Source organism: Carassius auratus, chromosome 37 (genome assembly GCF_003368295.1).
Source record: "Carassius auratus strain Wakin chromosome 37, ASM336829v1, whole genome shotgun sequence".
Lineage (NCBI taxonomy): Eukaryota > Metazoa > Chordata > Actinopteri > Cypriniformes > Cyprinidae > Carassius > Carassius auratus.
The window spans coordinates 16,962,750-17,023,697 of record NC_039279.1 but is presented as its reverse complement, the minus strand read 5'-3'; the positions used below and the strand labels follow the sequence as shown (position 1 = coordinate 17,023,697).

General features: G+C 37.0%; 2 protein-coding genes across 2 annotated transcripts; both read right to left on the bottom strand.

Annotated features, from left to right (window-relative positions):
- Positions 1-3,856: 3,856 nt before the first annotated feature.
- LOC113056403 (uncharacterized) lies at positions 3,857-39,209 on the bottom strand. Its single transcript, XM_026223171.1, has 32 exons — positions 39,152-39,209; positions 38,966-39,034; positions 34,827-34,850; positions 34,576-34,747; positions 34,158-34,438; positions 26,194-26,351; positions 25,759-25,999; positions 24,846-24,964; positions 23,935-24,210; positions 23,343-23,438; positions 23,097-23,229; positions 22,734-22,855; positions 22,307-22,585; positions 22,109-22,201; positions 21,867-22,002; positions 21,580-21,695; positions 21,217-21,480; positions 21,045-21,140; positions 20,790-20,919; positions 20,456-20,577; positions 20,088-20,363; positions 19,349-19,444; positions 19,056-19,188; positions 18,809-18,933; positions 18,439-18,717; positions 18,226-18,318; positions 17,981-18,116; positions 14,470-14,496; positions 14,040-14,238; positions 5,333-5,601; positions 5,076-5,221; positions 3,857-4,265 (listed from the first exon to the last, which is right to left on the bottom strand). Exons 2-32 carry the CDS (start codon positions 39,003-39,005, stop codon positions 3,915-3,917), a joined length of 5,028 nt encoding a protein of 1,675 aa, XP_026078956.1. The 5' UTR covers positions 39,006-39,034; positions 39,152-39,209; the 3' UTR covers positions 3,857-3,914.
- Positions 39,210-42,974: 3,765 nt separating this feature from the next.
- On the bottom strand, positions 42,975-58,118 carry LOC113056404 (uncharacterized). Its single transcript, XM_026223172.1, has 24 exons — positions 57,878-58,118; positions 55,648-55,743; positions 55,400-55,532; positions 54,582-54,703; positions 54,165-54,443; positions 53,959-54,054; positions 53,718-53,853; positions 53,428-53,546; positions 53,040-53,303; positions 52,864-52,959; positions 52,212-52,347; positions 51,984-52,105; positions 51,617-51,892; positions 51,366-51,461; positions 51,056-51,188; positions 50,788-50,912; positions 50,422-50,700; positions 50,238-50,330; positions 49,983-50,118; positions 49,522-49,548; positions 48,383-48,581; positions 47,076-47,341; positions 46,824-46,954; positions 42,975-43,486 (listed from the first exon to the last, which is right to left on the bottom strand). The coding sequence occupies exons 1-24, from the start codon at positions 58,046-58,048 to the stop codon at positions 43,040-43,042; spliced, it is 3,978 nt and encodes a 1,325-aa protein (XP_026078957.1). The 5' UTR covers positions 58,049-58,118; the 3' UTR covers positions 42,975-43,039.
- Positions 58,119-60,948: the final 2,830 nt, after the last annotated feature.

The following is a 60,948-nucleotide window of genomic DNA, read 5'->3' as shown; positions in this document are numbered from 1 at the left end:
AAACGTTGTTGAATTTGATATGCATATATGGTACAATTTTTTTTTTTCGTTTGCAAGCATTATTATAATACTTTTAAGTACCATTTTGAAGGTTAAATGCTAGGAACCTACTTACCTTTGGTTTGCATGAATTCCAAGTATAAAAAGCTATCAATATCTAAAAGATTTAAATAGAAAAGATAATCATAATTTAATAGAAAAACTACTTTTTTGGCCATTTTCCATTGTGGTACACTGTTGCCATATGGAAACGTTTTCCTAAATACCCCCCCCCCCCCCCCCCTAAAAAAAAACATCACAAATATTTTTGGGATTTGTATAATTGAAGCTATTTCATGTAATAAAAAGTTATTTAAAAATATTCCATGGTTAGAACATAATGTGTACCATAGAGGGTTAAAGAAAACTATGTTCTTCCCGAAACTTAGATGAGTTGATACGTACCTCTCCCGTCTCAGTGCATGCATTCAATTGCTGTAGCACATGGCACCACAATGTTAACTTTTAGCTTAGCACCATTCATTCCTTAGGATACAAAAACACATATGGATTTAGAAGCCACCAGACACTTTTAATGTTTTCCTCATTTAAAGACTGTTAAATGAGTAGTTACACAAGTACATATGGCGGCGCAAAATGAAACGTGGCGATTTTCTCAGCGGATAAAAAATTATAACTATAATGTATGGCAGAAGAGCATTTCGCAGCACTTGGCAGTAGGGCTGGATTATAACGATGCAGCATTGAAGGATGTTTTTAACCACTGCCTTGAAGACCCTTTGCCTCTTGACATTTGGGGCTTCACCAAATACCTATACCATCATAGTCAACAGGATACACCAGCCAGATCCGTCTCTCCAGACATGATGGCTGACTCAACGCCTTTGTCTCCAGATAAGATGGCCGACTCTACACCTGTGTCTCCAGACAAGATGGCCACCAGCCCAGCGCCACTGCACAATAGTTTTAAATAAACTAAATTACAACTTCATTATATATATATTATATAACTAAAAATATATGTAATTATATAGAAAACATTAATTAAAGTATATTTTAGTATATTTAAGTTTTATACATTAATTGATTCTCAGTAGAGGTCTTCACAGTGCACCCGGGTCCGAATCTATTACTTCAGGTCCCGGGTCTCTTTCACATTGTGTGTAATACCCGTGCGATTGGAGTCATCGGACTCGGAGAACATCCGGCCGTGATCACACTGCTTGTGTTTTTTGTAACTTGCAACTTGTAAAATTAGGAAATAACAGAGTGAGCAAAAAACAAAAACAGCGATCTCTCTCTCACTCTCTCTCTCTCTGCCGTTAGAAACAGAGCGCGCAGAATGCAAGTGCACGCACGGTGATAATTGCAGACTTGACACACTCATGTTTAATATATTTCAAATCAGCAACAAAATTGGAGGTGAACTGTCACATGAATGTTTTCTATGACGCTCAAATTGCGTTAAATCATATTTTAGGATGATCCAGTTAACTCGCATATGCGGTGCAGTCTCGAGCGGTGTCATGTTTCTCTGGCAACCAGTGAGGGACAAACCGCGCTTTAAATTTTTTTCCCATTTTTATACTTAAATGGTTTATTTAATAGAAATAAACCATTTAATCTTAAAGTTTTTTTGGTCAGATTCAGACTCGACGCAGAGTAGAGAGCACAGAGATAATAGCGTCAGCGGCCATTGCCCTGAAGGAGCGTTCATTATTATAGTTCAAAAGGGCAAACAGTCGAAGTTATTATGCGAGTTAACTCGTCAGTCAGAATGTACACCGTGACATCAAGTGGAACTTTGAAGCTGAAATAATGAGTGGATTAAGCTTGGACTTGGAATAACAAGCGCAATAACATGGATAACTTTCTTGTCGGAGGATTGTAATGCATCAGAGGCAGTCAGGTACAAGGACAAGAGACTACTGCTCCTTAAATTATGTAAGATATATATATATATATATTTTCGCAACATGTTTATTGACTTGTAAAAGCAATTTAAGGTGGAATATGTGACAATCGGGTCCAGTCGGGTCCAGTCGGGTCTGTGTCTTCCCGGCGGGTTCAGGTCCAGCTTTCAAATAATTTACGGGTCCGGGTAGGCATTTCTCGGACCTACACAGGTCCAGGTCCAGCTTTTGAAATATTAGACGGGTCCTGGTCGGTTCGGTGTAGTACATTACGGGTCTCTTTCGGGTTCGGGCACAAATTTTTGGAACCGTGAAGACCTGTATTTCTCAGTACATTGATCTGTACACTTTAACCATATTTTAAAGACACTAGAAGCAATTCTACAAGTATACATATAAAGATTTCCTAAAGTCCCTCTTAAGTGGTTCAAAAATACACTCAAAATTCAGCTAATTGCATTTAATACAATTTTAAAATGTGATACATTTAAAAATAATTACAAATGAAATGCACTTAAGAGCCAAAAACAATACATTTAATTTATACACATGTGTGTCCTTATTGTGCATTATTGTGCAGTAAGTACACTTAAAAAAAGTGCATCCACTCATTCAGGTTTTACGCTGAGGAGCCGAGTACGTGTCCTGGCAACAGCGAATGGATCAAGGTTGTTGCATGGAGACATAACGTCTCCATTACCTCCATCAGGGAACGAGGCTTACAGTATGTACGTAACCGAGACATTCCCTATCTGCCAGCCCTTCCCGCCAAAACCTGTTACCCAACACAAGGGAAGAAACTGGCTCTGCACAAAGCTTGTAAAACCTTGCAAAGGTGTTAGGTGTCGCCCAGCCCGCAGCTTGACAGATGTCTGCCAGACAGGTTCCTTGGGCCTGCGCATAGGAGGAGGCCACACCCACAGGGGGCATGGCTCGCCTTGGAAATGCTACACCAAGGTGATGGCATCCACTATCCAGTGAGCAAACCTAAGCTTGGATACAGCCTTCCCCTTCTGCTGATCTCCAAAGGAAATTAGGAAATTTGCTATTCGCGCCGTACCGCCAACCAAAACAGCTTCCCGACACACAGCAAACGAATGGCTTTGACGAATACAACCAATTGGCTCCAAAGCAAAAATCTGAATGAGTGGATGAACCTGTTGCCTATTTATACCGTGGTCATGAGGAGTGGCTCAGGTATGTTAAATCCACTAGCCGATTTTCATTGGCATTTTCTCTTAAACTCAGAGATGATTGGCCTCCCAGTTGACATAATTAGTAGTGACCGACAGATATGGAACCACCATTAAATGATCACAAAAACAAAGCAATTATGACATAATTATATAAAAAAAGTACTACATATCCTTTATGTACATATAATTAAAAAAGTGTATTGCTTAAGTATATAATATTTATTCCTTTGCTAAATGAAATTAAAGGGTGTAAAGATACAAACATTAACACAATATGAAATAAAATGGAAGTGACAAATTGTTTTGCTACATCAATAATCGGTAAAATAAATATATGTTTTTTTAATTTGTGAAACAACATGCATGTGTTTCTTCACAAAATATTTGACAAACAATATATGTGTTCACAAGGTAATTAGAAATACATGGTAAATAAATGATCATTATCCAGTATATATTATATAAACTGAAGTGATGCAGAATATAAAATAAATTATTATTTGGAGCTATTTAAATGTGAAAAATAAATTGTGAAAGGATAATCAGGAAAACGACGAAATACAGTAAAGTCAAAACTCTTTAAATTAATGTATTTGACTGAGAATAAACACCACTTATGTCACCACCACATTGTATATTTTTGTACAGACACTACCATTAAAATGTTTGTGGTCAATATGATTTTAATGATTTGTTTATTATTATATTCGTTTTTTAAATAAGTCTCTTTGTTTTAATATTGTGAAATCTTATTTAAATTAACTGTTTTCTATTAGAATAGGAAAAAAATAAAAACTTACTGACCTCAAACCTTATACATTATGGAACACATGGGTGGAAGCAAAACAGAATATGATAGCAAAGAATTATGTTGAGGAAATGTTGCAGAAGATGGAATTATAGATTCGGTTAATAAGAAAGGAGGAGGAAGACCAGGACAGCTGTAACTGTAGTCAGGGTTAGCTCCAGCAGAGGTAAACTGCACAAAACCTGGAGGATCGCTGCAAACAATAGAGCTGATCCATTCCTGATAACATGATACTCTGGTGTACACACCAGGAAGTTCAGGTCGAGCACAGCCAGTCCCAAAGCTAACGATACCAGACTGAACCCATACTGAGCTCTCTCTGCTCACCATTGGACCACCTGAATCACCCTGAAAATACACATCAATAAAATAAACATTTAAGGGTATAAATTATATATATATATATATATATATATATATATATATATATAAATATTTTAAAGGAATTAATAATTTTATTCTGTAAGGATGAATTATATTGACCAAAAGTCTTCAACATTAATAACAATCAGAAGTGTTTCTTAAGCAGCCAAATTAGCATATAAGAATAATTTCTGAAGGACCATGTGACAATGAAGACTAGGGTAATAATGCTGAAAATTCAGTTTTGGAATATTTTACATTTTAAAATATATTAAAATAGAAAACAATTATTGTAAATTGTAATATTGTACTATTATTTTACAATATTACTGTTAATGTATGTTTGATCAAATAAACTCAGCCTTGGTGAGCATAATTTATTTCTTTCAAAAACATAAATAAATCTTACCGACCCCAGATTTTTGAATGGTAGTGTATGCTGGGTATACTGTATATTAATGATAAATCCACATGTGCAAAGATTTTATTAAAAGCTAATCAATGTAGAGACAAGACTGAGGAAATTTAATGAAAAAAAAAAATATATATATATATATATATTTTTTATGTATTTATTTGTTTTTGTCAATCAAGAACTACCAAACAATAATTACTTGGGAATTTCTTGTGTGCTTTTTACCAAGTGTCTGAAAAAGTCTCTGAATATATTTTGTAGATTTGGTATGAACTTCACAAATTTGAGAAAGCCTAGTTACTTATTCCTTATTTGAAGCACTCATTGTTTATCTTGTAAACACAAGTTGGGGCTGAACTTTCTGTTCAGAGTTTCTGTACCTGACATGAATCCTTGCCTCCTTCCAGTAGACCAGCACAGATCATGTTGTCTGTTATATTTCCAACTCCATAGAGACAGTTGCACTGTCTGTTACCAACTACAGGAACCTCCACTTCCTGTAGAACATTAGGCGATGGAAGGGGCACTGTAGGAAATACATGAGATGTTACTTACTCTGCATGACTATACTTTTTTGAATGGCATTGTTAAAGGCTTTTCATGTTGATTTTAACGTGAAATGGGAATGAATACTCACCTCCTTCACCAATGTTTCCCCATCCAGTGACCCAGCTGTCTGTGCCGCTGTTGAACACACTGTCATGAGCTGCTAGACACACGGGTCTGATGTAGTCAGTGAAGGTGACTGGAGAGCTCATTTTGAGAAGAGCAATATCATTGTCATTTGTTAAATGGTTGTAACTAGGATGTTTGTTGATTATTTTCACATATCTGAACACTTTATTGGGGCTGAAGCCTTCCTGGGTCTGTTGCCCCAACAACACAGTGTAAAAATATGCAGTATCCCTGAGGAAGTTAAAGAAATAGTGAAAAACTAGAGGGAAGTGTTTTAAACCCGTAAAGCCTGAAATGTAAAATAACAATGAGACCTTTATTTTTATTTTTAAATTGAATTGAATAATAAAATAAAAAATAATTTATTTACATCTATGCAGGAATCATAATTTAATTGTACATTTTGGTGATATACATAACAACATAAGCACCAAACTGCATATTTTGCTCATTTGGGGCATCTGAATAATTCTCGATATATCATACTATATGGGCCATAAAATACTGCATCAAACTTAAACTTAAAAAAAAAAATTACATTTATTTTATTAATCTTTTTAATTGTATTATTATTATTTTATTTTTATAAAAAAGGTCTTAATGTTATTTTATATTTCAGGCTGTACAGGGTAAAACATTTAATCTTACATTTTGGTGATATAAATAACATATTGACACAAAGGGCCCTATAATACACCCGGCACAATGCGACGCAAGGCGTAGCAAGTGTGTTTGCTAGTTTCAGTCCGGCACCATTCTCATTTTCCTGTACAGCGCCATGTCATGCATTTGAGCCAATTTGTGCGCCCATGGGTGTGCTGGTCTAAAAAAGAGGTGTGTTCTAGCACATTGCTAGTGCAATGTTTTTTATGGAGCTGAAAATGGACTGCGCCATAGACTGTGTCAAACCCGTTTCATCTCGGAGACGCGTTCTGTCACGCTTGCCAAATACAGCCGTGTAAATAGCAAATCCGTCATGGCACGAGCACAACTGGCTCTTAAAGGTAATGGAAGATGAGACTTTGATTGGTTTATTGCATGTTATGCTCAAAAAACACCCATTATTCATTAAGAGAATAGGGACAAACCGTTTAGACCATGCGCCCGGGCGCGCCAACCATTTTTCCGTTGTTACAACAGCAAAAGTGGATTTGGACACGCACTGAGTGCACCGCCGACGTCCGCTTTACACTTTGTGTTTAGATCGTTAAAATAGGGCCCAGAGTCACAGACATTTAAAGGTACTTATGGTGACTGGGAGAAGACATGTTTTGGTTCACTTATTTTTGTCATGGCCACAACATATTAACTCGTGGGAATATGATATTAAGTAAAATCAGAACTGAAGTGTGTATCCCTATGCTCTACTCCCTTGAAAGGGCAGAGCTCTTGAACTGTGTTCTTTGAAGGGTGCTGGTAATTTTTGCCTCGCATAAGCATTAGAAACTCATTTGGTGAAAGGAATGACTAACCATGTGTTACCTTGACAATCTTGCGTGTATGTTTAGCATTCAGCACTCCATCAGTTGTTGCAAATAAATATTTCTTCTTATTATTTTATTCCAATATTGTCTAATTGTGTCTCATTTACTATTACAATTTTTCAAACTAAACTCACTTACACTACTGTCCTAAATCAGATTTACATCACTGATGAAAAATATGTTGTGTTACATTAAAATAGACAAATTCAATTAGACTATTCTATTTACGTAGCTAAAGATCACGTGATCAAAAATGCAAATTACTTCCGTGGAGTGAACATCATGTTCCCTTCGCTAATGGACTTCTGGAAAGGGCCCTTCGTGAAAGGATTCAGTGGTTTACTTTCGTTTGGAACATCCCTACAAATTGCATCCCCTTCCCAAAGTGCCCTTCGAGGCACGTTTGTAATTCGCCCATTATGTCGTGGCAACAAGATATTAATTCATGGAAACGGCATATTAACTTGTTAGAAAATCATATTAACTTGTGGGAATGTTACCATTTGTTGAGGTAACGACAGCAACGCAATGTGAAGTCGTGGCCTTGAGATCCTAACATGAAATTATCAATTTCTCATGGCCATGATGTGTACTTCTTATGTTGAGGGGACGAGATATTTTTTTCTTAACAGAGATTAATTTATTAATATTTTGTAAATGTAAATCACCTGAAATATATTACTGTTGTATGTAATACTACTACTACTAATACTATTTCTACTTTTAAAATTATTAAAAGATTAATACAATTAACATTACCGATATTTTATGCATTCAAATAATTAGACTTGCGTAAACAGAATTTGGTAACAATAAAACAGGTGAGAAAAGATTTAACACTTCATAGGGCCTTAAACATGTAATTTTTTTTGGTAAACTTTTAAGCTAAAACTATTACGGTGACCAGAAAACGTCTTGGTTACATATGTAAACCCTCGTTCCCTGAAAGAGGGAACGGAGACGTTACGAATGGGGATCTCGCCCGAGAGCCCAATCACCTTCGAGTGGTACAAAACGAGCCAATGGTACACAAAGTACCTTTGTCTGCGGAATTTGCATCGCAAGCTCCACCCCGCAGAGCGGGTATATAAGGAGCAACGCGAACAACTCGCATTCAAGTCTTCGCTGAGGAGCCGAGCCAGTGACGCGGCCGTTCAGTGGAACAGCGATGTGGCAAGGGGACGTAACGTCTCCGTTCCCTCCTTCAGGGGGGGAATCACGACACATGGAGGCACCTAGTCCCACACATGGCTGACCAAGGGGCATGTACGCAAGTGTTGGACATCAACAGTGCTGGAGGAACCCAGGGTTCTGACTGAGGAACTCACCTGAGGGGAATAGCGCACACATCCAATCCGCAGAGTGGAATGGCGCAGCAAGCGGATTGACACCGAGCAGGTCCTTACTGGCCCGAAGGGGCGAGTACCCGGGAGGACACGGGCTCTACACGGAGATTATAAAATCTCGTGAATGTGTTAGGTGTCGCCCAGCCCGCAGCTCTACAGATGTCTGCTAGCCCAGGAGGAAGCTACACTCCTAGTTGAGTGAGCTCTCACCCCGAGGGGGCATGGTAGGTCTCGAGCCTGATAAGTCAGGACAATAACATCCACTATCCAGTGGGATAACCTCTGCTTGGAGACAGCCTTTCCCTTCTGCTGGACTCCGTAACAGACAAAGAGCTGGTCTGAGGTCCTAAGGCACCGAGTTCTGTCCACGTAGGTGCTGAGCGCACGTACTGGACAGAGTAGCGCCAGGGCTAGGTCTGCCTCCTCCAGGGGCAGCGCTTGCAAGTTCACCACCTGATCCCTAAAAGGAGTGGTGGGAACTTTGGGCACGTACCCAGGCCGGGGTCTCAAGATAACATGAGAGTTAGCCGGCCCAAATTCCAGGCACGCTTCGTCAACTGAAAATGCCTGCAGGTCCCCGACCCTCTTCACCAAAGCCAAAGCCATCAGGAGCACAGTTTTCAAAGATAAAAACTTTAGCTCTACTGAGAGTAAGGGTTCGAAGGGAGCTCTCTGCAGTGCTGATAGAACCACTGCAAGGTCCCAAGAGGGGACTTGCTGAGGGCGAGGCAGATTAAGCCTCCTTGCTCCTCTCAGGAACCTGATGATCAGATCGTGCCTCCCAAGTGACTTACCTTCAACAGGGTCATGGTGAGCCGAAATGGCAGCCCCATAGACCTTGAGGGTGGAAGGAGACAGCCTTCGTTCCAGCCCCTCCTGAAGAAAGGAAAGCACTGACCCAATTGGGCATTTCCAGGGGTTCTCACGCCATGAAGAACACCAAGTGATGAGGTTCCACTTCAAAGCATAGGCATGTCTGGTGGACATGGCCCTAGCTGAAATGATAGTAGCTACCACCTGTGGTGGCAAGGTACCTAAACCTTCCATGACCAGTCCAGAACCCACACATGTAGGTTCAACCAATCGGGACGTGGGTGCCAGAGGGTGCCCCGTCTCTGAGAAAGAAAGTCCTTCCTCAGAGGAATTGGCCAGGGAGGGGCTGTCGCGAGGAGTACTAGTTCGGGGAACCAGGTCTGCCCGGGCCAAAAAGGCGGAACCATGAGGACCTGCTCCTCGTCCTCCCTGATCTTGCACAACTTCTGTGCAAGAAGGCTCACTGGGGGAAACGCATACTTGCGCAGGCCCAGTGGCCAGCTGTGTGCCAGGGCGTATGTGCCGAGGGTGGCCTCGGTCAGGGAGTAAAACAACTGGCAGTGGGAATTTTCTGGAGAGGCAAACAGGTCTACCTGAGCATCTCCGAAGAGTTCCCAAAACAGCTGAACCGACTGGGGGGTGGAGTCTCCATTCCCCGGGGCGAGACTGCTGCCCTGAGAGCTCGTCGGCTGCACGATTGAGCCTGCCCGGAATGTGAATGGCATGAAGTGACCTCAGATGCTTGTGACTCCATAGGAGGAGATGGCGAGCGAGTTGCGACATGCGGCGGGAGCGTAGACCACCCTGACGGTTGATGTATGCTACGGTCGCAGTGTTGTCCATACGGACCAGAACGTGCTTGTCCTTCAGCAGGGCCCTGAAGCGGTGCAGAGCAAGACGAACTGATAGCAACTCGAGGCAATTGACATGCCACTGAAGTCGGGGTTCTTTTCTGGAGCCTGACGCAGCATGCCCATTGCACATGGCACCCCAGCCCATGGCAGAGGCATCTGTTGATACAACAACATGTCTGGACACCGGTTCTAGGGGCACGCCAGCCCGTAAAAACGAGGGGTCCAACCACGGGGTAAAGTATCGGCGGCAGGCCGGAGTGATGGTCACTCGTAGCGTGCCCTGTTGCCACGCCTATCTCGGGACTCAGTCGTGAAGCCAGTGCTGAAACGGTCTCATATGGAGTAGCCCGAGCGGTATGACCGCCGCCGCGGATGCCATATGCCCCAGGAGCCTCTGAAACAGTTTCAGTGGAACCGTTCTCTTGCCATCGAATTGTCTCAGACAATTCAGCAGTGACTGCGCGTGCTCATTCGTAAGCTGCACGAACATGGCTTTTTCCATACAGAGAAAAGAGATTCTCTGCACAGATTCTCTGCACTCTGCTTGCTCTTTTCCCAGTTGACCTGAAGACCCAGTCGGGCGAGGTGTCTGAGCACCAGATCCCTGTGCTTGCACATCCGCTCTTGAGAGTGAACTAGGATCAGCCAGTCGTCGAGGTAGTTGAGGATACGGACACCTTGTTCCCTGAGAGGAGCCAGGGCTCCCTCCGCAACCTTTGTAAAGACTCGGGGAGATAAGGCCAACCCGAATGGGAGAACCTTGTACTGATATGCCGGCCCCTCGAAAGCAAACCGAAGAAACGGTCTGTGTCGAGGAAGAATGGAGACATGAAAGTACGCGTCCTTCAGGTCGATCGCTGCAAACCAATCCATCGGACGAATGCATTCGAAAATGCGCTTGGGCATTAGCATCTTGAACGGGAGTCTGTGCAGAGCTCGGTTCAAGGCACGCAGGTCCAGGATTGGCCGTAACCCACCTGTCTTCTTGGGTACTATGAAGTAAGGGCTGTAATAGCCGGACTTCATGTCGGCTGGAGGGACCGGCTCTATCGCTCCCTTTGTCAGCAGGGTCGCGACCTCCGCACGCATGACAGGGGCATCTTTGCCCACCATCGTAGCGTGGACACCCCGAAACCTGTGGGGACGCGGGGCGAACTGAATCACGTAGCCGAGCCTGAGCGTCCGGATGAGCCAGCGGGAAGGCCTGGGGAGCTCTAGCCAGGCTCCCAGGAACCGAACCAGCGGGGTCAAGGGGACTACAGGCATACCCACAGTGGGGCAGCGTGGTGGAGCAGTGGAGCAGAGGTGTCTGAGCACCAGATCCCTGTGCTCGCACAACCGCTCTTGAGAGTGAACTAAGATCAGCCAGTCGTCGAGGTAGTTGAGGATACGGACACCTTGTTCCCTGAGAGGAGCCAGGGCTCCTTCCGCAACCTTTGTAAAGACTAGGGGAGATAGGACCCGGGGAGATAGGACCCTTGGGACCCAGAGATGGAGGAAACAGCTCTTTTAGTGAAGGTTTGGGTATCACCGGCCGCAGGGCCAGTGGCGGAACAAAAAGAAAATGAGAACAAAGGATTCTCCCCCGGCCCTCCTCCGGGGGAAGGAGTGGTCCTGTTACCATCTCCTGATGAGCTGACGTCTCCAACTCCGGGTCACCCATCTCAGGAACGCCTCTTGGCCTGGCGTTTGGGAGGTTTAGGGGCAGAGACGGGTTGCGCCACCCTTCTGCGGCCGTCTCCTCGCTGCGGCCGGGGTGAAGGCTGCTGCTGTGGCCGAGCGGGAGTGGAGGAGGACGCAGGGGGGCGCCCTCGGCGACGAGCAGGCTGAGGCGGTTGCGCTGGCAGTGGGGTGGAAACAGCATTGGGCCGCCAGGGCAGGATGTGTCTGATGGCCTCAGACTGCTTCTGGGTGGCAGAGAACTGCTGGGCAAAGCTCTCTACCGCGTCGCCGAAGAGGCCATCCTGGGAGACCGGGGAGTTGAGGAGCTGAGCCCGATCAGACTCCCTCATGTCTGCCAGGTTCAGCCATAGGTGGCACTCCTGTACCACCAAAGTGGACATCACCTGACCCAAGGAGCGCGCAGTGACCTTCGTCGCCCGGAGAACGAGGTCGGTAGCAGTGCGCGCCTCCTGCAAAACCCCTGGGTCAGCACTGCCCTCGTGCAGCTGCCGGAGCAGCTTGGCCTGATAGACCTGAAGTGAGGCCATGGCATGCAGGGCAGAAGCGGCCTGGCCCGCAGCTCTCTAAGCCTTGGCCACAAGCGTGGATGAGAACTTACAGGCCTTGGAGGGGAGCTTGGGACCACCACGCCAAGCGGAGGCGCTCTGTGGACACAGTTGCATCGCAACAGAACGCTGGGGGGAATCCCAGCATACCCCTTGGCCACCCCACCATCGAGGGCAGTGAAGGCGGAGGAAGAACCAGAATGGTTTCGGGCAGTTAAAGGTGCCTTCCATTAACTAGTTACTTCCTGGTGCACTTCCGGGAACAAAGGAACCAGAGGGGGGTGCTGGTGATCCGCATGAGCAGCCCCCAGGAACCAATCATCCAGCCTCGAGCGCTCGGGACAGGGTGGAGAATTCCACTCAAGCCCGATGCTCTCCGCTGCCCGGGAAAGCACGGCCGTCAGCTCGGGATCAGACTTGGACAACGCTGGCACTCCCGAGGGAAGCAACGCAGCCGAACCCTCATCTCCCGAGGACTCAAGCCCGCCTTGTGATGCGGCGATCGACATACGGTCCTCTTTGCGAGCCCCGAATGAGATGTCAGGAACCTGAGAGGGTCCAGCAAACTCATCCGGGAACTCAACCGGCTGTGGCGTATGTGAGGGGGGTGTGGCCCGAGGAGGTTCGCTCGTCGGGGAAGCCCACACAGTATCCCTCAGATCACCCTGGCCACCAGCCGAAGTAGCCCCCTTACGAGAAGAAGAGCTAGAATGGGGTGTGGCAGAGGGGACTCTATACCTTTTAAGGTAATCGAGTCTCGATCTTAACGCCGAGATGGTCATGTCCCCGCAATGAGAACATGAGCCATCCACGAACGCAGTCTCAGCGTGCTGGAAGCCCAGACACGTGACACAGCGATCATGACCGTCACGAGGAGCGATATATCGACCGCACCCAGAAACGCACGGGCAAAATGACATCTTTAAAAAGACGCAAATTGGCCCGTATCTCTTTTGTGACAGAAATTGCTCTTTTAGGGGTGTTGAAGCGCTCAGGGGAACGCGGGAGCTGTTGCAGAAAACCCAGACGAACCGCTGAATCGCGCCGTCACACCAACACCAGCTCTTGCTTGTAAACACTCCGGTGATTGCAGCAAGCGATGTGCTCGGCTCCGAAGCGAAAGCTTGAATGCGAGTTGCTCGCGTTGCTCCTTATATACCCGTTCTGTGGGGCGGAGCTATTGATGCAAACCACTCAAAGGTGATTGTGCTCTCGGGCGAGATCCCCATTCGTAACGTCGAACGTGACCGACTGAAAGGGAACGCTAGTTGACCTCCCTATGCTAAACAGAAGCCAGCCTTTCAAGTCATTCTCTCTTTTGGAGGAGACAGAAAGAGAAAATCCCATCTGCTCACTCTCCATTAGCTCCATCGCCGCTGTCAATGAGGCAATAACACGGAGAAACACACTTCAAAAATGACATGGCATGAGGAAAAAGTGTTTTGCTTGAAACAGCCACTTAAGCACAGTAAAAGTAATCCAACAAAAAAAAAGATAGAAAGAAAGAAAAAAACCTAGCATGAGCCGTAAAACTCATATATGTCTTCTTGAAGAAAAATAAATCTGAGAATATATACGATATAGCATGAGTGATGCAATATCTCTTTAAAGGGGCAATGTATGTGGCATCTGCCAATGAATTGCTCATGATTCTACTCAGGCTTCATACAATCGGTTCCATCCACAGGTGTTCCCACAGTATCAGCACTGGTGCAACACTGAGTATAATTGGGTAAGCATGTGAAAGGGAACATGATTCAATGCAATAAAATGATGACTTAAAGAAGAACAAATAAACATTTATTTTTTAAAACCTGTTACAATACTATTGGTGTGATATATTAGGCTTTTAACATTACATTAATTACTTGGTTAATTTGTAAACTACTTAAAGCATCTATGAAAGCTTAATAATTTATTTGCAACTAGGTTGAATGAGTTTACCTATTAAAGCAGTGGGCAGCAGACAGCACCCACTCTTTGTTGATGAGAGAACCTCCACAGATGTGGCTGCCTTGCCAGAGGACACTAGCCTGCCAGGGCCAGCGTCCAGCTGAAGCGTTCTGACCTCCTACTATCCTGCTGCTGGTGGTAACTGGGGTTCTTCCACATATCAAAGCACTAGAAACATCATCTGAGGAAGCTAACACAAAGGTTACAATAGTTGTATTACCCAAGAACTTCTCAAGAGATACTGCTGCAGATGCATCATGCAATTCCATGATTTTTTTTTTTTTTTTTTTTTTTTTTAAGGGGGCCCATGTTAAAATCCTTATTCAGTATTTATTTACTCGTCAATTCTGCATGAATCATTAACATTCAAAAGATTTAGGAAACTGGAAACCTGGAAAATTTTGTTATAACATATATGTACCTTGGGGATAAGTTTTAATACAGAATCCTGCAAAACAAAACAGAGGCAAATGTTACAACACTACTAGACACTTTTTAAAGAATTTAAAAGGGCATGAACTGGCTTTTTTATTATTTTATACTGTTGTCTGAGGTCCACTTATGATATTCCCATGGTTTTTGCATTTAAAACATCAAAATCAATAAGCAATAGCTTATTTTCTACCATGGTTTTGAGACCGGCTCGAGAAAATATTTATGGGCATGCCTGATTTAAAGACTAAAGTAATCGCTTACTGCTATGATTGGATAACAGATTTTCATAGTAAACTAACTTTCTGTATGTCTGTTTGACAAGCTACATCCTTCATAGTTGGAACCTTCAGTGACTTTGGTCAATGTGTGGATGAACTTTATTTTTAATTAAGTTTTAGCTCACGTGAGTAAAACATTGTGCGTTTGTTTGCTTCATTTCACCACAAATTTCTTTGTAAACAAGGTACAGGTTGATGCTGGATTTTCAGAAAGACTGAGATTAAGAGGCAATGCTGTGCCGTCTATTTTGGATTTGACAGAAATGGTGCAGCACACTTATGCTGGGTACACACCACAAGATAATCAGGCTGATTTTGGGCCGATTGCTCCCCTTCCGTCAATCTTAGGTAATGTCCCGATTATCTTGGTAGTTTTCTAAAGATTATTTTATCAGATTTTCCTGTGGTGCAAGGTGTGTTAAGAGTAATGGTGGGCATAGATACATTTTTTTAAATCTTGATTAATCTCACTGTAATCTTGGAACGCAAATTTGAATTCTGCCAAAGCCATTCAGAATATGTGTGCTACCCGAATAAAACAATGATTAAAAGTAAGTCTTTTAGATCGGGTTTCTCAAGCCAGGTGGTGCATTAGACCAGGGGCTCATCTCATGTTTCCAAAATGCATCATAAGGTGCTTTCTCAAGTGCTTTTTCGAGATTTCCATTGGGAAGCTTCTTAAAAAAAAAAAAAATCCTTAAGCAAAACCCGGCGGCTACAGCTGCATCCATGGTAGCACGTCACGTTTGATGTGGTAATTTATTTCACAGTAGGCATCAGTGATGCACGGGTCAATGTAACCCGCCCGCAACTTGGACTGCAAAAAAATAGAAAGAAAATATTGTAATCGACCCGCTTCCTGGTCCGCATTTTTAGTAGTCAAGTAGTAAATGCGTCGCCCCTTTATATGAACTTGATTACTTAAAGGATAATAACAGTATGACCGCACACATAAAGCTTGCCACAAAGAAGTGGTTAAAGAAATGATTATGAATGTGTCTAAATTAGCAAGGAGACATTTATTTTTTTAGTAATAAACTGGTGTTTTCTGTGTCGCTGCAAAGAAGTTGACGATGCAGACTTGCCATGAACGCCAGAGTGAAATGCACATTTCATATGGATTACATAATCAGAGAGTAGCCTATTTATTTTTATTTAAATATTTTCGTTTAAAATTAGACAACAGCTTTCTGCATATATTTCTTTTTAAGCCCACCAACTAAAAGATTGAGACACCACCTGGCCCAAAATATCACCCAAAGTTTCTACAGTTTTTTTCTTAGATATTTCAGAATCTGGAAAAATGACTGGGGCAAACTTATTGCAGTCGGTAGAGCGATATGAATGTGTGTGAGGCATGATAAATGCTCATGACTTCTGCTGCCCAATCTTTGTCAGCCTGTGGGTCATTTGGCTTATTAAAAAACGTTTGCACTGATTTGAATGCAAAAACCTCTCTCTTCTTCGCCATCTACATGTCTTAACCAAGAGTATGCTGTGGTCCATTTGCTATTAAAAGTGCATCTTCTCTTTTTCATGGACACAGGCCATGGCTGCTTTGCTTAACCTGACCAAACAGCGTGTGTTCTCCAATTTGGGTTTGTTAACAAATGTTGAGGAGGCGTTCGTGCAACAGTCAACACTTTAATCGACATACTACTCAACCTATCGACTAACACTTTTATTGCTCTCCTCTGAACTATTGGACATAAGTTAACAGTATGCCTATGGACATATCCGTGTATTTATTAGGCAGGTTTGAATGAAGAAGCAGGACAGATGCTCAATTTGCATGAGGAGGGACAAAGGGTAAAACTGCTGTACAGTACAACATAAAGCGAGACAGGTGGTCACTCTATTCGCGCCATTTATTCTGCCAATAAAGTGTAGGCCAATGTATTTCAAAATTGTGTCTAGTAATATATAAATTACAAAGGTTTAATTGGCATCTTTATTTCAAACGACTCGACCAAACGCGACCCGAATATCATTAAAAATATTTTTGGATGACTCGTGTCCGCGGGTAACCACAGGTGACCGCAGGCACCTGCTCATTTCGGATCAACCCACGCATCACTGGTAGGCATACTCACAAGTTCAAAGACTCGTTCTCGCCCCCTACAGTGCAATTCGACTAGATATACATCCTCGCTAAAATATCAAGGTGAAAGTCATCATTGCTCGAATAATATAGATCCAGCTCCCAACCCAACTTTGAGAATAGATTAACGGCGATATTTTTTTATCGCCAGAGAAGAGTCTCAACGCAGCACGTCAGCGCCGATAACGACCCACAACTAGTTAAGAGTGACTGAATCTGCTCGGAAGAACATTGGAGGCGTTCAAATTGTGAATCGAAAAACATATTTAAAATTTACGATCAGAAATCTTCGAAATCCTGATGTGTGGAAGGAACCCCGAGGACAAGCGTGCATATGACCTGGAGATTATCAACATGAAACGTTACAATTTTCAATCAGAAAGTGAGCTGACAGAAGACAGAAGCATATCAAATGCAATCATCGCAATTTCTTCATTCCTATTGTCCACCATGTTTAATCTCATGGAATTTTGTGGGTTTTCCCGTGTTCATATTCGGGATTCTGGTTGAAAATCAGTTGGTGTTTGGTGTGCATTTTTTCGTCACATCATGGCACACCACAAACTATAGGAGTAAAAAGGTTCCATCTAGGATTTTTTGCCGCCTTGTTTGTGGTCTCTCACATTTTTAAAATCTTATAAGATTTTACAAAAAAATGTGTGTGTACCCAGCATAATATTTAAATCCAAAGGAAGTGGATGGAGTGACTGTATTCTTCCACAACCAGGCACTGCACAATATGTTTAGAACTTTAATGGCATTGCTTGGTTGCTTGATCCCATTTAGCATCAATTACGTTATTTCCCTGTCATGTGTGAATCAGTGGGCAGAGCTACAGAATTATGTGTTGATATTTATCTGTGGAGGTGGTTTTTAACCTATCTATTATGTCATATGTAGGCACATTTCAGGATCTGCGTTCGCTGGGCCTGCTGTCAATAAAAGCTTTTATTTCAGTAACAAGTATGTTTTTACTTCTGAAACTTTTAGTATGGTGACCTTGATTTCTCAGTTCATGACCCCTTTAACAAAAGCATATGTTTTGAGACAAAAGCTCAAATTAGATCTGAATTTGACCTAATGACACATTTCATGAATATATATATAGATATATATACCATTGTTTTCTGATGAATTGTCAACACGAAATACCCATCTACCCGTGACATTGACATTGCTTGTGTATGACAGATTTGCGACCTCAGAAACCGGAATTGAAAAGAAATTAGTAGAGTTAAGTGTGTCAAAGCCAGACTGTTAAAGAAGAAAAACAAAGACAAAATTCACATTAAATCACATTTCACACTGCTAAAGATCATAAACTGAGATAAAACAATATTTTGAAGCATTTTTCACACTATACCTCTGCACTTTCAGTCGGAGTGATAAAATCATAATGCATAAGTGTAAATGACATGTTTTTTCCAGACACCAAAACCACTTGGAAGGTTGACTCCTGGAAGAGACCGGGAATTCTTCATTTATATAAGCATTATTCTGGATATTCCATTAAGTTCAGTTCTATGGAAATTACTATGCAACAAAAGTTAACATGCTAACTGAAAGAGAAACTTACTGCCTCTCTGTTTCCATAATATGGTACTTTATCCCATGTAGCAATAAAAACCCAAGTGGCAGAGAAGTTCAAGATGGGAAAATATTTGTTTATGTCTCTTGAAGCACGATTCAAGAGACGAGCATCTGTTACTTGTCTGTAAGAGATGGTTCCTTTCTCATAATTATAAATGTCTGTCCACAGTGGAGCGATGATGTCTATAGATGAGTATGCAGGAAAATAATAGGGATACCACTGATAAAGTGGACTTTCAAAGGTCAGGTCTCCATTATTATTCACCTATAAGATAAAAACCAGTTGTCTGTATTTTCATGTAACATCAAATTTGTGGAATATATATTAATGTCGTGAATGTCAAAATGCTTCTTACAAATATTTTGTCATATTCACGTCCAAAGTAGACAAATGGCTGCAGCAGAGGAATCAGTGGAGAACTTCCATCATCTGACCTCGGGCTCATCTCATCCTCTACACCTCCATATGGGTAGAATGTCCCTAATATTCAATATAATTATTGTTTTTATACAATACTATAAAAAGTATTTTTATACAATTTTTTCATGATATATTTCATGGCTAAAAAAACGTATATAGTCTATATGAAACAGTGAAGTTACCCTCCTCTGGTCCACCATCAACACGGAATACCCAGCGTCCCGGCACATTGACATTACTGGAGTTGAATAGCTCATTTTCATCAGGCACAGGGATTGAAAAATAATTTGTTGAGTTTATTGTGTCATAGCCAGCCTGTGTATATATAAAAAAAACAATATATAATAATAATAAATAAATAAAAATGACAAGGTTATATGACCTTTGGAATATTTTTTTATTTACTTATTCCACTGAAAGACATCTAGGGTCTTATTAATATAATATATATTACAAAGTTCTTATTCTGTCCAACCTGAAAACTTTGATCAGTTGAGGAGATATTTCCATAGTTCAATATGACAAAGGAAAGAGTTCTGCAAATGACTAGAACGACTTGGAACGAAGATTCCTAGGAAAAGTCCAGTAAAAACATTACATTTCATAAAAAAAGATTTTCAAATGGTCTATAAACAAAACTCATTCAGGCAAAATGTATTGGGGCTTTCGCACAAAGTAGTTATGGAAATTTAGTTAGAAACTACAAGGGTGGTCCTTACAGAATAACATTTTCCCCTATTTTCCTGGTTCCATTTAGAAATTCTAAAGTTGGAACCGGTTTACAGAAAAGATCAGATGTGCTAAAACAATATCCACATTTAAGTTTGGACTCAAAGCTCATCTGTTTAGCTGTGCATTTACTGGCATTCAACAACGTCAACAACTGGTGGATGGGCGATGGAGAAGTGCCTGGAGTTGGGTGTCTGCCAGTCTATGACTGTTTTCAATGTTTGAGTAGACCATATGTCTACATGAGTTTTACAAGACATTACCCTGCTCTGTTCCTATAACTAAAATCATTCACAGTTCTTGCAGTGCGAACAGGTCAATACTAATAGAACCATGAAAATGTTGCTTCAGTGTGAAAGCCCCCAATGCAATTCTTAAAATAATTTAGATGTTGACAAGAATTTAAAACTCACTTTCATTTTCTACCTGAGATTTACGCTAAACTTCTGTTAAGGAAGATTAACATAGCCTTTTAATCTACATACCGTTGTGGGGCTGTTCAAGTATGGCACTCTATTCCAAGTAGCAATGAAGACTGAATATACTGAGAACCCAAACTGAGGGAAATACTGTTTGATATCATTTCTTGCCCGATTCAGGATACGGCCTCGCGTCACCACGCGGTAGGAGATGCTTCCATTGACGCTACAGTCAAATTTCGTCCAGAGTGGAGCTATAATGTCTCTAGTAGAGTTGGCAGGGAAAGCCTTGGGGATTCTTTCATAAAATGGTTCAAACGTTAAAAGTCCATTATTGTCGACCTATAGTAAAGATTTGAACATTTAACTGAAGCAACATGACTTGTAATACATTAATGTACTTCAAATGTAGCATATTTAGCATAATGTCTCACATATATGTTGTGATATTTGCGTCCAAAGTACAAGAAAGGATACTGCAAATGCAAAGCTGGTGAGCTTGCATTACTTTGACAGGGATTCAGAGAGTCCTGATAGCCAGCTGGATAAAAGAGACCTGGAAATGCATTACAAAGCATATTATAGCCTTGGTACAGAACATAATAAAGGTAAAAAAAAAAAAAAAAAAAAAAAAAAAAAAAAAAAAAAAAAATATATATATATATATATATATATATATATATATATATATATATATATATATATATATATATATATATATATATATAATTAGTTAATTACATTGACGTGAAGAAAAAGAAACATTACCATGTTCTATTGGCAAAGTACGAAAAGCCCAACGGCCCTTAACATTGACATTTGTGGAGTTGGTCAGGTTAGTGACGTTAGACACAGGAACTGTATAAAAACTGCTTGAATCATCAGTGTCATATCCAGCCTAAATAATGATTACAAATGTGTTTGTTACAGGTGTCTGGATAAGAAGATCTGTGGCTAACATTCAACTATTTTTTTTTTTTTACTACATTTCTATAAACACATTTTAACTGTTAAAGCTCTCACCATTGCAGTAAGTGTAGTTTGAGGAATACTGCCGTAATTAAATACAATAAATGACAATCCAGAACCAGAAATCAGCAGTACTTGAAAAGAGGAATACTGAAAAACAAAGCAAAAAGAAATTGATCACAAGAATCACAAGACAAGTGAAAACAAATAATGTAACAAATCTTACCTGAGCTGAAGTGTTGACATATGTCACATTTTCCCAAGTACAAACAAAAACGGAGTCAGCAGTGAAATTTGTATTAGGAAAAGATTGACGTATATCATTTGTTACTCGCTGTAGTACTCGGACACCCTTGAATTCTTGAACGTAAATATCACTGTTATCAATATCTGTCCATAGTGGAGCAACAATGTCTATATTTGCAGGAAGAGTAGGGGGACTCGAAGGAAACAATGGTCGGTTGAAAGTAAGAAATCCACTTTTGTGAACCTAAAAGAGTTTTTGAATGAACAGATATTACTTTTAATAGCTAGTTTAAGTGATAAAATGCTTTTTAAAAATACTGAGTGCAATACTGAGTGTCCTCACATAAACAGTTCTGTATGTGAGCCCGAAGTAAGAAAATGGTGTCTGCAAACTGAGCTCTGAAAACTCATATTGTTGAAGGTTTAGTTTGTTCCCATTCCTAAATGGATAGAACAGTCCTGCAATACAAATTGATTTTTCAGCACACTTATGGTTTTAATTAATCTGTAACCCTCAACATTTCACTACATATTTATTGTTTAATTATTTTTTCTAGATTTACGACACACAACTATTAAACAAGGTACAGTATGAAATAAATGGCATGCATTTGCAATGTTTTAGTTTACCATTGATTTCTGATGCTTTGTCAGTTCGAAATACCCATCGACCCATGATGTTGACATTGCTTGTGAAAGGCAGTTTTGTGGCATCATAGACAGGAATCGAAAATAAATCAGTTGAATCACTTGTGTCACAGCTAGACTGTTAATCAAAAAAAAAAAAAAAAAAAAGATAATGAAAAGTTTAGTTAAAATCCAACACTTATTATATAGTTATTTTTTTCAGAATATTTTTCACATTACTTTACCTTAAATTCATATGTTGGAGCAATATGACCATAATGCATGAGTGTAAATGACATGTTTTTGCCAGACACCAGAACGGCTTGAAAAGTTGACTCCTGGAAGACAAAGGGAATATCTACACTAAAATAGAGAACAAGGGAAACTGTTTCCTTATTACAAATTTCAGTGCAAGAAACTGCACCAAATAAAAAGGCACTTACTGTCCGCCTGTATCCATAAAACGATACTTTATCCCACGTAGCAATGAAAACCCATGAGGCAGTGAAGTTCAAGTTGGGATAATATTGATTTATGTCTTTTGAGGCCCGATTCAAGAGATGAGAATCTGTAACTTGTCGGTAAGAGATTGTTCCTTGATGTGTAATTGCAATATATGTCCATAGTGGAGCGATGATGTCCGCAGATGAGTATAAAGGAAAATAATAGGGATGCAACTGGTAAATCAGCTCATTAAAAAACAAATATCCATTGTTATGCACCTGTTATGGGACCAAAACAGTAAAATTCTTAGTTATCTGGACTGTCAGTGGATATTCTTATAATGTGAAATGTAAAGCAACTCCTGCTGTTTCAATAAAAAAAAAAAAAAAGTATATAGTGTCACATAAATGTGACAACGCTACTTACGTATAGCTCATTATAAATAAGCCCGAAGTACGCAAACGGCTGTGACAGATTGATAAGTGGAGAACTTCCAAAATACTCCAAATGGTTCTTTTTATCCTCATCTCCATATGGATAGAAAATTCCTGTTTTTGTAAAAGAACATCATCACATTACATAAACTGCAAATGGAATTGTAAAAAATTTATCATTGATGTCTATCAGTGAATGGTATTCCAACAAATTACAATGGCTTTAAATTTATACTTAAAGTTTTTTTACAATTTACAAAAATTTGTAACAGATCTTAGTTGTTCCGATTTGATCAGATGCGGTTCTTGCTTTGAAAAGTTACTTTATACTATCAAACACAGTCAAAATAATCACCCTCCTCTGGTCCACCATCAACCCGAAATACCCAGCGTCCCGACACATTGACATTACTGGAGTTGAAGAGCTTATTTTCATCAGGCACAGGAATGGAAAAATTATTTGTTGTATTAACTGTGCCATATCCAGCCTGAGTATATGAAAACATCATCAAAGACACTGTGAAGCGCAGGTTTCTTACACGTTCTCTATATCAATCTTAATGCCAGAGTTCAGATATATACGGTTCTCATCCTTTCTAACCTGAAACTGTTGATCTGTAGCAGAGATATTTCCATAATTCATCATGACAAAAGACAGAGAACCACCAGAGGCCAAAACAACTTGAAAAGATGAACTCTGTTACAGGAACAGAAAAGAATCTTAATAGCTCATAGACAGAGAGTAATCCCATCTTTATATTATATATTTATATTTATAGCATTATTTATATTTACTATTTATAGCATTCCCTTTATCATTTACAGGTCATATTAGTGAAATGTCAGTAATATTTCTTGAACAAAAAAAGGACCATTGTCCAACAGCACAGTTTTTTTAACCAATCATGAATGTGGCCTCATTTTATTTTCTATAAAAAAAATATATACAATTTTGTTAAAAGTTTTCTTGGTTTGGAACAACTTGGAGAGATATGTTGGCATAACATACTGTAAGTTCACCTGCATTCTTAAAGAAATAACAAATCATATAATACACCAAAAGATAATGTGTTAAAACCTGTTAAGGTACCTCATCTAAATACACTAATAATATTTGGAACAAATAAATTCCAGAAGTCTTTCTCTAAACTTTCACTACCAGATGTGAGTTAGAACAGCAATAGATAGCTTACCGATTGTAAGTTGTTATAGTATGGTACTTTATCCCAAGTAGAAATGAACAGCCATGAGGCAGTGAAGTTCAGATGCGGAAAATACTGGTTTATGTTGTTTGATGCCGCTAGTAAGAGTCCACCTCTGGTGACCTGACGATAGGAGATTGTTCCACTGATAGTGTTGTCCAGGTTTGTCCAAAAAGGAGCAATGATGTCTCTGTTGAGTTGTAGTAAATAATCTGGTGTTGGCTGTGAAAGAGGCCCATCAAATGTCAAATGCCCATTGTTATTTACCTGAAAAAGAGGTTCAACAATATTATAAAGAGATTTGGCAGTACAAAATCAAAAGTCAACTTTGATTTGCATTTTTTTTTTAATGGAAAGTGTAAGATCTTCATTTTTGTGTGGTTAAGTTATGTGATTCAAATGTATATGAGGTTCACAGTTTAGCAACCTTGTTTGGGACATGCGAGTATGAATGGGAAGTATTGCTAAAAATGTAATATTTTTGTTATTGTGATTTCTGTTTTTGAGATGACTAGTTGTAAATATTCATTGAACAGATTATTTCAAAATTATAATTTGTAATTGTTTAATACATTTTAAAAAGTCAGGACTTTCTCATTGGAGAAATAATGTAAAGCATTACATTTTATTTTTCCACATAAATCTGAGGAAAATAATTGGAGAAAACGCCTAAAACAAAGTGTGCAAAGCTTGTACGATCATACCCCAAAATCCTTGAAGATTTAACCACTGACAACGGTGCTTCATCTTAATAAGTTTTATTTCAGTTTGTTATTTTTAATAAATTAGAAAAATTATTAATAATCGGTTTTGTGCATTGCTATTGGGGTTATGGAGTGAATTCTGAATTCTTCTGAATGCTGTACATACAGACACAGAATTTATGAAGAGAATGTTCTTACATAAATTTGTTCAAAAACATGTCCAAAAAATACAAAGGGCTTTTCCAACACTACTGTAGAGTTTCCGTCATCTTGAGAGGGATTTTCTATGTCTCTATTTCCAAACGGGTAAAAAAGTCCTGAAAAAATAAAATAAAATAAATAAATAAATACAATAATCTGCAGCATAATTCCATGATCCTTATGTAGCATATTGCATTCAAACATGGTATGAACTGGCTGAAATGGCTAATTTCGCTCAGTTAACTGGCCATTACACAATTTCTAGGGGCTGAAGTGCACAGATTTAGTCAATCTGCCAGGAAAAAATATACCAAGAAACAAATAAGATATTTTTAATGCACCTGTATATAAAGAGTTTACCTGCTCCTAATCATGTTTAGCAATGGCTAGAATGAGCTGCAGAGTGTGTTTTATGTTATGCTGATAGTTAAAAACCTAGATGGCCTCATGGGCTGGTTTGGTTAAAGGGGTCATATGATGTTGCTAAAAAGAACATTATTTTGTTTATTTGGTGCAATGCAGTGTTTAAAAATACATTTTAAAAAAGGTTTTAGGAGAATGTGGATGATTTCAAGGAACACTTGAAATCACATCATATGACGCCTTTAAATGCTAAGGTTAGGGGTAAAAGTCAGTGGGGTTCAAAACACTTTTTTCCAAATACCTTCTTCTATGCTATACAGGTTTGGAATGACATGGGGGAGAGTACATTTAGATAGAATTGTTTTATTTTGGGTGAACAGTCTCTTTAATTAATTTATGTTGCAAATGTATAATTACTGTACTGTATATGCAGAAATAAACACAACCCAAGTTTAATAAAAGCTGTAAAAGTTTTGTTTAAGTGTTAATTAAGCATTAATTTATCACCTTAGAGAAAGATTACTGTCATCTGCTTTCACACTCTTACCTAGGGCTATATCTTCTCCACTGCACAAAAAGCTGCTGTCTTTATCTTCATCATCAGATGAAAACGTCACAAATCCAATATCTGATCCATTAACAGTCTCCAAGATCCAGTTTTGGAATTTGGATACTCTAGCATAGCTGTCAGGTGCAATTCCAGTGGCACAAGGAATCCCAAAATTAGTGACACCAGCTAAGATCCATACAGAGTCCTGCTTACACTGTAATGGACCACCAGAATCTCCCTAAAAATGTATAAGAGGAATCTTAATTCATATGATTATAATATAAATTTGAAAGATACCAGGTGCTTACTGTTTATCATGGTAAGTACATGTACACTTGTTATTGAACAAAGTGATAAGCTGCAATATGGTTATCCTCTCATTCTGAATCAAGAATTCAACAATATTGAGTCATAAACTGTATTGTAACTTACAAAACAAACTCCTTTGCCGCTCTCTCCTCCTGCACACATCATTGTAGGAGGGATTGTTATGTCAAAAAATAGGAGGTCTTGAAACATGCAGTTACAGTCCTTATTTTCCACAACTTTCATCTTCACCTCCTGCAGAGCTCCAGAACTGGGCTGAGCACCTAAGAGTTAAAATAATAATAATAAATATAGCTGCAAGCAGCGATGGCGGGCTCAAGCCACCAATGCCATCGCCACCCCGGTGGCATCAGGTAAACTGTGCCCAGCGGGCACATGCATTCACAATATCCCTCTGGCAGTGAGGTTTTAAAGGATATGGCAGTTAAAGGGTTAATCCGAATCATCAAGACTTTAAAATCACATTCACAGAACAATATATATAACTTTAGTGATATACCCTAACCCTAACCCTAACTTTACAATAATATTTCATTTCTAAACATTATGTTAACATGAACAATATTTATATAGCACTTAAACTCTGCAGATCCGGTACCGGGTCCGAAAATAGCATGCCACATGTTTGTGTCTCATTTGCATATCCTTCCTTATATGGCATTTGCCCAAAAATGGGTTCATTTGAAAGCTTAGAGTGTTTTCTTTACAAAGAATACCATTAATTGGGGTTTTATGATACATAAAGTAGTCAAATTAAGCTAAGAAATATATTTCCCCCCCCCATAAATTTCCATCTAACGATTGCGAATACGTTTTCGTAAGAATGTGTATTTAAAATATTTTTCACAAAACAGTCAAGTCATATATCACAAGAAAGCTCTCATTCTCAGGAATCTGATGATGTAGATCATTTTATTGTGTGACAATCACAGATCGAATGATCTTCAACAGAATCGCGATGTAAAATTTCTCACCTTATTATTTATACATTTTGCACCGCTTCAGTCAGCCGCAAACAGCCACGCATACCTATATACTCGATATAATCTTTTAGATTAGAATCTCTTCTTTCAAACAAGACCATTTTTACGTTTCTGCGTGCTTCCATTGCTGAGATATAAAGCGTTTTGTACAAGTGCGCAAAAGCGCTCCAAGGGCTGTATTATTGAAAAGCTCTTTAAGTCATATAGACGGGTCTAAATGCCTTTCTTCTGCTATAGACGTCTGACCTCTTTTGTGAAGCGCTATTTGTCCTAATTGCTGTCATTCACAAGTCGTTCCCTCCAATCGAAGGTGTGAATTCAGCACCGCGGGGGTGCTGGAACTGGACAGCGACTGCCCACTCTTTTCCGCTTGTGGAGACGCAATGGTCTCTGGGAAACTGAGTCTTTGGCTGCTTCTAAACAAAGGACACGCGAGGAAAAAACTACTAATGGCCGAAGCTCCGGATTTATAATGCATAATATTCATAAAACAAGTCCTGGGTGGCCAACTTCGCCGTGGAGAGGTCAGGACGCGCATCTGGTAAGCCTATACGCGTGCTACTCGCTTTCATACATTTGATTCTTTATTCTGAGGCTTGGAAGCTTCGCTAGCAATAAGCTAATATGTTTATTTTCATAACTGTGCAGTGTTCGACCGCATCTCAGTGAATGTACAGTAATCCGTACAGTACTGGGGGAATAAACATAAATTAGTTTGTTGACGCTCCGAAGTTCGTGCAAAAGCTTCGGGGAGCTTGTTTACGCTATATAGAAACCGAAACCAAAATACACGCTGATAAAAAATCAAAATATGAAAGAGACAGGCGAGGTCTCTCAATCTCTACACGATGCAGAATAGACATAAATGAAACGATATGAAGCTGGAGATTGTGTATTCTATTTTAGATTGTGATAGACCAGATATTTTAATAATTCTATGCATGTCGCTATTGCGCAATATGATTTATTCTCTTTGAAAGACTGTTCAGAAAACCCACACACAAAAAAAGCACATTGTATTGAGATGGTTCATCATATGTGAAACAACATAAATAATACTATTTGTCACAAACAGCAGCTTTTTATGTAACTTCTGAGTGTTTTCTGTCAAATAATATACAGAGATCACATTATTCCATACTGCAAGTGTGCAAAAGATGACTTCATACTTATTTAGACAAAAATTTTATACAAAAATGGTATTATTCCTTCCTTCGGTTGGAATAGAATAACTTTTGCATAGATTAGGATAGAAAGAAATTTCTGTTTTCCTCTAATAGCAGACAGTTGGAAGAATCACAAGACATTGGTCTGAAGTTGCCAGCCCCTTCAATGCCTGAGTTATACCATTTCAAACTTCAGTTTACACAAATAAAATAAAAAAGCGCCTTGTTTTTTTCCCTATTTATTATAACACAGACAGCATATATTGTCATTTTTATCAATTTCAACAGTGTTTTATGTAATTTCAAAGGGTTTCCTTTGAAATTGTACCAAACTTTCTGAGCTTACACTATAGCATTAGTATAGGCAGGCATTCAAAATTAGGTAGGAAAATGAAAAACGGAAATCCCCAAAATAGCATTTGTGCTTAAGAGGATATTCCAAACTTAAACATTAAAACATTGTTTTATTGTGATTTTTTCCAAGCACATTTTACCAATTCCAAACCATATCAATCTTAATAACTACCATTATTTTTTATTTAATCATTTATGAGTGCTATACAATAGTCCAGGAAAGCTGGAAGAGAAAAACTCCTTATATTCATGTGTGCAGAATTATTGGGCATGTTTTCTTTTACAGATGAAATGCGCTAAAAAAAGAGTTTTAACTCGGTAAAGCCTGTGAGAAATATCAAACACAAATGCAATACAGAAATTGATAAGTTAAGACTTGGCCATTGTACAAAAAATGCTGACTGGGTCATGAGGTCAGAAAAGAAGAAGAAAAAAACAGGTCAAGAAGAACTGACAAAAAGAATTGCAAAATAATTAGGAATTAATGTGAAGATTAATTTTTAGTCAATTCTGCAAGACAGACTTTCAGGAAAGGAGGTGGAATAAAAAAGAGCTCCTAAATCTTAATCCCGGATTCTGGAAGATATATTCCTCAAACCATCGGACAAGAGGAGGTGGTGCTGGTCCTTCACGAGTCACTCTAATCAGTTCATAAAGCCTATATATAAAGTCTTAATATATAGTATTTCACAATACTTCATGGTATTCTAATTAAATCATTTTTTGGAATCTTAAGTCTCTCAGAGCCTGACACCGAGTAATTCTGGAGACTCCAGGAAAGTGGCAGTTCTGTAAAATGTTGGCGCTGGAGACTAAATGCTCCCTGATAGTTTCACACCTAATTCACTTACACACACACACACACACATTACCCACAGTGACAGAGGGACAGAGTTACATCAGATGTTTGATAGTTTTTTAATTTTCTATCATCCATATAGTGTTGTATAGTCATGAAACTATGCATATTTCCTCAGAATGACTTGTCTTCTATGTGTACATTTTTTTGAAGTGTTTAGAAGCTGCACTTAAAAAAATAAAAGACATTTACTGGTTACTTTTTTACTGTTATTTCAATAAATCACCACGACAAAACCATTCAAGCTATCCAAAATTCATTCGCACCTGTTCTGTAAGATAAATTCTTTAAACAGTGGTAAAAGAGGATGTGGGGCTGAACCTTCAAGAGTCACTCAAAACTTATCTGTCCATAAAGCCCATAAAGAATTATTTCTTAATATACAGTTCACAATACTTCAGCTTGTTATTCTAATTAAGTGAGGGTCATTTTATCAGTAAAATACATAAAATTCATATTATTTTTCTTTGAAAGATTTCTATAAATGATTTAAATCATACTCGTTTCTACAATAATTATTTAAAAGTAATCCTATATTATTGGTATATAGTAATCCCATTATTGGTACTAAGAATTGCAAGCTAGATTTATAAGTTATGATAGTTTTAATTTTATGCTGGCTCTTGAAAATGATAAAGCTATGAAACTTACTGTGCTTCCTTCAAATGATGACTTCTACATATATAAAAAATTATTAAGAGTTGAAATGAAAAATTTTAAAGATATCGTAAAATAACTATAGTATTTTTTTATGTTACTTTAATAAATCGCTATGGCCACACCATGTAAGGTATCCTAAACCCATTCGCAATTTAACATCTTCAGTATATTAGCATCATGTTGAAAAAGTTTGGTGTGAACTACTTATGTCTTCTCGGAGGAGTATGAATTCATTTTTACATGCTGATTTTATCATAAATCCACAATAAAATTTCTGAGTTCTGTATCAATCTGTGTTGTTGTTTGTTTATTTTTATTTTTTTTATTTTTCATAGGAAGATAACTGAAAAGATTACTCTCCTTTTTAATAAATGTGCTTATAAACCAAGAACAAGCTATTTATAGCTGTATTTATAAACTGCTTACTACTGACTATTAATATTGGGACAAGGCTTTATAAAGCATAAACTGACTATTTACTAATGAGTGCAGTTATTATAAAGTGTTACCAATGCATTTACTAATGTTAACAAATTAGACATTATTTTACAGTGTTATTAAATCCTTTAATGACTTATAAGCATTTGTGAAAGAAGCTTAGTCTTGATCTGTGAACTGAACAGTTTTACTGTTACATCCATGAGATTTTAAAAATGTAGATACATGTCATGTCACAGGATGGAATAGGTCAGTATCAAATGAGTTGAAATTATTATTTGCAGCACAAATACGTATTTTTAGAATTTTGTTTTTAATTCCTGAAACTGTCAGAAAAGGATAAGGCCTAAGAGATTTCTTAAGCTGTAATGAAAACAGCAATGTTAGCAACAGCAACAAAAAATAACAATTTAAAATACATTTTTTTTCTGGTGATTAAAGAGATGATTAAGTCTCTCTCTCTCTCTCTCTCATTGTGTCTGCCACTCAGCTCATGCCCATCCCCCACTCACACACACACACACTCACGCACACACATGCACTCAGTCAGCACACATACATTGCTCAAACAGAGGGACAGAGTGAGTTGAGATGTCTGACAGTTTTTTTTTATTTTCTTTTAATCATACAGTGTTGTAAGGTCATGAAACTATGCATATGTCCTCAGAATGATTTGATCTCTGTATGATTTTTTTTTAAGTGTTTGGAAGCTGCAATTTAAAAATACAAGACAATTAATGATTCCCTTTTTACTGTCATTTCAAAAAATCACCACGACAAAACGGTTCAAGCTAACCAAAATCCGTTCGCAATTTAAGTTCCTCAATGTTTTTTCAACATGTAGACAAAGTTTGGTGAGTATAGTGAACATTTCCTCTGAGGAGAATGCATTAAATCAGAGCTCAATTTAAATATTCAAATCAAAATAGCCGACTTCCTGTTGGTCGTAGCTGATGACTGTGAATTAGAAAGTTGTCCGTCTTGATAAGAACAATTTATGTACCAAGTTTGGTGTCTGTAGCTAAAACTAAACCCCCCACTTTTGACAAAAGGTGGCGCTATAGCATGCCTCCTTCACGCCCTTTTAAAAGCTTTTCCCATTGTCTAGCTATCACTAATACTGATATGTGTTTTTAGTTTCATGTAAATCTGAGGTTGGTGTCTGCCTCAAACTCATCATAACAGAACATTAAAGTTTGACACGTTGCCATGGCAACGCCATATCAGATATCAATATCCCCACAACAGATTTACATCGGCCGTGTTTTGTCATTATTGTGATGAAGTTTTAAATAAATCGAGTAAAAATAAGATGCTGAATTCAAAACATTTTGAAAATGACCCACTTCCTGCTGCCAGTTGGTGGCGCTATAACGTTGACTCTTAATAGTCACATATATACGATCGGTATCATACAACGAACAAACCAATGAAGTTTGATAAAATTCAGGAAATGTATGTGGATGTTATTAGACATTTCCTGTTTCTCATTTCTCGCCATAATTTCCACGCCTCGCTATGGGCAAACCGTTCAAGATATCAAAAATCCCCTCGCAATTTTTCGTCCCCAATGTCTTGAGATCATGTTCACCGAGTTTCGTGGCGAACGGGTTGAAAACCTCAGAGGAGTATTTCAAATTCCAGAGCATGCTTTTTTTAAACAGCCCTGAATAGCTGACTTCCTGTTGGGCGGAGCCTATGACATAAAGTGTGAAAGTTGTTCGGCTCAATGAGATCTATAAGTGTACCGAGTTTCATATAAATACATGTAAGTCTGTGTGAGCTATGGTTCAAGATATCTGAAGGTGTTCCAGGGGGCGCTGTAGAGTCCCTGTGCCACGCCCGGGTCCCAGCCTCTGCGGCGTCCTGATGGCCGCAGATTCCAATGTGTGTGCCAATTTTCAAGAGTTTTTGAGCATGTTAAGGCCCCTAAAAACCCCCGGAAGGTTAAATAAAAAATAAAAAAAATAATAAGAATAATCCTTAGAAGAACAATAGGGCTCTTCGCCCCTTCGGGCTTGAGCCCTAATAATAATAATAATAATAATAATAAAATGCCATATGTAAATATGATTCATGATACACTTACAGTCTCACAGATGAAAAGAAAAGAAAAACTCTCAGGATAACTAAAAGATAACTTATGTGTGTACTTTATATTTCATGAATAAGAAAGCACACAAATGCTCACTCCCTGAATTATATACAGATCGACAGATTGCTAAATAAATGCATGCTTTGGACATTTGCATTTAATGAACACAAAGTGTTTATTATTTAAATGAAAAGTATGTTAATAAAAGGTAATGAACTGAATTTAGTTTGTTATTGAAACGCGACGTTTGTCATTTTCATATGAAATGCAAATTGCATCTTCAATTTACTGTATTTTATCAATTCATTCAGTCTCTTGTACCAAGTTTGAATATGATTAAACATTTCTGAACTTTTGAGTTCTTAAGATGACTAGGTCACACTGCGAGAAACCAGTAGTAAGTATTAGGAAAATGACTGAAGAAATTCTGGAGTTTGTGTTCCTTTTCTTTCCAGTATTTTGTAAAGTATTCCCTTCTTTCTCTCTTTGTTTTCAATATTTTAATTATTTATTTTATAAATATAAATATAAATATAAATATAAATATAAATATAAATATAAATATAAATATAAATATAAATATAAAGTTCCTGTCTCCTTCCATTAAACAGACTAAAACATTTTCTTGTGTTCCTGTGAAGGAAGAGAGTCATAAACATCTGGGATGACATGAGGGTGAGAAAATAATGAGACAACTTTAATTTTTGGGTGAACTATTCCTTTGAATAGTAAGATGTGATGCAGAAGCTAAAACATATTTCAGACAGAATACAAGAATGTGTTGCATTTATGAGGAAAGTCATAGAATTAAAAGATATAACATTAACATTTTGAAAGGCCATTTATTATTATTATTTTTTTTTTTTTTTTTTTTGCCTATTCAACATCACTTTCTTAGGATAATTAAACTTTTAATTGTTTTTTGGGGCATTGAGGCCCATTTTTTTTAGATGAGGTTTTACATGTTTTATTATTATTATTATTATTATTATTATTTTATTGCATTTATCGTTTCACTTAAGAGAACAGATTTACCTGATGAAAGTCACAACTAAAGTAGAAATGTGTGTGCTTCATGCATGGAAACATTGATCATTGGTTCTTACATCAAGCATGCACATTTGAACTTCTGTGTACCATATTTATTGTGCATAAGATCAAAATAAAAATGCAATGTACTTTTTAAGATGAAATAACATTGTAAGGAGTAAAAAGGACTTTTATCTCCAGAAATGTAATCAAGTAAAAGTACAAGTAACCCGCTTAAATTATACTTGAATAAAGTACACATCCTCCGAAATAATACTTAAGTAATCAAGTAAAATTACTCAAGTATTTTACACCTCTGGATAATATCATTTTGATCCTTACAAACAAAAGGACTGTAAATTGCCCAAAGTGTCCCACTTCAATAATACAAAAACAAGCTTACAATTTAATGTAGCACAATTACATGTATTGGTTACATAATCCATATTGCACATAGTCCAGTGTGTCAAATTAAAGATAATTACCTACAAAACCCGTTTCTCCCCACCCAGTGGCCCAGCAGGTTGTGCCATCATGAAAGACGCTGTCATTGGAAGCCAGGCAGATTGGTCTGATGTAGCTGTTAAAGTTGACTGGCTCACTCAGTCTCAGCAAGGCTATGTCATTGGTGAACTGGTAGGGGTCATAGTCTGGATGTGGAATGATGGAGAGGATTCCTCGACTCACCTCATGTGGGTTAGAGACTGAGATATTTTGACTCTGTCTACCCAGATAAACAGTACAGTTCAGTCCAGTGTCTGAGGAACTGAATGAGGAAGCAAAGACTCTCAGTGTGATAGCTCCAAGAAAATGTATATTATTAAAATGTATATTATTATTATTATTATTATTAACAGAAAATGCATGTCTACATTTCATTATAGATTTATTTTGTGTTCTTACAAGAAGTACACGCAGTGAGCTGCAGTGAGCACCCATTCCTGGCTGATGAGGGACCCCCCACAGAAGTGATAGCCAAAATATTGTAGACTGACCTGCCAAGGCCAGTTCCCTACAGCTGCATCCTCACCCCCAACAATTCGAGTTCTGAGTGGAGAAACCCCACAGCTCTGGGCTGAAGAGAAAAATGAGAGCTGTAAATACTTCACCAAATTTAGAATATTTTTGTAGTTTTAAATATACAGTATTATTACCTTTTATAGCTTTTCTTGTGCCACCTAAAAAGTAAAAAGAGAAAGGAGCAGAAAAAAAAAAAATACATGGTTCACATGTGTGTTCAAGATGAATCACAAGATTTCAAAGTCCCTTTCAAGCAAAGTCTGGTTAGTCGGTGGCTGCATTCACAATGCCTTCTGACAACTAATGCAGGGTTCATACTGCAACTTTTTGCTGTTGTTTATAAAAATGCTCTAGTCTTCAAGTATTTTGTCCAATCCATCACTATAGTTATCACTATGTTGGTCACTGCTTTGTTGAGAGTGAATCCTGCATAAATATGCGGATGTCATTCCCGAAACATTGCAGCATGTGTGTGGCCGAATAACAATGACCAATGAGTCTGTCTACACTGCACAATCAATCTATTAATTACATTATGTGTATGCACTCTGCATGTTATTATGAAAGAATTGGAGTGTATAACTCATTACTGAACAAAAAATTTCTGTGTTGCAGCATTTAGGTATGAGATAAAACCAGCATGTACTGTCATAAGGATGATAAAAGAGTTTTAATTTGAGTAAAGCTTTGAATATAATTTTTTGTTTGGTAATATCTAATTTATTTGAGTTAATTCAACCCCAAAATATAAACCTAATCCACCTACATTAGGGTTAGATCAGGTAGAAATAGCTACCTAAGATAACATTTGCTGGTTTGCACTTCTTAATAGTGTACCATAGATTCTACAAGATTTCCTTTTACTATAGTGTGTTTTGTAGCTCAAAGTCTCCCACAAAAGTAATTGTTCTATATATATATATATATATATATATATATATATATATATATATATATATATATATATAAAAGAGAAGGCTGATCCGGACCGGCCAGAAACACCGAACATATCTACGTCACTATGTGGAAAATTTGCATAATACCACCCAAATGGATATGCAAAGAAAGAACTGTGTGGTGTGGTTTCAGGTGTCACAGCAGTGTTGTTGCTACCATGTCGTGGAAACACTTTGTGTTTCTATCCGAAAGTAAAAGCACTTTTTTGGCCTTCCAAAAGTGGATGCAATTAGAGCTCAGTGGTTGCCATTAATTTACAAATGTTCGAGTTCATGCAGCACATTTTATGGAGGAAAGTTTTCTTAACCTGGGAGAAAACAAGGCTAGCTGTGCAGAAAGGCTGTTTCTAAAACATGGGGCAATTCCATCTTTGCTAGATTAATCTTGACACTTTTGAATCAGAGCCCAGAAGTATGTTTTATAATTTGCTATCGACTGTTCAAATGCAGAGTTTGGTGAAGTGTAGAGTAACACATATTGCATATGCAGACAGAGATGGATTTATGTTTACAAAAGTGGCAAAAAGAAACATGACAAAACAACAAAAAAACATGAACAAACATGATTCTCTACATGTTCTGCTTCACACTGGACACTAAAGCAGGATGCACCCATTGTGATATAGTAAAATTTATGACATTATTAACTGTTATAATTATTGCTATGGAAGCTAAAGCTCACAATTATGGTAAGGGGCATTACATTTCCAACACATGCTTGTGGGGAGAGTTGTGGCCTAATGGTTAGAGTTGGACTTGTAACTCGAAGGTTGCTGGTTTGAGTCTCGGTGCTGGCAGGAGTTAGGTGTGAAGGTATGAATGAACAGTGCTCTCTTCCACCCTCAATACCCATGGCTGAAGTGCCCTTGAGCAAGGCACTGAACCCCCAGTTTCTTCCTGGGTGCTAGATAAATAGCTGCCCACTGCTCCAGGTGTGTGTTCACTTCTCACTGCTGTGTGTGCACTTGGATGGGTTAAATGCAGAGCACTAATTCCTAATATGGATTACCATACTTGGCAAATGTCACGACTTTCTCTTTTGAGATGATCAGCCAGTCACATCTGGTTAGCTGGCCAATCAGAGTACACTGCACTTTTCAAAGGAAGGGCTTTGTAGAAATCAACACATTTTAGAAAAGGCTTTTCATATAGGATCTGCAATAATGAACAGTACGTGAAAAATAATGAATTTCTTTAACAATAAGTGCCCTATATTAATGATCTAAGTGTATGGAGCAGGTGCACTTAGGGTGTTTCAAAATCCACTTTTGCTAGTATAACGACAAAACTGTCAGCGCTCCCGACACATGGTCTTTAAGAGTTGTCCCTGGCTGCAAGTGAAAGCTCTAAAATGCTACATTCAGAGGCAGCATTCTAAAGCAGGAAGGCATCAAGACACGTCCAAATCCAAATAGAGTTTTACTTCCTTTCTCCGGAGGTACTGTCTTCTGATCACATTTTGAAGACAGCATAGATGTATCTTTCACTGCCTTTGATATACTGTAGCACAATCCTGTGCATTACATTCCATGACGGTTGAGCTACTTGTGTTTGGTTGTTAGTTTGTGTTTAAATGTATATTTTTGACAAACCTTTTGCCATTTTGAAGTTATTTCCAGAGAGAAATCAGTATTATAGTAATTAAGAATTAATTTAGTTATCACCAAACCTCTATTTTGTTGTAGATCATTAAACCATTACACTGGCTAAGAAACCTGTCTAAAATCAGTATGCCTGCAAAGTCATTGCCTCATACAGCAACAAGGCAGCAAGTGAGCTACCTAAGTTAACGAATGCAGCCCCTATTCTCTTAATGAGTAATGGGTGTAACATTCAGTAATTTGGGGCATAACATTCAATAAACCAATCAGAATATCATTTCCCATTCCCTGGAAGAGCAAGCTATGCTCGCACCATGGAGGATTCGCTAATTAAATGGCAGAATGTTAAGGAGCACAGACTGAACTTGTCTCCAGAGAGCCAATGGATCTGCTTGTGCATGAGCAAATAGGTAGGCTAATTCTGATACAAGCAATGACTATCCATTATGACGTATAACATTTTTATATATAGCCTACACTGTAATATTCTTTTACACTGTAATCCTTAATTTTTTTTTTTATATTTGGCATGTTTTTGAGCTGCTGTGTGTCCCTGTGTGTAATAAACAAAGTGATAACGCGTTGTGGACCCGCCCACATTTTCTAGTAACGTGCTCTTAAAAAAAACTTTAAACTTTAGACCAGGTTTGAGTTGGTCTATGGTTGTTTATTTTCAGTTCCTTAAAATGGCAACGCGGAAATAATGGCCTGAACACACCTCTTTTTTAGACCAGCACGCCCATGTGCAGGACGGCAAAATATGAACTGCGTCAGGCTGAAACTAGCAAAAAAACTTGCACCAAGCCTTGCACCTCATTGTGTCGGGGGTATGATATTGCCCTAAAGCATGCTAAGATATTCTATTATGCTCAAAACACAAAAATAATGAGCTTTGAGAAAAGTATCACCTGACCCCTTAAAAAAACAAACAAACAAAAAACCTTAGGAATTGGTCATCCCTTGTGTTCTGTTTACAAGATTCATAACACTTGCTAAATTAATTTGTTCAAATCAGTGAATCAGAATTATAAACATATTTTCCTCCCAGATGAGAAAGAAAGATGATTAAAATAACAATTTAAGGAAAGCATTTGTTTGTTGATGTGCTGGTGTTGTTAATTTTAACTTCAAGGGGTGCTGTATCCTTATTTGAAACTCATTTATTTATTTAGGGGGGGCTATTTAGTTCTGAGCATTAAATATTACTTCAATATTTGTAATTGTTTGATGACCTTCATCTGATATTTTGCTTCTTAAAATTGTTATTTGTCCCTAAAACAACTAGACAGATATAAATACTGTATATATATTATTAGCATTAGCACCAACAAACCAACAATGCTTTGAAGAGAACCAATGAACTGTGAATAAAACGATGAGCTGGATGACCTAATATACCATCTGTTTTTAGAAGCATCTAAATGACTATCATGAACGTACTTATAAAAGTGGATAATTAACTACTTAACTGAATTAAGTAAGATAAGTAAAATAAATAAACAAATAACTAAATAAAATTGTTAGTTTCCTTTTTCTAAATTATATATAACTCCCTAGATTTTGCCACCTAATGACTTTTTTAAACACCTTTGTAATAGTAAATTCTTTGAATTAATTTCTTAACTAAAATTTCATCAAATATCAAATTTCCTCATATAAATATCTTATTTTAAATGTAAACTACAATAATAATAATAATAATATAAAGAAACTTACTGATGATGAATATCAGCATCAGATACTTCTGTAATTCCATTGTAATGTAAGCAGTACCACTAATGTAGACTTTGCATCCAAGAAGAAAATAAAAATGAAAATATACAATCGTGCATCAGTATAAAGCAATACCACTACATTCATATGTACCAAAAAAAGTTTAATAATATTCTTAAAACTGCATACCTGAAGTATGTTTCCACCTGTTTCTGTTAATACAAACACCAGTTCTGTCCTCTATCCACTAAAGGAAACTATGCAAATACACTACACAGAATGACATAACATACATACTGTACATCACATGTAGAATGTGAATATACACTCCAAATGTTGCCATAGTACTAAATGAATTTGCATAATAGCATGCAAACATGTTCTTATTTTAATCTTTTCTCTGAATACTAAGGAAATATGAAAGCGCATAAGCAAATTATAATTTCTACTGGGAAATAAACAAATGCAGTCATAGACCATAACTGATGTACATGCAGGCTAAAGATTAGAATAAATTACAGGTATAATGCATTTCCTTTTCATTACTGTTTACTTTCCTGACCATTTTAGGCTTTCAAATGCACACTGCTGAACATCTGGTTCCCATGATGAAATCTTCTCTTCAAATACATATAAATATATCATATATCATATGTGGCATCAAGTGATACATGGGCCTTCGTGTCATTCTACATTTGACAAGATTGAACAAATGAATAACGATCAAAATCTTTGTAGGATTATCCTTGAACAGTCCATTTCATTAAAATAACCCAACATCGCATTCCAAAGTTCAGAGTGATTCCCCATCGAAATATTAGTGCGTCATAAAGGAAGTATCCTTGACATTGAGAAACACCTAGTACCGTATTTTTCGGACTATAAGTCGCACCCGAGTGTAAGTCGCATCAGTCCAAAAATACGTCATGACGAGGAAAAAAAAACATATATAAGTCGCACCGGACTGTAAGTCGTATTTATTTAGACCCAAGAACCAAGAGGAAACATTACCAACTATATTACAGCTATATGCTGTTTTGTGTAGACTACAGGAGCACTGAGCAGCATCTCTGGCAGCATAGAGTGCCCTCTCGCGGCTGGAGACGGTAATGTTTTCTGTTAGTTAATTTCTCTTGGTTCATGTCAAATTAATTTTGATGAATAAGTCGCACCTGACTATAAGTCGCAGGACCAGCCAAACTATGAAAAAAGTGTGAAAATACGGTATCTCCTAATAAAGATTAAAGTGCTAGTAGATTGATTCTCTCAGGTTGCGGTCAAGAAATAGTGTCTAAAGCTAGACACTTGGGACTCCATTCACCCTCTGTTAATAACATCACTTTTCTCTGTCACTGTTTGAATGAATGTTTGTGTGTTTTTGTTAGTTTAGTTTATGCGTATTAAAGTAGTTCAATTAAGCCTTGTTTGATTTTACATACCAGTGTCTTGTGCTGTGTGCTTACAAGTTACTGCCTTAAACTGTAGATTCTGTTACCTTGCTTATAATCAGTTATCATAAATTTTATGATATTATTACCATAGGCCATGGGATAATATTTTGTCCACAATTGATAAAATACCCAAATCTCAATGTATCGGTGGACGAATAGTTGATAAAGTGTTACAAATTAATTCTGAATAATTTGCATACTAATTAGGTTCTTATTCCTTGTTCTTATTCAATCCCCTTTGAGTTATATTGATCTTTATTCCCTTATTAATATTACACCTTACAAAATCATCATCACTGCCATCACGACAGGATTGTATACTGTTCCCAGAGTGAATGCTTCACAATGTTGAGTGAACACCCGAAAGGGAATATCTCCATTTACCATCGTTACTTTGGTTGTGTGAGGCCTACACTTCTACTACACACTCAAAAGTGTTTACTTTTTCTTCACCAAAAGAGTACATATTGTACTTTAAAGGGCGTAGCATAAGAAGGCACATTGGGACACCGCATTAGATTCTGAGCTCTCACCGCATTTTACTGTATACCATCTGCAGGCTTGTCGGTATTTGCATGCAATTTGCATAATTAGCGACAATTTGCCTTTTTTTTTTTTTTTTACTGGCATTATCCTATAAGGTTTCAAGAATCTCGAAGAAGAGGAGGAGTTACCACAGTGATTGGTTCGCCATGTGTCATTCCTGCTTTTCAGGGAACTGAGTGCTGTTATGGCACTTGTGCTGTTACGACAGTAACCAGAAACATTGTAGTTGCACTTAATAAGACTAAGAAAAAGCATACTAATTTTGTTCTAGAAGCTCATAATTCATGCACAGTTCTAAGATCTGAAGAGACTTGTGTGAAATCATACAGGAGAGAAGCCAGTAGGTTGAGTTTGTGGCAAAAAAGAAGGCAGCTTGGACAGCCAAGGCAAGACAAGAGCAGACAGTTCAGGGGGCCATGGCGAAGCGGCTTCCATGGGCTTGGCCTCAGCACTTGGCCCGGCTTCTATGGCCGGAGCCCTATAACCCCCCCCCCCCCCAAAGAAATTCTTTGGGCAAAATTTTGGGGTTCTGAGTGCCTCCATGGGGCTGATGAAGGAGCAGCAGCCCTCCCTGGGCTTGACTCTGGAACTGTGGCCATGCCTGGGCTTGACTTGGGAACATGTGCCCTCTCTGGGCTGGACGGGGGAATGCAAGCCCTCCCTGGGCTGGACGGGGGAACAGAATGTTCACGGGACACATTGAGAGCAAAACACAACACAGGATCCAGGGGCAGTCAATGGGCACGACAGAATGCAGCTTGCAGCTTTTTGCTTACTGTTTAATAACCATCAGAACAGGACCTCTTAATTTTATTGATGACGTAATGTATGATGGCAGTAGCAGAATGAATTTGGAAGCGTACAAAATCATCTTGGCTACCAATATTAGACAACCGGTTAGACAATGACCCAAAACACACTGCCAGATCAGTCAGGCACTTATATAGAAATATAAAATTCTTCATTTTCTATAGGCTTCCATTTGACCTACCCCCCACCCCCATTATAGTGCACTCTTCGTTAATAAATAAATAAATAAATAACTACAATAAGAAATTATGTCTGTTATAGGAATTATACCACCACAACCAGAATATTTATTTAAAGTGTATTACATATTGAAAAGTGTTACAAGTTGTATTTAATAATTACAATGAGTGAAAAGGATACACACAGAAGAAAAAGGAAATAAGGTAATATTGTCAGCCCAACCAGATATCAGTTTAAGTAAAACAGCAGTTAATAAACAAACACTTAATCAACTGAAATCAATTCTACTGTCCATATGTGGTCATCTGTGGACATCTGGCTAGTTGATTATGTGATATGTAAAGATACACATCTAATTGGTTCACATAAAGATACACATCTTGTTTAAAAATATACAGTATAAAACATGAACAGAATAGGAAATAAAATAGAAAGTGATATTTTTTTTCTACATTAATATTCAGTAAAATAAACATAATTTGTTAGAAACAGATACATGCTATATTTCAAAAGCCACAAAAATCTTTGACAGATATTTATATATATATATATATATATATATATATATATATATATATATATATATATATATACTATAGAATTGAATTAGAAGTAAAGAGTAAATAACAGATTATTATTCCCCAATATACTATTGATCAGATCCAGGATATGGAATAAATGAATTGTTATTTATAGCTATTTAAAAGTCAATGAAGAAATAAAAAACAACTAAATATTGTAAGATCAAAACTTTTTAGCTCAATGTATACATATGCATACCCCATTTCTGCTGTCACTGCTTTTTGTCTATTTTTGAACATACAGTACCATTCAAAAGTTTACCAAGGCTGCATTACTTTCAATGTTGTGAAATGTTATTATGATTTAAATGAGCTTTTTCCCATTAGAAAATATTTTTAAATGTATTTTATTCCTTTGATGCAAAGCTGAATTTTCAGCATCGTTACTGATTTGCTGTCCAGGAAACATTTCTTAACACCAATGTTAAAACAATTATGCTGCTTCATATTTTGGGGGAAATATTACTTTTCTTTTCAGGATTCGTTGAATATTTCCAAAAGAACAGCGTTTATTTGGTATATAAAACTTTTGTATCACTATAAATGTCATTATTGTCACTTCTGATCAAATGAATGCATCTTTTAATGCATGACCCTAAACGGTGTTTCATTGCATACAAAATTAAGCCAAGTATTGGTAGAAGCAACAGAAAACATAATGGCCATAATTTTTGTGGTGGAGATATTTCAGAAGATAGAACTGAGGAAGGAGTAGGAGGAGGAGGAGGAAGACCAGGACAGCTGTAACTGTAGTCAGGGTTAGCTCCAGCAGAGGTAAACTGCACAAAACCTGGAGGATCGCTGCACACAAAGGAGCTGATCCATTCCTGATAACGTGATACTCTGGTGTACACACCGGGAAGTTCAGGTCGAGCACAGCCAGTTCCAAAGCTAACGATACCAGACTGAACCCATACAGAGCTCTGTCTGCTCACCATCGGACCTCCTGAATCCCCCTGAAAATACACATCAAAAAATTTAATGTACACTACCATTCAAAGATTTGGTGTCAGCAAGATTTTATATATATATATATATATATATATATATATATATATATATATATATATATATATATATATATAAATGTAGCATATATATATATATATATATATATATATATATATATATATATATATATATATATATATATATATATAAATGTAGCCTTGGTGAGCAAAAGTATTAAAATCTTACCAACCTCAAACTTCTGAACGGTATTACATGTTGGCTACACAATAATTATAATATATAAACATTTGCCAAAATATTATTTATTAAAATCAAACAGTTTGTTAAAAGAAATATATCTCTGAGTTTTAGTGCTGTCAAACGATAAATCACATCCAAAATACATAATATATGTGTGTATAATGTGCACATCAATTATATATATATATATATATATATATATATATATATATATATATATATATATATATATATATATATATATATATGCATGTATATATTGAAGAAAAATATGTTATGTTTACATATTAAATATGTTTATATATAATATAAGAATATAATAATAATAATAATGCATTTTATTTCATGGCGCCTTTCAGAACACCCAAGGTCACCTTACAAGCAATATACAGGTCACTGCATAAGACAAAACAAACAAGAAACAAACAGCATATACATATAAAGTGGATTTAAGTCTCAATAAAATTTTTTATAAAAAAGCCTGTATAAAAAGATATGTCTTAAGACGCTTTGTAAAAGTCAACAAGCAATTGCTATTGCGAACATCGAGGGGAAGGGAGTTCCATTGGCGGGGGGCAACATAACTAAAAGATCTGGCACCCATAGTAGTAAGTCGAATCCGAGGTACCACAAGAGAAATTGAAGATGAAGATCTAAGTGCACGTGAAGGAGTATAAACCTGGAGAAGTTGAGTAAGGTATTGTGGTGCAAGATTATGAAGTGCCTTATAAGTGAGTAGCAAGATTTTGAATTCAACTCTATATTTTACTGGAAGCCAGTGCAATTGCTGGAGAACCGGAGAAATGTGATCAGTATAAGGTGTTCTAGAGAGAACACGAGCTGCAGAATTCTGAACCAGTTGAAGTTTATGTAGCAATTTGGAGGGAATACCTGTGAGAAGAGCATTGCTGTAGTCTATACGTGAGGTGACTAGTGCGTGAATGAGAACTGCAGTATTATTATTTGAAAGAAATGGACGTAGACGATTAATATTGCGCAAATGGAAGTATGCAATCCGTGTGATATTATTAATCTGAGCTTTAAAAGATTGTGTGCTATCCATGATGACACCCAAACTTTTAACCTGAGAGGAAGGACAGATTGCAGTATTATCAATGTGTAAAGAGAAACAATTAGATTTAGACACAACAGATCTAGTGCCAACAAGCAGAGCCTCAGTTTTATTGCCATTTAATTTCAAGAAGTTCGCTGAAAGCCAGTCTTTAATTTCAGCTAAACAGCTTGACAAAGATGGCGGAGGAAAAGAACCGGAAGTTTTGGCAGACAGGTAAAGTTGGGTGTCATCCGCATAACAGTGAAAATTAATACCATATTTCCTTAAAATATTACCAAGAGGGAGCATATATATATAATGAAGAGAAGCGGGCCCAAAACAGAACCTTGGGGAACACCAGTGGTGACTGTAGATATTCTTGAACTAAAACCTTTTAGTTGAATACGCTGACTGCGTCCAGATAGATATGAACTAAACCAAGACAGAACAGTGCCAGTAATACCAATGGAGACTAATCTGTCAAGAAGTACATTATGTGAGACAGTATCAAAGGCAGCGCTCAAGTCAAGGAGGACAAGTATAGTTAAAAGCCCAGAGTCAGCTGCCAACAGTAGATCATTGGTTATTCTGACAAGAGCAGTCTCAGTGCTGTGGTGGGGACGAAAACCAGATTGGAATTGTTCATACAAGTTATTATTGGACAGATGTTCATGAATTTGAATTGCAATACACTTTTCAACTACCTTAGAGATGAATGGTAAATTTGAAATTGGACGAAAATTCTCAAAATCAAATGGATCACCCCCTGGTTTCTTAAGTATGTGTGTAATAATAGCAGATTTAAGAGATGGCGATACAAAACCAGAACCAAGTGAAGCATGAACAATTTTAGTTATCAATGGCAAAAGGGCTGGTAAACAAGCTTTAACTAAAGGAGTTGGTAGAGGGTCTAATTGACAAGTCGAAGATTTAGATTTACCTATCAGACCCACTATCTCTGAAGTAGTTGGTAGTGTAAAGTTAGTGAAGACAGAGTGGGGAGGTGTGTGAGTGATAGACTGACAGGAGTCATTGTGAAGAGTACCAGTAAGTAATTGCCGATGTACATTTTCAACCTTAGATGTAAAAAAAGTCAAAAAGCGATCACATAAGTCAGTGGAATACATATCAGATGGCAAAGAATCAGGTGGTTTCAGAATATTGTTTACCACCGAGAAAAGTGACCTAGAGTTCCCATTGCTAACTCCAATTACATTGGAGTAGTAATCGGATTTAGCTGTAGTCAGTGCATTTTTATAATTTTGAATATGTTCAGCATACATGTTTTTATGAACGGTAAGGCCAGACCTGACGTACAGCCGCTCTAACCTACGGCCTTTAGTTTTAAGTTCACAACAGTTCAGGTGTAAACCAAGGAGCTGAATGCACAAATGAAACCCTTCACGTTTTCACGGGTGCGAATTCATCTAAAAGCATGTTCAGTCCATCATTGTAATATTTTACCAGTTCATCAACAGTAGTGAAATCAGATTTACTGGAAAAGATGGCAAGTTCATCAGCAAGAGTAGGCAAATCAATGTTCTTAATATTCCGAAATGTAATCGGGCGACACAGGTTTACCTTAAAAATGGCCAGTTTGGCACAGAATGAGACCAGAAAGTGATCTGATATGGATAGATCAGAAACAGTACAATTAAAAGGTGTTATACCAAAACAGCAAACAAGATCAAGAGTATGCCCCTTAGTATGAGTGGGCAGTATGTTAAATTGTTGTATACCAATTTGTATATAAATGAATATGCATGTAATATATACTGTATGTGTGTATATTTATATATACATAATATATATACACAGTACACATACATATGTCGTGTATACAAGAACTTTTATTTTGGATGCGATTAATCATTTGAATCAGTACTGAATATCTGAAGATTGGACATGAAACTCACAACTTTTATCAAGCCTAGCTATTTATTTATTTATTCCTAATGTGAAGCACTCGTTGTTTATCTCGTAAACACAAATTTGGGATGAACATGATTTGTTCAGGGTTTCTGTACCTGACATGAGTCATTGCCAGCACAGATCATGTTGTCTGTTATATTTCCAACTCCATAGAGACAGTTGCACTGTCTGTTACCAACTACAGGAACCTCCACTTCCTGTAGAACATTAGGGGATGGAAGGGGCACTGTAGGAAAGACATGACATGTTACTTACTCTGCATAATCATCGTCTACCATGAGAAATTCTTAATCCTGTTCACGTTTTAATTTTAATGTAATTTAGAAGTGACATAAATGAATTCTCACCTCCTTCACTAATGTTTCCCCATCCAGTGACCCAGCTGTCTGTGCCGCTGTTGAACACACTGTCATGAGCTGCTATACACACGGGTCTGATGTAGTCAGTGAAGGTGATGGGTGACCTCAATTTGAGAAGAGCAATATCGTTGTCATTCGTTAAATTATAATTGGGATGTTTGATGATTAACCTCACATATCTGAATATTTGATTGGGGTTGAACCCTTCCTGGGTCTGATGCCCCAAAACTACAGTGAAATCAATGGTGGGATACCTGAGGAAAAGTAAAAGGGAAAAAAAAGTAAGAATGAAGAAGAGTTGTAACTCTGTAAAGCCTGACATTTAAAATAGCAGTCATTAAATAACAGTCATAAATAAATAGATTTATTTATTTTTTAATTGAGCAATTTATTGAACCTTTAGACAAAATAAAAAGTTTGCAGATGTTTTGAATCATTGGCTTATACATTTATGGCTCATATTGTGAGAATGTGGAGCTCACATTCAAAGAGGAAAAACATCAGTTTTAATCAGAAGCCCAAAATAATTGACTTTTTTTTTTATTGTTACTCAAAATATATTATCAGAAATTAGGATGAAATGCACATAAATCAGTGATATATTTTAAACATTATAATATTAATCTAGTATATTTAAATGTTTTGTGATTAAATCTCTGAGGTTTCAAAACATATAATGCAATGCAATGCAATAATAATTGAGCGGTCAACAAATAAACTCTCCTCAGAATCCTGATGAATCATATTTGATACATTTTAATATGAAATATATATATATATATATATATATATATATATATATATATATATATATATATATATATATATATATATATATATATATATATATATATATATAAATGTTTGGGAAATCAAGTAAACCTAGGTTATTTTAGTCAAGTAAGTGATCATCTTGAAATACTAATAATATATTAATTATTATTATTATTACATTTACATTACAAAAATTATTTAAAGATTAATAAAACAAAATGAAATACTATGAACTACAACCTGATAGTGGATTTTTTATTTTATTTTCATTTTTTTGGAAGAACATTTACTTGCTAAAAAGGCAATCGGGTGACAGAAGGCATATAGTACATTGTGTGCAACAGGTTTTTCAGGTTTTGATCATGTTGATAATTACGAAGCCATAGAAATAAACATATCACACGTGTTACTGTAGGCTTTATAGGGTTAAATCAATTCCTCAATTAAAATGTAAGCTACTCAAAGCATCTATGAACGTTGAGGTAATTAATTTGCAAGTACAGCTAGCTGAATGAGATTACCCATGAACGCAGTGGGCAGCAGACAGCACCCACTCTTTGTTGATAAGAGAACCTCCACAGATGTGCCTGCTTAACCGAAGAAGACTAGCCTGCCAGGGCCAGCGTCCAGCTGAAGCATTCTGACCTCCTACTATCCTGCTGCTGGTGGTAACTGGAGTTCTTCCACATATCAGAGCACTAGAAACATCATCTGAGGAAGCTAACACAAAGGACACAATGTTGAACTACCCAAGAACTTCTCAAGTGCTACTGCTGCAGAGGGCATCATGCACCTATATTTATTTATTTTATTATTATTTTTTATTTTATTTTGTGGTCAAGTTTAGATCCTGGTTCAATATGTACAGTTTTTGTAATAACTCATTGACAATAATCAAAAAAGCTAAATCTTTTTTTTTTTCACACATAAAATATTAATAAATATTATTCACTACTGAAATCATGTGGCCTAACAAAAGGCATATTTACATAAAGCTGTCAGTTAAACATATGTACCATAATATCTCAATGACTGATAAAACTCAATTAATTTATAAAATATATTTTGATTGATACATATTGTAAGTTATTGATACGTTGATAATTAATTCTGCACGAATCACGTTAATTTGAAAGATTCAAAACAGTGAATATCATCAAAAGATGATGAGGTTTCAGCTGATATATTTCACACATTAAAGGAATTATTTATTTATTTTAAATTGTATTCAACATTTAACTAAAATACCTGAGGGTACGTGAGCCAATTTGGATCTACAACCTGCTATAGACATGATATTTGCATCATTTTCTTTTTTATTTAATTATCTTTATTTTTAGACTATTTTAGTATTTTAATTTTAACTATTTTTTTTAATAAATGAAAAGAAAACAAATCAACAAGAACAAGAAAAGGAATAGAGAACGCTAGTGTTATTTTTTATTTTACTGTCATTTTTGTAAGAAATTCAAAGAAAACAAGTAGATATGAATAGAATAGAAAAATAATAGTGAGTGCTATTGTTAGAGGCTGCTGATGGAAGAGATGTATTTTAAACAGTTTCTTAGAGATGGCTAAGGACTGGTCATTCCACCAGCAGGGGACTACCATTTCACTACATTTAGCTATAAACTAAATTGTCGATGTAATATTATTGTACCTTTGGGATTAGTTTCGCTACATAATCCTGCAAAACAAAACAGAGGCAGACATTACATACATATCAACCTTAAAAACATACATCTCTGTTGTAGGAAATAAAAATGTTTTGAGAAAAACAATGACATTAGGGTAACACTTTAGACTAAGGAACACTATTCACTATTAAATAGTTGCTTATTACTTATCATGCTGCTTACTGCATAGCTAGCACATTGACTGTTTATTAGCCCTGATAAAGCACATATTAAAGCCTTATTCTTAATGACCATATTCTAGAGCCCTTAACCCTACTGTTTTTCTAAACTTAATACAACTACCTTAATTGGTATCAATAAGCAGTAATGAGCAGTTTATTGAGGGAAAAATCTTAGTTAATAGTGAATATGTGTTCCCTAATCTAAAGTGTTACAAAAAATGAGATATCTTTTAATTACATGTTTCATGAATAAACATACATACTATTGTTTTCTGATGAATTATCAACTCGAAACACCCATCTACCCGTGACATTGACATTGCTTGAATATGTCAGATTTGTGACGTCAGAAACAGGGATTGAAAAGAAATTAGTAGAGTTAATTGTGTCAAGGCCGGACTGTTAATGAAGAAAAACACAAAGAAAAAAATCCCATTAAATCCAAAAATATTTCACACTTCTATATATCATAAAATATGGTATCATAATATTTTGATGCATTTTTTAAACTTCTTTACCTCTACACTTTCGGTGGGAGTGATAAAATCATAATGCATAAGAGTAAATGACATGTTTTTGCCAGACACCAAAACCACTTGGAAGGTTGACTCCTGGATGAAAGCATAACTTCTTTATTAATGCAAGCAATAATATATAATATATATTTAATTTAACAGAATACTAACTAATAGAGAAACTTACTGCCTTTATGTTTCCAAAATATGGTACTTTATCCCATGTAGCAATAAAAACCCAAGTGGCAGAGAATTTCAAGTTGGGAAAATATTTGTTTATGTCTCTTGAAGCACGATTCAAGAGATGAGCATCTGTTACTTGTCTGTAAGAGATGGTTCCTTTCTTACTGTTATCAATATCTGTCCATAGTGGTGCGATGATGTCTACAGACGAGTATGCAGGAAAATAATTGGCACGCCACCAGAAAAATGGCTCATCAAAGGTCAGGTCTCCATTATTATTCACCTGTAGGATCAAAACCAGTCTTTGAAGTTGTATCATCTATAGAGAATATATATTGATGAATGTCATGCATATCACAATGTTTCTTACAAATATTTTGTCATATTCACGTCCAAAGTACACAAATGGCTGTAGCAGAGGAATCAGTGGAGAACTTCCATCATCTGACCTCGGGCTCATCTTATCTTCTACACCTCCATATGGGTAGAATGTCCCTAATATTCACAATAATATAAATATGAAACACATTAAAAATTTAAACGTAAGCATCAAAATGCCTACATTCTTCTTCCATGTTATACTTCACAGCTATTTATCAAATAATGTGATATTTGTTTATATGAAACAGTGAAGTTACCCTCCTCTGGTCCACCATCAACACGAAATACCCAACGTCCCGGCACATTAACATTACTGGAGTTGAACAATTTATTTTCATCAGAAACAGGGATTGAAAAATAATTTGTTGAGTTTATTGTGTCATAACCAGCCTGTGAGTAAACAAACAGACAAACAAAAACATGCATTTAATAAATGAAATATCAATGACTACTTAATATGATCTTTGGAACATTTTCTCATCACTAAATCCACTGAAAGACATCTAGGGTTCCATTAATTTAATCTAAATTTCAAAGTTTTGTAACAAGATTCTTATTCTGTCCAACCTGAAAACTTTGATCAGTTGAGGAGATATTTCCGTAGTTCATTATGACAAAGGAAAGAGTTCTGCAAATGACTAGAACGACTTGGAAGGTGGATTCCTAGGAAAAGGGACAAAACTCGTTTAAGCTAAATGTTTGCAATCCTTTTGAAATAATTGATTGTTTCATGAATGTAAAACTGAATTTTAATATCTACCTAGATTTATACTTAACTTAAGTTTAAGAAGATTAACATAGCCTTTCAATCTACATACCGTCGTGGGGCTGTTCAAGTACGGCACTCTATTCCAAGTAGCAATGAAGACTGAATATACTGAGAACCCAAACTGAGGGAAATACTGTTTGATATCATTTCTTGCCCGATTCAGGATATGGCCTCGCGTCACCACGTGGTAGGAGATGCTTCCACTGACTCTACAGTCAAATTTTGCCCAGAGTGGAGCTATAATGTCTCTAGTAGAGTTGGTAGGGAAAGCCTTGGGGATTCTTTCATAAAATGGTTCAAACATCAAATGTCCATTATTGCTGACCTATAGTAAAGATTTGTACATTTAAATAATCAACATGACTTGTAATAAATTAATGTACTTCAAATGTAATGTGTTTAATATAACATCTCACATATATGTCGTAGTTTTTGCGTCCATAGTACAAGAAAGGATACTGCAAGTGCAGAGCTGTTAAGTTTGCATTACTTGGACAGGGATTCAGAGAGTCCTGATAGCCAGTTGGATAAAACAGACCTGGAAAAATACATGTCATTGCAATTTATGGCCTTGGTACGGGACATAGAATGACCGGAAGTTAATGATGTTTAGGAAAAGAAAGAAGGGGGAAAAAATGCATTACTATGTTCTGTTGGCAAAGCGTCGACACGAAAAGCCCAACGTCCCTTTACATTGACATTTGTGGAGTTGCTCAGGTTAGCAACGTTAGACACAGGGACTGTATAATAACTGGTGGCATCAATAGTATCATATCCAGCCTAAATAATGATTACAAACATGTTTGTTACAGGTCTGTGTAAAAGAGGAGCTTTAGCATAAATCTTGCATTACTGTAAAACAACTCTATTGCATCTCTACAAATACATTTCAACTGAATATTTTAAATGGTATTAAAACACACACACACACACACACACACACACACACGTTTGTTATTGTGAAAAGTGGGTTCATTCCATAGGTGTAATGGTTTTTATACTGTACAAATTGTATATTCTATGGCCCTACACCAACCCTACACCTAACCCTAACCCTCACAAGAAACTTTGTGCGTTTTTACTTTCTAACAAAAAAAAAAAAAAAAAAAAAAACTCATTCTGTATGATTCATAAGCGTTTAGAAAAATGGGGACATGGGTTATGTCCTCATAAGTCACCCTCTCCTTGTAATACCTGTGTCATATCCATGTCATTATACAGAGTTGTGCCTGATATGTCACAAAAACAAGAGCACACACACATACACACACAGGGACCTTTGAAAAGCTTTCTCACCAGTGCAATGTGCTTAGTTTGGGGAATCCTGCCATAATTAAATACAATAAATGACAATCCAGAACCAGAGATCAGCAGTACTTGAAAAGAGGAATTCTGAAGAAGAAAAACAAAACCACATCAGATTATCACACAGTCACAAGACAAGTGAAAACAAACAATGAAACAAATTTTACCTGTGATAAAGTGTTGAAATATGTCACATTATCCCAAGTACACATAAAAACTGAGTCGGCAGTGAAATTTGTATTAGGAAAATATTGCCGAATGTCATTTGTAACTTGCTTCAGTAGACGGACACTATGGAACTGTTGAATGTAAATATCACTGTTGTCAATATCTGTCCATAATGGAGCAACAATGTCTATATTTGCTGGAAGAGTTGGGGGACTTGATGGAAATAATGGCCATTTGAAAGTAATAAATCCATTTTTGTGAACCTAAAATGGGTTTGAATGAACAGATATTAAAAGTTGATAAACACTTTTAATGGCTGGTATAAGTGATAATTTATTTATTTTTTTTTTTTTTTTTTAATACAGTAGCAATAATGTGTCCGCTCACATATACAAATCTGTATTTGAATCTGAAGTAAGAAAAGGTTTTCTGCAAAAAGCCAATAGAAAATCCATAATATGGTGAGATGTTCAGTTTACGCCCATTCCTAAATGGATAGAACAGTCCTGCAAGCAAACAAGTTTATTTTTCAGCACACTCGTGATTTTAATTCATTTGTAAATCACAACATTTCACAACATATTAATTGCCAAATGAATTGTTCAACATACGATAAACAACTATTAAACAAAATATGCAATAACTGCCATTTATTCTAAATTGATATATTATTTCACCATTGTTTTCTGATGCTTTATCAGTTCGAAATACCCATCGACCCATGACATTGACATTGCTCGTGTATGGCAGGTTTGTGGTGTCAGAGACAGGAATTGAATAGAAATCAGTTGAATCAGTTGTGTCATAGCCAGACTGTCAATCAAAATAACAATGACAATGAAAAGTTAAAATCAAACACTTATGATAAAGTGATACCAATAATATATTTTGATCAGTGTGTTTTTCATATTACTTTACCTCTACAGGATATGGGGGTGGAGCAATTTGACCATAATGCATGAGTGTAAATGACATGTTTTTGCCAGACACCAAAACCAGTTGAAAGATTGACTCCTATGAAGATAAAGGGAATAACTACATAATTACAAAGAACGTGGTATAGTATTTCTTATCAGAAATTTGTGTGAAAGAAACCACTTTCTCATTTGTTCAAAGAGACTTACTGTCCATCTGTGTTCATAGTATGGTACTTTATGCCACGTAGCAATGAAAACCCATGAGGCAGAGAAGTTCAGGTAGGGATAATATTGGTTTATATCTCTAGAGGCCCGATTCAGGAGATAACCATCTGTTACTTGCCGGTAAGAGATGCTTCCTTTATTTGTAATGTCAATGTCTATCCATAGTGGAGCGATGATGTCTCGAGTCGCGGATGCAGGGAAATAATAGGGATAATACTGGTAAAACTGGTTATTAAAAGTCAAATAACCCTTATTATTCACCTGTTATGAGACCAAAACAACAAAAGATCAGTTATCTTGCCTTTCAAATGACATTTTTATAATGTAAAATATAAGGTTTCTCAAGTTGTTTCAATAAAACATGGTGTACACTGTGATAAATGTGACAACGCTGCTTACGTATATTTGATTATAAATAAGCCCAAAGTAAACAAACGGCTGTGTCAGGGGGATCAGAGGAGAACTTCCAAAATCCTCTGCAGGGTTCTTTGTATCGTTATATCCATATGGGTAGAAAATTCCTGTTAATGCAAAGGAACATCATAATATTAAGTAATCAGTATTAAAGGTGCAGTAAGCAGTTACTTAGAGACACTGTTGATATTTGAAATCTCCCACTTGCTCACTCTCTCTCCTCCCCATCCTATTACTGATTGGCTACAAGAGTGTTGAAGCGCTCAGTCTGAGGTGTGTTTCCCAAAAGCATTATTTACTAACCATGTTTGCAAGTTCCATTAAACTCTATTGTTAATGACGGAACTTGCAACCTAGTTGCTTTTGGGAAACAAAACCCGGATCAGTCCAGTTCATTTTGTTTTTTCCTCTAGCTATTTACACAGCCAGAACTATGTACAAACATACAGAACAAAATAATACAAAAATTATGTGGGTGTTGATTTCAATTGTCAACAGTGTTTCACAGAAATTACTTAAGCAACTTTTAAGTGGTGAAAGTGTTTTGTGTGTGTGTGTGTGTGTGTGTGTGTGTGTTGTTTTTGTTTTTTAAGACGTACTCAAAAAAATAAAAAATAAACTGCATAAAATATAGATCAGGGACATGTCATGCATGGTATTCCAACAGTTTACAGTGACTTAAATTCATACTTTTTAAACTGATCATGAAGACTTTCTACTGCTTTGTATAAGCTTTAATTTAATTGATTTAGACGTGGTTCTTATTTTGAAAAGTCACTGCACACACAAAGTTAAATAATTACCCTCCTTGGGTCCTCCATCAACACGAAACGCCCAGCGTCCCGCCACATTGAAATTGCTGGAGTTGAAGAGCTTATTTTCATCAGGTACCGGGATTGAAAAATAATTTGTTGAGTTTACAGTGCCATAGCCAGCCTAAGTGAAAAATAAATCAATCATGAAGGCTTTGCAGCACAAGTTATTTACAAGTTCTCTTATATTAGCACTTAATGTCAGAGTTCAGATATATAGGATTCTCATTCTTTCTGACCTGAAACGGATGATCCGTAGAGGAGATATTTCCATAGTTCATCATGACAAAAGACAGACAGGAACCAGAGACCAAAACAACTTGAAAAGTTGAACTCTGTTACAGGAACAGAAAATTATCTTTAATAACTTATAGGCAGAGAGTAATTCTATCTTTTGTCTTCAGCAACAAGCTGAATTCTAATACAATTCTAATAATAAAGAACACATACAGTGGGGATCGAATAAATCTGGGATTTATTTAGTACTGTACTGAGTAAGATATTGTACATAAAAGATATTAACATTTAGTCCACAAGACAAAGAAATTGCTGAAATTATTAAAATAACCCCACTCAAAAGTTTGAGAACCCTTGGTTCTTAGTACTGTGTTCTGTTACCTGATGATCCTCGACTGTCTTTCTGTTTTGTGATGGTTGTGCATGAGTCCCTTGTTTGTTCTGAATAGTTAAACTGAGCAGCGTTCTTCAGAAAAATCTTTAAGGTCCCGCAGATTCTTCAGTTTTCCAGCATCTTTGCATGTTTGAACCCTTTCCAGCAGTCACTGTATGATTTTGAGATACATCTTTTCAGACTGAGGACATTTGAGGCACTCAAACACAACTATTAAAAAAGATTCAAACATTCACTGATGCTCCAGAAGGAAACAGGATGCATTAAGAGCTTTAAGAACTTTTGAACACGATGAAGATTTTTCTTATTTTGTTGAAATATAATTGTTTTCCATTTAGTTCTGCCCTTCGTAAGCAACAGAAGATACTTGTATGTTTCCCGGTACACAAATTAAGTACAATTTACATTGATCTTCAAATTCCAAATGTTTAATATGTATCTCAAAATCATACAGTCACTGCTGGAAAGGGTTCAAACATGCAAAGATGCTGGAAAACTGAAGAATCTGCCGGACCTTAAAGATTTTTCTGAAGAACGCTGCTCAGTTTAACTGTTCAGAACAAATAAGGGACTCATGCACAACCATCACAAAACAGAAAGACAGCCGAGGATCATCAGGTAACAGCACACAGTATTAAGAACCAAGGGTTCCCAAACTTTTGAGTGGGGTTATTTTAATAATTTCAGCAATTTTTTTGTCTTGTGGACTAAATGTTAATATCTTTTATGTACAATATCCTACTCAGGACAGTACTAAATAAAAAATAACATGCATTTAGTATGATCTCTCTTATTTTTTGAAAATTACTCATATTTTCACAGATTCTGCAAGGGGTGCCCAAACTTTCGATCCCCACTGTATACACACAAACAGAAGTGAGAAAATGATATGTCAAGGAAAAGGAAGAAACGAAAACAGGAAGTGAAGATGCCATTCAAGAGAGAACCTTTGATAATTTTGAATAGCCCCAGCCTAAGGATTTAGACTTTTATTTATTCATGTATGTATGTTTGTGATGGTCATACAAATAATAGGGCTGTCTCTAGAATCAACATTGTTTTGTGTGTGTTTGTATAACAGGAGTGTCAAAACGGTCCTGCAGAGCTTGGCTACAGCCTCAATTAAACACACCTGAACAGCTAATCAAGACCTTATTAGGTCTACTACAAACTCCCAGGAAGGTGTGTTGAAAGTTAGGGTTAGGTTAGGGTGTATAGCAGGGCTATTCAAATCCTGCCCTGGAGGGCCAATGCGGTGCAGAGTTTGGCTCCAACCCTAGTCAAACACACCTGAGCATGCTAATCAATATCTTTGGGATCATTAGAAAATCACAGGCAGGTGACTTTGATCAGTGCTGGAGCCAAACTCTGTACCACATTGGCCCTCCATGGCAAGATTTGAATAACCCTGGTGTATAGGATGGTCTGGGCCTGAAGTTGTGACAGGATCTAAAACTTTAGATCATATTCAGCTTATACTATATCTGTGTCTCTGTAAATGACCAAAACCACATGTGAAAACCAGGAACACACTAGATGCATTTGTGTAAAGCAGAATCTCTCCCTTCGCCTGTATAGCATGACAGATAATATTGTCAAGTATGGTGCCGTTCACACAGCAGCTTAGCTAAAATACACTTTTGAGTCCTGAAAAGTTACGAGTGTGTGTTTGATTATAGAATATGGTTGTCAATCCGTAAGTAAAATGTGTGAACACAACTGTATTAATTACTCAAATAAAGGACTGACAACCATAAACAATAAAATAAAAAAAGATTTCCCAGACTGCCAGAAACTATTAGATGTGTGTAAGTTCAGTAGCAAAAGAGATAACTTACCGACTGTAAGTTGTTAAAATACGGAACTTTATCCCAAGTGGCAATGAACAGCCATGATGCAGTGAAGCTCAGATTAGGAAAATACTGGTTTATGTTGTTTGAAGCTGCTAGTAAAAGTCTACCACTGGTGACCTGACGATAGGAGATTGTTCCACTGACAGTGTTGTCCATGTCTGTCCAAAATGGAGCAATGATGTTTCTGTCGTGTTGTGCCTGTAAATTACTGGGTTTCGGCTGTGAAAGAGGCCCATCAAACGTCAAATGGCCATTGTTATTAACCTGAAGCAGAGGTAAAACAATATTATAAAAGAGCTTTGAAAGTACAAAATATGGCCTGTATTTGTTTACTTTAAACAAATGGATGTTGTATGATCTATGTTATTTTGCATCAGTACTATAAAAGGATTTAAAATTTTGCAACTATGTTTGGGATATAACGGCGTTTTAGTGCCACGTTGAAAAAAAAAAAATCTAAGATAAGGAGATTAAAATTTTAATATTTTGACTTTATTCTCATAATATTTAAACGTTAATCTCATAATATTTTGACTTTATTCTCGTAATATTTCGATGTTATTCTTGTAGTAGGCCTATTAACGACTTTATTCTCAAAACATTTAGACTTAATTCTCAAAATATTACGACATCAATCTTGTAATGTTAGAGTTTTTTCCCGTCGTAGAAAGGATGTACAAAAGTACGACGGCATTTTAGTGCCACATTGAAAAAAAAACAAAAAAAACAATATATATAATATTGCCGTTTAATATTATGATAATAAATTCCATATAGAATGTGAAAATGTATTCTTGTAATATTCGCCTTTATTCACGAAATATTTTGACTTTAATCTTGTAACATTTCGACCTTATTCTATTAATATTAAAACGCATTCGTACTTAATAAATATCATATTCTTGATATTAAGAGTCCTTACAACTGACTCTTCCTCATCCCAGTAAGATGCTGCGGCCACTCAGACACAACAATATTCAAATCAATCCCAGTGGCCTGCATCTTCGACTTTATTTTCGTAATATTTCGACTTTATTCTCAAAATATTATGACCTTAATCTCATAATCTTATTATATATATATATATATATATATATATATATATATATATATATATATATATATATATATATATTTAAGTGGCACTAAAATGCCATTGTAGTATTGGGACTTGTCTAAGAAGTTTGTTGTTGTTGTTTTAATTATAGCAAATAAAAATAATTGTATATTATATATATATATATATATAAAACACTGAAAAGGATTGAATAGTTGAGCTTGAGAAATGTCAATGCAGTTTGTGTAAAAGCAGATTTTTTTTTATTTTTATCATGACGTTGTGATAAATGTACACATTTAAAGGGGGGGTGAAATGCTCGTTTTCACTCAATATCCTGTTAATCTTGAGTACCTATAGAGTAGTACTGCATCCTTCATAACTCCAAAAAGTCTTTAGTTTTATTATATTCATAAGAGAAAGATAGTCTGTACCAATTTTTCCCGGAAAAACATGACCGGCTGGAGGCGTGACGTGTGGGCGGAGCTAAAGAATCACGAGCGCCAGTAGGCTTTTGCGTTGAGAGCGTTTGGAAGCTGTGACATTACCGTTAGGGAAAACCCATCATCCAAAGCAAACCATGGCTTACAGTCAGATTCAGCCGTTAATTTATGATCCAGAATCAGATCCAGAGGCTGAAACTGAATGAGAGCAGCAGCAGCAACGACTCGCTCCGAGTGGTGCTCGAACCCGGGTCTCCGGCAAGGGAGGCAGACGCACTAACAAGGAGGCAGAGATATTTGAAGCAGTTTTACTCACCGCCTGCGGTTCCAACGCACGATCGTGACCCTTTTTCGTTGGGATTGCATCATCCTTAAGAAATAAACGATACGCAAATCCGTCATCAAACTGGGCCTTGTTTGTAAAACAAGCATCTTCGAAATGCAGGGAACACACAAAAACACTCGCACCACTCCGTTGATGCTCTGTAAAAATAAACTCCATCCACTGGTCCCTTAATGCTGTTTTTCTTTAGGTAATCTGTGCAGGGTTGTCTTGCCCTGGCAATCAAAAACACACTTCTTTTGTGACTTTTCGCGACGCTCTCGCTCTGATCAGTGAAGTCTGTTGTGCTCTCAGTCAGTGTTCTGCTATACGGTAGCGCGCGCTCTTCTGGCAGAACTGCCCTGAGGACCCATATAAGGAAATTCCGCTCCATCTAACGTCACACAGAGCCATACTCGAAAAAAACTTTCCGAAACTTGTGACAAACCGGAAGAAGTATTTTGGGAACAAAAATACTCCTTCAAACGTACAAATTAATTTTTGAAACTTTGTCCATGTTTAGCATGGGAATCCAACTCTTTAACAGTGAAAAAACACAGTATGCATGAAATAGCATTTCACCCCCCCGCCCCCTTTAAATATCAATTCAATATAAAATGTATGTATATGCATATAAATGATGCATTCATTGTTTTTCACATAAATCTGAAGAAAAGAACTGAAGACAATCCCCAAATCCAGGTGTGTAAATCTTTTTGCATCATTACTCAAAAGATCTGTAACCGCTGCCAAAAGTGATTCAATTAAGAACTGAATTAAGGGTCTGAATACTTAATACAATGTCAGTGTGATATTTCAGTTTGTTCTTTTTAATAAATTTGCAAAGTTTAAGCATTTCCCCTTTGTCATTGTGGGCTATAGGGTCAATGCTGAATACTTTATTTCTTTCACACATATAACACAGAATTTATAAAGACAATGTTCTTACATAAATCTGTTCATAAATATGTCCAAAATACACAAAGGGCTTTTTCAGTAATATTACTGCTGAGCTTCCATCATCTTCAGTCGGATTTTTTTTGTCTCCATTTCCAAATGGGTAGAAGATCCCTGAAAAAATACGCATAGTACATACATAACTACAATGATCTATCACATTATTCAATTATTATTATAGCAAATGTATTGGCTAGAATGAGCTGCAAAGTGTATTGCATGTTACACTAATAGTTTAACGTCTATGTGAGGTCAGGGGAAACAACAACTTATGGGT

What these genes read in the sequence shown, in the direction of transcription:
- LOC113056403 (XM_026223171.1), bottom strand. Translation starts at nt 39,005, where the DNA reads ATGGAATTACAGAAGTATCTGATGCTGATATTCATCATCA. An exon ending in CACAAGAAAAGCTATAAAAG is followed by an intron (nt 34,748 to 34,826) that starts GTAATAATACTG and finishes TTTTCTCTTCAG; the next exon opens with CCCAGAGCTGTGGGGTTTCT. An exon ending in CTCCAACATATGAATTTAAG is followed by an intron (nt 22,003 to 22,108) that starts GTAAAGTAATGT and finishes TTTGATTAACAG; the next exon opens with TCTAGCTGTGACACAAGTGA.
- LOC113056404 (XM_026223172.1), bottom strand. Translation starts at nt 58,048, where the DNA reads ATGGACAACACTGTCAGTGGAACAATCTCCTATCGTCAGGTCACCAGT. An exon ending in CTCCCACCGAAAGTGTAGAG is followed by an intron (nt 50,119 to 50,237) that starts GTAAAGAAGTTT and finishes CTTCATTAACAG; the next exon opens with TCCGGCCTTGACACAATTAA. An exon ending in GCTGCCCACTGCGTTCATGG is followed by an intron (nt 47,342 to 48,382) that starts GTAATCTCATTC and finishes ACTTTTCCTCAG; the next exon opens with GTATCCCACCATTGATTTCA.